General features: G+C 44.7%; 7 protein-coding genes across 7 annotated transcripts in view; 4 read left to right on the top strand and 3 right to left on the bottom strand.

Annotated features, from left to right (window-relative positions):
* Positions 1-23,540: 23,540 nt before the first annotated feature.
* On the top strand, positions 23,541-24,570 carry SODALDRAFT_270219 (V-snare-domain-containing protein; the record flags this gene model as incomplete). The annotated part of the gene is made up of 3 exons (XM_028607706.1): positions 23,541-23,720; positions 23,923-24,362; positions 24,483-24,570. 3 exons carry the CDS (start codon positions 23,541-23,543, stop codon positions 24,568-24,570), a joined length of 708 nt encoding a protein of 235 aa, XP_028471224.1.
* A 561-nt stretch (positions 24,571-25,131) lies between these two features.
* Positions 25,132-29,024, bottom strand: SODALDRAFT_269061 (NUC173-domain-containing protein; the record flags this gene model as incomplete). The annotated part of the gene is made up of 2 exons (XM_028607638.1): positions 25,132-28,863; positions 28,956-29,024. The coding sequence occupies 2 exons, from the start codon at positions 29,022-29,024 to the stop codon at positions 25,132-25,134; spliced, it is 3,801 nt and encodes a 1,266-aa protein (XP_028471223.1).
* Positions 29,025-29,345: 321 nt separating this feature from the next.
* On the bottom strand, positions 29,346-36,015 carry SODALDRAFT_375594 (hypothetical protein). The gene is made up of 11 exons (XM_028614759.1): positions 34,529-36,015; positions 34,380-34,482; positions 34,205-34,263; positions 33,973-34,125; positions 33,720-33,773; positions 33,455-33,588; positions 33,049-33,347; positions 32,530-32,973; positions 32,053-32,470; positions 31,782-31,993; positions 29,346-31,726 (listed from the first exon to the last, which is right to left on the bottom strand). Exons 1-11 carry the CDS (start codon positions 35,644-35,646, stop codon positions 29,477-29,479), a joined length of 5,244 nt encoding a protein of 1,747 aa, XP_028471222.1. The 5' UTR covers positions 35,647-36,015; the 3' UTR covers positions 29,346-29,476.
* A 931-nt stretch (positions 36,016-36,946) lies between these two features.
* Positions 36,947-39,166, top strand: SODALDRAFT_342437 (DNA/RNA polymerase; the record flags this gene model as incomplete). The annotated part of the gene is made up of 7 exons (XM_028613088.1): positions 36,947-37,157; positions 37,212-37,295; positions 37,467-37,589; positions 37,625-37,763; positions 37,820-38,281; positions 38,318-38,961; positions 39,137-39,166. Exons 2-7 carry the CDS (start codon positions 37,254-37,256, stop codon positions 39,164-39,166), a joined length of 1,440 nt encoding a protein of 479 aa, XP_028471221.1. The 5' UTR covers positions 36,947-37,157; positions 37,212-37,253.
* A 1,568-nt stretch (positions 39,167-40,734) lies between these two features.
* Positions 40,735-43,096, top strand: SODALDRAFT_268640 (DUF726-domain-containing protein; the record flags this gene model as incomplete). Its single annotated transcript, XM_028607615.1, has 3 exons — positions 40,735-41,371; positions 41,475-42,311; positions 42,387-43,096. The coding sequence occupies 3 exons, from the start codon at positions 40,735-40,737 to the stop codon at positions 43,094-43,096; spliced, it is 2,184 nt and encodes a 727-aa protein (XP_028471220.1).
* A 349-nt stretch (positions 43,097-43,445) lies between these two features.
* Positions 43,446-44,132, bottom strand: SODALDRAFT_336768 (hypothetical protein; the record flags this gene model as incomplete). The annotated part of the gene is made up of 2 exons (XM_028612623.1): positions 43,446-43,967; positions 44,019-44,132. The coding sequence occupies 2 exons, from the start codon at positions 44,130-44,132 to the stop codon at positions 43,446-43,448; spliced, it is 636 nt and encodes a 211-aa protein (XP_028471219.1).
* A 26,414-nt stretch (positions 44,133-70,546) lies between these two features.
* Positions 70,547-71,378, top strand: part of SODALDRAFT_336767 (alpha-soluble NSF attachment protein) — a gene marked incomplete at both ends in the record, with an annotated part of 1,193 nt that continues 361 nt past the window's right edge. Inside the window, 4 exons of the mRNA XM_028612622.1 lie at positions 70,547-70,579; positions 70,718-70,841; positions 70,922-71,228; positions 71,325-71,378. The exon at positions 71,325-71,378 is cut by the window's right edge and continues 361 nt beyond it. Of these exons, the coding sequence (XP_028471218.1) occupies positions 70,547-70,579; positions 70,718-70,841; positions 70,922-71,228; positions 71,325-71,378 (518 nt within the window). The remainder of the gene's footprint in view (positions 70,580-70,717; positions 70,842-70,921; positions 71,229-71,324) is intronic.

The raw sequence follows: 71,378 nt of genomic DNA, 5'->3' as shown, positions 1-71,378 counted from the left end.
CCGCTATTACTACCGCCGCCGCCGCTACTATTAATCCTACTATTAATCCTAGCCTAGCCGATATCACCTACTATTATATAGCCGAACCTCGGCGTCATATTATTATAACCCTATCGGGATTCTAGTATACTTATAATATATCCACGATATTATCTATACACGGATCCGCTATATAGGCTAAGTTTAATTTTCCTCTTCTAAAATACGATAGCGTATCCTAGGCTAAGTATCGCACGTTTATTTAGGAAATAAATCAACGGTTTAACCTAGATTCTTAGTCTTTTCCCACGGACGCTACGAAGAACTACTTCGTTATATCGTGTCTCCCCTATCACTTTAAGGAGCGCTAGCAGGCTAAACTACAATATAAGTATAATAGCAATTCTAATAGAGTTAGCTAGGCCGCCCTATAAGCCTAGTTATCTTATTAGGTCGACGATAATAACACCCGCCTATAAGAGGTAGCGGTATAAATCCAGAGCGAGTCTATCTTATTTTAGAGAGAGGGCGAGTCCTACGCTAAGTTTATATAACGGTGGGAAGCCCTAAAGTCAGAACTACCGGGCGAGCTCCCAGACTAGTGGAGGATTTAGATAGTGCTAATAAGGGTCCACCTACTTATCTGGGACTATATAGTATCTATAGGGGTTCCTAAGGACTACTAGAATTTAGCCCCGGCCTATCGTAGGGCTAAGGCCTTAACTATTACTAACGGACTAGCCGGCGCTCGGATAGACTTCTAGTCCGCTACCTAATAATATCGTCTCTGCTCGTATACCCACGGTTATAATCCCTATACCCCGGCCACCTATAGTTTTACTAGTAGCCCTCCTTATACCACTACTTCTATCCCTATTTCTATATCTGCCCCTATATCTATACTAGCCTCTACTCCTAGCTACCCTATACGTCTTAGACCGTTATCGTACCTTAACTCTATTACTTACTATAATTATAACTAAAAGGGGTATTACGCCACTATATACTCTAGCCCCCGTGCTAAATAACGCTTAAGTAATAATAACCCGAATACCTAACCGGTATCTACCTTTTACCCCACGGTTAGCCGTATTACAGGCGAAGTGCCCTAGGAATAACACTTACCTCGAGTAACCCCCTTTACCACCACTATACCGGTAAAGGCACGTGTATCCTTTTATCGAGGTAGGGAATAAGTATAGACGTCGGCTCTGCTTAACGGAGGCGCCGATATTAACGTTTTAGATCGGTCTCTGCTAAGACCTAATTAGGTTCCTAAAGGGTCCCCGATCCCGGTATCCTGGATTACGGAAGGATAAATAAAGATAACTCTTAGGTCCCTTTATAGGATTATTACCACTACCGACTACTAGGGTCGGAAGAGAGTATAGCGCGCCGAGTTCCACATTATATAGCTTAATCTCTAGGGTGCCCGTATAATCCTAGGAAGACCGTGGCTTATAGCCGTTAACCCTAATATTAATTAGCAGTATAGTATATAGACCTACCCCTTAACCTACGCAGAGCTTAGTATAGTTATATCCTTAAGAGAGCTGCGTAGGGTAGTTAGATAAGCTAAGTCTATCCTTACTCTAACCTATATAGGTTCTATGCGGGTCCTACATATTAGCCTAATCGGCCACGTCGGCCTAGTAGAAAACCCTTTGGTAGGATATAGAGATAAATTCTTAGAGGCCGAGGAACCCCTTATACTGCCGGAGTAGTATTAAAATTTCGTAACGTTTTTAACGTCGAAAACGCTGGGAGGCTACCGACGTATTAGTAGTAGGACCACGCTATTAAGATTAAAGAAGGGAAAAAGCCCCCTTATAGCCCGATTTACCCTCTCGCGGCGCAGGAATTAAAGGTACTACGCTAGTATTTATAAGATACCGTTACGAAGGGGTAGAGTAGACTATCTATTAGTCCGGCCGGCGCCCCTATTCTGTTTATTCCGAAGAAAGGTAGTAAGTTACGTCTTTATATTAACTATAGAGGGTTAAAGAAGGTAACTATTAAGGATTATACCCCCTTACCCCTAATCCACGAAATCCTAGATCGGTTATCGTTAGCGTAGTACTATACTAAGCTGGATCTTAAGGACGTATACTACCGGCTTTATATACGGGCAGGTAATAAATCGAAAACGGCGTTCCGTATAAAATACGGCCACTATGAATACCTTATTATACCGTTCGGTCTTACTAATATGCTAGCGAGCTTCTAATACTATATTAACTAAGCGTTATTAGGCCTTATAGATACTATCTATATAGTCTACCTTAATAATATCCTTATTTATAGTAAGGACTTAGCTACTTACCGCGTACACGTCCGCGAGGTCCGTATAAGGCTTAGGCAGTAGTCCGTATATACTAACCCCGATACGTGCAAGTTTAAAACTAGAGACGTGGAATTCCTCGGTTTTATCTATAGTCTAGATAGGGTACGTATAGACCTATTCCACGTTAAGGCTATCCGCGACTAGGAGCTTTCTAATAGTGTTAAGAAGATGCAGGTCTTCCTAGGCTTCACGGGTTTTTACAGGCGTTTTATTAAGAATTACTCTAAGGCAGCCGCCCCTCTTATAGACTATCTGAAAGGGGGCTACATAGGGGGCTATATAGGGGGCCCTACTAAGGGGCACGCCGGGGTCCTCGTGCTTTCCTAGTAGGCCTAGGCCGTGTTCGAGGAAATAAAGCTACTATTTTAGAAGGCGCTAGTTTTAAGGCATTTTAATCCTGCCCTACCTATACGTATCGAACCCGATATATCTGCCTTTACTACTAGCGTTATTATTAGTTAGCTTAAGGATAGGCTATAAAGGCCTATCCCGTTTATATCCCGTAAGCTTTATAGCGCTAAGCTTAATTATAGCACGCCCGATTCGGAGCTTATAGCTATTATCGAGTCTTTCCGTATATAGCGCCACTATATAGCCTATAGTTAAAGCCCTATAATAGTCCTAATAGACTATTTAAACTATCGCCACCTACTAAATAAGCCGATGCTTAAGGGGCAGCACGCATAGTGGCTTAAGGAGCTCGCCCCGTTTAATTTTAAGATTCGGCACTGTCCGGGGATATTAAACCCCGCGGATAGGTTATTAAGGAAGCCCTAATATACGCCCTATAAGCGCGCCCTGGTTACTATAACCGCGTAGATACGGCGTTGGAGTGGTTCGGCAGACGGTTATATAACCCCCCTTTTTAAGGCCGCTGGATCCGCTGCCTATATATATATTAAGGACAGGCTCGGGACGTCCTTATCGGGGGACTATCATATAATTATTATCCTCTTTTATAATTACATATTCTACGTTTAAGGTATCTTTCTAGTTTAACTTACATTATCCTAATCAGAATACTAACTACCAATCTACTTCTTCACTAAAGGTTATAGCGGTGTTAGTTATGTTTTAGTTATGCATGGTGGTTTCACTAGACTAACCTCTTTATCTGATCTTTATCTTAACGATCTAGTACCACTATATCTTTATCCAGTTATAATATAGTGCTCGGAGGCGGATTTATTCAGCGTCCCTAAAGTGTTCTGACCCTGATTAGAGTAATAGAGGCGCTCGAGGGAGGTTCCGGCCCTCCTAAACGGACTATTAGTTAATAACCCCGAGAAGAATATAAAGATAACGACTAAGGAAGGATTTAACGCTTTAAGACCGAGGGGAGATTTGCCCTAATAAGATCAGGAAAAGAAATAACTACTTAGGTAAGAGTTAAAGAACTATTAACACTTTTAATTATAAGACCCGCCGCTACGGAGGTGGTAATTATAGCGGAAGAAACCGATTAGATCGCGATAGAGTTAGATTTCGGATATAGAATAGACTTAATAGGGGGCTCGTAACCCCTACTACTAACTAAGATAGACCCTCGCACGACGGCGAAGAAAAGATAAGACCGCTAAGAGTAGCTTACTCGGATTAGGGTAACTAAACCCTAGTAGATCTAATAAAAAGCTAATACCGAGCGTGGGAGCGAAATAACGATACCTTATAAGAGGACCCGATAGTCTAGTAAGGACCTCTATAGACCCCGTAAGCAGGTCGTGATGCTTTTTTATAAGACTTAGCGGGTAGTGCTTTTAATATTAATATCCGTGAGTATAGTCTCTTTACTAATAGGCAATCTCCTGATTATAGGGGGTCTCTTCCTTTAAGGTGAGTTAGAAAAGCTAGACTCTAAAGATAAGTATTAAGGAGTAAAACCTAGGACCGCCCTCTTATTAAAGACCTTATTACTCTTATTAAGACGAGATAATATATATAATAACCTAGCTAATATCTAGAATACCTATAGAATCTTCTCGCTAGATAATTAGTTCGAAAAACCTTTCCCTAAATACCCTAAGCGCCCTAACCCTGTTATTATTATTCGCCTACCCCCTTATACTTATACCTAAAATACTATAGATACTTAGACTTAGTATCGCGAGCTTACCTCTATTATCGTTATTAGCGACTCCGATAATAAGGCTCCCTCGCCGGCTATTCCCCTTATTCTTACGCCTACCACTTCTACTACCCCTAATTAGGGGAATCACGATATCGGGGCTATAGCCTTACCTCCGCCCGTTTCTAGGCCGATTACTATGTCTACCGCGGCTCCGGCTGCTATTTCGATAACTACCCCTATTACTACCCCTGCCCAGCCTATCTTTACCGCCTAGCCCGCTTCGAACGCTTCCCCTACCACCGCTAAAGACCTAATTAAGCTACTATAAGCCCTGATAAGCCGTGACCGAGAGAGTACTATTACCGAGGTCGTTAAAGCCCTACCCCCTACTACTACTACGTTAAGAGCACCCCTAAATCCCCTCGCTATTAGAGCTCCCCGCTTTAGTGGTAAGTCCCTCTCCACGTTCCTTTAGCAGTACGATAACTATACTAAGCTTAACCGCCTTAGTAAAGCCGATAAGATCACCTACGTTAACCTATACACGGATACGGCTATTCGTCCCGCTATCGAACGCCTAATTAAAGAGGTTTAAACCGCTAAAGGTAGTTAGTCTAATCTAGTTAAGAAGCTCGTTAAAGAGTTCTCTTATCTAGATCCTAACTACTAACTTAACTTCTTTTACGAGGTTTATTAGCTTCGGGTAAAATATAAGACGTATAAGATTAATAGCGTTTATTAGGTTAGGGACTTATTATAGTAAATCACTATCTAGAAGGCTAAGGCAGAGCGGGTCTAAGGCACTTTTATTAAGGACTCTAAGCTCTACGGTATCGTCCTTACTATTCTGTATAAGGATATCTATATATTTATCGCTAATAAGCTTAAGATTCGAGGCACTAACTTAAGAAAGATAGTTAAGAGCTATAAGCTGCTTTTGGACCTACTACGCGAGTGGTCTACGGATATCTAGGAAGTAGAGGGTAAGCTTATAGATAGGGATGCTATACTAGGTATAGCTAAGTCTAATTAGCCTAATAGCGCCGCTTTCTAGCCCACTATCTTAAGGCGGCCTACGATAGTCTAGGAGTCTACGGCCTCTTAATTAGATATAGATAAGCTCGCCGACCTCTTTAAGAAGTATACTATTTCCCTTATCTATAATAGAGCTAAAGGCGTTAGGGGTATTACCGCCTAAGTACTCGCTCTATCTAAAAGGATAGGCACGGAGAAGGTCTAAGCCCTCCTCGCTATAAAGTCTAATCTAAAGAACGCCTTTTATACCGTCCTTAAACACGCCCCTCAGCCTATAACAACTGCTTTAATACACTTCGCCACCCCTAATCAGGCTAACGGTGCCGCTTCCTAACCTAATAACGCCTAGTACACCGAGGAGATCTATTACGGAGGACCCCGCCCTGGATATAATAACCAGCGTAATAATAGCCGCCCGACCTAATAATATAATAACCGCCCTGGATAATAGAGAGGTGTCTAAAATAACGGATAGCCCCCGCTAGCTCGCTACTACTACTACAGCTAAAAAGGGTATTGGAGAGATAACTACCCTATCCTAATCCACGATACCGCCTATAACCTAGTTAAGTAGGAGTTCCCCGCGTATTCAGTTATAGATTAAACTAGTACCTAGGCAGCCTGCCTAAAGAGTGAGCTACGAGTTAATAAGTACTGGCTATATCGATGCCTTATACTATATTAGCTAGCTATTAAACTCTATAGCCGATTTAAGGAGCTCGTAGACCTTTATATTAAGACCTTCTAGCCCGCCACCCTCCCCTATAAGACTAATAAGACTAATAGGCTTATAATTAAGTATATAGTTAAGCAGGTATAGAATTAGTAGACCGGTTAGAGTGGTTAGGCCACCTAAGCCACTTAAGCCTTAAGGGTTATTAAGGTCACGAGAACTATTAACTTTATTATAGCTAGAGTATATACTACGTCTGTATCTCGATATACTTCGACCGACCCCTAGGACCCTCTTCGCACTACTAGGAGCGGTAGAATTAGTAAACCCACGCTAAAAGTGGCTGGTTTCCCTAATTAGGCCGTTTAATAGACTCTAATAACTCCGGAAAGCTCCTAAAGGGTTATAAAGATAGTTAACGATACCGATATAGACGACGGCCTAACTCCTAATTCGATAGCCCCTATATCTAGACCCACCACTACCTCGACTACTACTCGGCCTATCTCGCGAGCCTCGGCTTAAAAGGATACCCTTAACTTATTTAACTAGGAGGCCGTTATACTAAAAGTCCGCGAGAAGAGCCTAAAGCACCTTTTAGAGATAGAGGTTAAGGTTCCTATAGTTTACCTCCTCTCCACTAATAGAGTTATCCTAGCGGACTACGAGGAGACGCTAAGGTTAATCGGTAGCTAGGTAAAGCCTTATAAGGTTATCCGCTTAGCCCCTAAAGAGGCCTTTTTTATAAACTCTTTACCCCTAGGTCCTAAACGCCCTACATGGTTTACGAATACCACGATTATAGCCTATACGCCTAATAATACCCTATCTATTACGCCCGCCCCGACGATTAATAAACTAAAGCCTCCTACTAAGCGAATAGCTAAGGCCTACCCTACGGAGGACCGTTTTTACGTAGTTATTAATATAGGAGCCGTCTTTAACACTATCCGGCTAGACCTCGTGGAGAAGCTAGGACTACGGGGTTATATCGGTAAAAGTAATATCGCGATTAAGGAGATTAATAACGTGGATAGGGTAAACTACGCAGGATATCTAGAGGAGCACCTCTAGGTCGGGGACTAGCACGGGAAAGTCTATTTTATAGTAATCGAGGGAATAAGGCCTAGGATACTTCTTAGCCTGCTATTCTTACTTAATAGTCACGCCTCTTTTACTTATAGGGACGGATAGATCGATATAGACTTCGCCTACGGGGATGCCCGTATTATCGTCCTTATCGCTAGTAGAGAATAGGTCGATAACCGCCCTTATAGATAAAGCTAGCCTAAGTTTAAAGAGGAGGAGAAGCGTTAAGAGGAGGAGGATTTAATCGATCTAAGTATCGGATAGTAAGGGGAGGACGGCGTCCCTTATAGTTAGTCCGGGGCCGCTACCTTAATATCGAGTAATAATAGGACTAGCGGTTCGCCCGATTAGGGGGCGAAAGAGAAGGAGGAGGCGAGGGAGGAGAAGAAGAAAAAGAGCGACGACGATATTTTCTTTTATTTAGATAATAAGGACGCTACTGCTTTAGTAGCCTTCCTATTTACAGAGGAGGTAAAGCCCCTAATAAAGAGAATTTATATAGCCTTAAGGGCGATGCCACGAAATTAGGGCCGAGGATATAAGAGGTGTGTCGCGGAGGCTCCCTATATAATAACTACGACTATATATTCATAACTAATTTATACTAACCACTTATCTTTTTCGACTTTTCTATACTACTATTAGCCTAATCACTCTAATAGCCTCTTAGTCTCGTATTTTCAAAAGGACCGGATAACGTAGGATAATTCCTAGATATAAGCGCTCGAGGCTTTAAAGAAAGGGGAGGATAGTATTACTAGTATAGCCGCGGTTACGAAAAGGAGGCTATAATAGCCGAAGAGGAGGAAGTCCTAGGATCTTATTAAAGAAGTATACTATCCCCCTAATCCCGAAGGCGTCTTTACTATATAGAAGCCTAAGGCTCTTGAGGTTTACCCTCTTAACGACGTTCTGTCTAATAGAAGTGTCCCTGATAAAGACCCCTACTAGAAGAAGAATATCCTCGTAGAAATTAAAGAGGAAGATTAGGAGCTAGAAGACGAGCGGTTTATTAGCCTGATCACACCGAAGTTTTCTAAAATTATACCCTATTCGCGCCTTATACCCGAAAGACTCGACGCTATCCTAAAGACCGTCGACTACTTAACCCCTAAGGAAAAGGAGCTCCTAATAATAGTCCTTCTAAACCGCGAAGTAGCTATTATGTAGAACTAGACTAAGTGCGGCCGCCTTAACGAACGGGTAGCCCCTTTATAGAAGATTCGAGCGGTTCCTTATAAGGCGTGGTAGGCGAAAGGGATCCCTATCCCTATGGCTCTAGAGTCTATAGTCGTGTAGATAATAAAAGACCGCCTTAAGAAGGGTGTGATCGAAGAGAGCCACGTAGCCTATCGTAACCCCTGGTTCCTAGTTAAGAAGAAGGACGGCAATATACGGCTTATTAACTCGGCTACTAAGATTAACGTAGTAACCCTTTAAGATACCTTTATACTGCCTAAGGCCGACGAGTTCTCCGAGGATTTCGCTATATATAAGCTTATATCCCTCTTAGACCTCTTCTCCGGCTACGATTAGGTCACTCTTAATAAGGAGTCTCGAGATTTAACTACCTTTACGACTATTATTAGACTCTTCAGGATATATACCCTTCCTTAGGGGGCTACTAATTTAGTAGCCTAGTTTATACGTATTATAACCCGTATCCTTTATAACCTTATTCCCTAGTATTATAGACCCTTTATTAACGATATTATAGTGAAAGGACCGATAACTACCTACGAGGATACCCTAATTAGACCAGGAATTCGCCGTTTTATAGCCGAGTATATCGCTAATATCGATAAAGTACTTCTTAACGTAAAGCTAGCTAAAGGTATTATCGTAGGTATGAAAAGCTAGTAGTGTTAGAAAGCAGCTATTATCGTGGGCTATATCTATAGTACTAATAGTCTTTCCCCTAAGTAGGCTAAGATTACGAAGGTCTAAGAGTAGGAAAGGTATAGTACGGTCTCTGATATTTATTCGTTCCTCGGTCTCGCTACCTTTTACCGAGTCTGGATTTATAAGTTCGCTATTATCGCTAGACCCCTAACCGACCTGCTATGGAAGAATACTGCCTTTAAGTGGGAGGAGCCCTAATAACACGCTATAAACGCCCTTAAGAAAGCCCTTACCTCTGCCCCTATCCTGATTACTATCTAGTACGGCGAAGGCGTGGGAGTTATCTACGTTATCGTCGACGCTAGCACGGATAGATAGGGTAGAATCCTCGGATAGTACGTTAAGGATAAAAGAGCTATAGTATAATACGAAAGCGGCTATTAGTCTCCCGTAGAGAGGATTTATAATACTCGTAAGCTAAAGCTAAGGGGAGTCCTAAAGACCCTTCGGCGTCTATATAACTACCTTTATAGGGTTTACTTTATCCTCGAAACCGATACCTAAGCCCTTTTATCCTAGTTAAAAGGATCTACTACTAACCTCCCTAATACCCTAATCACCCGATAGCTTACCTGGATCCGGCTCTTCGACTTCGATATTAAGTATATTAAAGGATCTAAGAATACTATAGCCGATAGACTCTCGCGGATACCCGGAATACCCTTTAATTAGGCTAATAATAATACCGAAGGAGACCTAAACGACTTCGTGGACGATAGAATCTTCCTTACGGAAGCCGAGAAGCAGCCACCTTCTTAATAACCTTTCGCGTGCCTAGAGGAATAAATCCTAAGGAAGCCCGCAGAGTTAAAGATAGAGCTACCTGTGTATTCCTTAAGAATAGACTATTATAGACCCGAGTAACTAAAGCCGATTCGACCCCTAAACGCTAGATTAACGATAAGGATACCCAGGTTAATCTAATCAGGAGAGCCTATAACGAATCCGGATATCGAGGAAAGTAAAATACCTACTATCGCCTCGCCGCTAACTACTTCTAGGATAGTATCTATAAAAGCGTTTAGAGGTTTATCGAGTCCTGTTCTGAATATTAGGCCCGCCGTAGCCGTTCCTAGGAGGACCCCCTAATCGTAATAAGCCTGCCCGAAACCGCCCTCCTTTTCACCTAGGTCTGCCTGGATATTTAATATCTTTAAGGATAGTATCTTATAGAGGCCCGCTATATATTCACAGGTTAGGTTAAGACCCGACTACTAAAGAAGAACACGTCTAAGGCTATTACCTCGTTCTTATAAGAAGATATAATCTATAGGTATAAGCTCTATATAATCCTCCTTATAGATAGAGGTCTAGAGAATAAGGGTTATATAATTAAGCTAAACCGTCGCTATAGGACTACTCGAAAGCTCGCCTCGGCCTATTACCCCCGCGCTAATAGCCTTGACGAGGTTAGGTATAAGGCTATTACCCACGCTCTATCTATTTAGTCGAAGCTTTACCCTAAAGCCCTTTATAAGATCCTCCCGATAGTCCTCTTCGCTAACCGTATAACGGTAAGAGCTTCTACTAGCCGCACCCCTTTCTTCCTTCTACACGGCCACGAGGCTATTACCCCGATCGAGATAACCTGTTTAACCTGGAGAGTACTGGACTAGGGCCGTGTTAAAACCTCTAAGGATAAGATAATACTTCGGTTAAGGGCTTTTACCTAGATTAATACTAATCGATAAGCTACTATTACTATAATTACTAAATAACGAGGGCGATAGATAGCCTATATTAACGCTAGCCGTGCCCGGGTACTCCGTAAGTAAAGGCTATAAGTTAAGGATATTATACTAGTTCACGATACTAAGAAAACTATCGATATAAGCCGTAAGGCTAAGCTCGACTACCGCTAGAGCGGCCTATATCGTATCCAGAAGGCTAATCACGATAATAAGTCCTTCATCCTCGAGACTCTTACTAGGGAAGAACTAAAAGGGATTACTTTTACCGCTAACTGCCTAAAGAAGTTTATTAAAAACGACGATAGGTATTAGGAGTCTAAGGACTAGACTATACTTAAACGGGACTATAGCGAAGAGCTTAAGATTACGTACCCTGTCCGAGGAGCGCCTATTACCGAAGAAGTCACCAAAGCACCCCTTTTGCCTAGTAAGGACCCTAAGGAAGATACTAAGGCCGAGGATAACGTTAGTTCCCTTAATTATACTATTAACGATATTTTACGCCGCTCCAAAGACTAAGAGAGTTATTAGGGGAGTATTATAAAAAGCTAGAAGAAGAGTTAAAAAAGGTAAGGGAGTCTAGTACCGTTAAGGTGTAGATTCTATAGCGCCTAGATTTTAACCCGAGTAAGTACGAGGGTTATGCTGGCGAGCTGTATTTTATTCCTTATTATTATTTTCCCTGATTTCCTTTATTTTTGAAGCCTGTACTCGCTAGGAGGCTAGCGTGTAGTCTTAGGGCCGAGGGTAAATAGAGCTGAGTCTCTTATCCACTTAGAGTCGCGATATACGCTAGTATAAAGGGCGTAAACCTATAAATAATCTTCCTAACTACTACCCTAGTCCGTTTCTTTTTTAAACTTTTGCCTTTATTACCCTAATCAGAAGCACTATAAACCTATCTGGACTTATTTCCCCGATTAGAAGACTTTTTCCTATATTTATCGTTTATTATATTTATAAGTAAGTCTAACTACGTGGACGTTATAGAGATATACTACTATACACTCTCCTTTCTATAATAAGTATAGGTTTCTTTTATTATAATCTTGAATTCTTTACTTCTATCCCCTAATCACCGTATAATTTATTGGACCTAAGCTAAATTATACCTGGTTTAATATAAGCTGTCTATTCTGCGGAAGGGAGTTATAGTCGGGAATAATTAGTATAGGAACGGTTACTAAGGGTATAATATAATCGAGAGAAATACCGTTAAAGGCTATAAGCCATAAACTACAAATCTCTCCTTTACTAACCCTAGTACGAGTAACTTATTAAGGTATTACGTTAATCTTAATAGCCTGATTTTAAAAAGTATAAAAAGCCCTCTCCTTTCCACTACCTAAAGCCCCCTTTTTCCTGATCTTTATTACTAATCGCTCTCCCTATTACTGATATTATACCCCTATTCCCCTGACCACGTATATATATATATTACCCTTAAACCTACTACACGTAAGTTTCTCGTCCAGAAAGAGAAGATCAACACTATATCTATCACCAGAAGAGTAAGTTTAAGACACTAAGTCAACGGCGTTAAGAGCCCTGCCAGAAAAACCCTAGAAAAAGAAAAACGTAATATTACGACGACGATAGCGATAATAATAATAAAACCCGGAAAATCTGGGGATTCCCTAGCTTTGTTAGCCTGATTAAGCGACTACCGGCTATTACCTATAAATTTTATTCTTCTTATAAGGGCTCCGTCGGTAGATAGGCCCGTGGAGTCTACTTATATAGAGTAGAAAACGGAGTATCGTGATAAGAAGGAAAAAGAGAAGAAGATAAACCACGAAGAAAACCTCCTTTTATACCTTTTTCCCCTGACCTTACTACCTATTCCCCTAATTAAACCTATCTCGAAGCTCTCGCGAAAAGAGTAAAAGCCCTAGTTACTAGGGAACGTCGCTTTTTAGAAATCCCGTTTATCTATTAAAGTTATATTATTTAGTTAATTAACTACCTGATTCCCGTCCCTATAAGCCACCCAGTAAACCACGTACCTATCCTTACTACCTATTTCCCTGATTATAAAGCACCCTATTAAGTAGATAATTTAGTTTCTGGGTTAGGGTCGCTTTTATAGTTACCTTCCTTAGGCCCGTACTTCTTAGAGACCCGGCGCTAGACCTAAGCCCCCTTAGGAAGCGGAATAGTCTAGTAGATAACTATTTTCTCCCAGTTAGGCACCTCTTTAGCCTTACGGATAATATTATAATACCTATCCACCTCTTTCCTATACCGAGCTAAGAGTAATAGGATAAGACTAAGTAAGCTATTATAAGCCTTAGCGGTCTTACCGTTCTAGGCCTAGCGTATCTAGTAAGTAATCTCGTAGCCTATAGCGGTTATATTAATTAGGGAAACACCGGTCTGAGGCGAGTGGATCGGGTATTATTTATCGTTATAAAAAGACTACAGTAACACTAAATTATCCTTAGGGAGGGGATTATAGTATTTAAAGCCGGGGTAATCACTATCAGGCTAGCTAATCTTATACTTAGCCTACTAGAACTCCTTATAAAGGCCCGTGTCTCGGAACGTGTAAGTAAACCTATAGAATAGGTAGTTAGCGTAGTCGGGGAAGCGTGGATTCTACGGTAAGGAGACACACTTATAGAATAGGTACGCGATCTTATTATAAACCCGATCTATTATAGCGGTCCAGCGTTCTTAGTAGTACTAGCAGGGCACCTTATTAACTACGCTATATACCTACACGATAAGTGCCCTAGCGGCGTAAGGCCTTATCACGATCTTTATAATATACTCTTTCTAGTGACCCGCGAGGTCCTTAGCCACGAAGATACGGCAGCGGAATAAGGGCGTCTTAAAGAAGTCACGTATCTCCCTAAATAGAGCCTATTCCACGTCCCGGTTAGTAATATTTAATAAGGTATTCTAAAACCGGTTCGTAACGGTAAGCCGGGTATCTAAATCGATGACCGAAGATAGAAGGTCGAGCTCGATATACGAAACGCCGCCCTTACTAGCCACCTCGAACTAACCGACGTGAGTGTTAACCTTAGCGCCGAAGTTAGCACGCCCTGATTAGGGTAACCATAAGAAATAAGGAAGGAAAACTTATAGTTATATCTATAGGCGTTATCTAAACGTTATACTTATTAGGAGTACCCCTTATTAGACGTGTCTTAGACTAAAACCACGAAATAGGCTTAACGGACTCCTGTCTACTAACGGCCTTCTGACGTTTATACGGTTCTGCTACGTTTAATACCCTGATTATATACTTAGAAGCTATAGTATATACTTAAGAAGTTAGAAAGTTATTATGATAATAGTGCTATCGGTGAAGATAACTATAGAAGTGGCGATATTACTTAGAAGAAGAGGAACGAAGAGCCGGGGATCCTATATCTTTTATATTTAAGAGACCGATAAGCAGAGACGTTAACTAAGCGGCTTATAGCTTTTATAAGTTAGAGGAGGCGTCTCTAATAAAGTCCTTACGACTATTCGACCTGCCTTTATAGCTATTTATAGCTACCTCCTTTTATTTCCTTTTATTATGGAATTACGACTCCGCTTACTACCTAATAATAAACGAAGAGCCTTATCCGATATTTACTAGCTAATTATAGTAAGCGCCGAAGCTCGTTAGACTAATTATAGTAGGCGTTTCTAACGTCGAATTCCTAATTTAGTACCTTTTTTCCGACTTATAAGGGCTATCTTTATCACGGCTTAGGAAATAACCTCCTTTAACGACTAAAAGACCGTTCGAGCTATAGTTATAAGTTAAGGACTCCTGCTTAAAGGAAAGAGCCTTTAGAAGAGGTCCTTAGAGAATAAATAGAACCCTTTTTAGCCTTAATCCTGATCTTCCCCTTCGATATATCCTTATAAACTCAGGCTTACCCGTCCTTTTTCTATTATATTTTACCCCTTTTTCTATTATTTCGACCTCCCTGTTTCCCCTCCTAAACGCCCCCTTCCCTCCTTTTCTCTTTTTTTCTTTTCGTAAGGAATTATTACTAAAGACCCTAATTAGGGTAATATAAGTAACTGTAGACGCTAGATCCTACGAATATCGATACTATAGCCGCTAATAACTTTATAGACTACTAGGCCACTGCCTTTAAGGGCTCCGAACTGAATAAGGGTGTTTAGCCTAAGGGACGGACCGCTATTAAGCTAAGTACTAGGCCCCGTAAAGAGTATAATCCTAAGAAAAGCAGATAGGCGCTTATAATAAGTGGTTTACCGTACCGCCTCTTTAAGGCCGTAGATAACGATACCCCTTATACTAGGTTTAAAGCTATCTCGAAGGATAGCTAGTAGATAGTTTAAGGACTCTTAGATAAGAATAAGAATAATAGGTTAGACGCAGAGATCGCAGGACTAGCTATATTATAATCACCCCTAATAGTCTTATATAGTGAACGGTATCTTAAGGTCCGCTTTATTTTAATATTAGCCTACCGTCTACGTAACGATATTAAGGATAATAAGTAGCAGGAAAAGGGTATTATAGAAGAAGTAGTGAGTGCGGTGATTAGCCGTAGGTAAAGGGACTTAAGGCCCGCTATATTCCTTAACGAGATCCCGTGCTAGGGAGTAAATAGTAAAGGAAAAGCTAAGTTTATAACCCTTAAGGATAAAGCACGATATTATACTAGGACTAGCCGCTTTATTTCTATAATCTGCCACGTTAACGGTAACTATTTTATTAGCCTGCTTATCGACTAAGAGACCTGGATTATATACGGGTATAATAGTATATAGTCGGACGGTAAAGGTAAGCGCCGTCTCCTTAAAGTCGCTCGTCTCGTGATACTATAGTTAGTATTTATCGGTGCCCCTAAGGAAGTTATCGATATTATAGCTAAGAAGTTTTATATTATACCTAGTCTAATATAGCAGGACGGTTATTTATACGGCCCTTTTATTATAGAATAGATTAAGGCACTGGCCTAGGAGGGATATCTATTTCCCTAAAGGTCTAAGATTTATAAGTTCTCCTAAGGCCGCTATTACGGAAATAATATAGGGGAGTATACTCGGTATATTAAGGAGGGCTAGAGAAGCTATATTAGTGAACTCTTCGGCTTCGGTCACTATATAGAGCTAGCTATAAAGCCCGCGACGCCGCCTCCCGAAGTCCCTAAAACGACTAGATTCTAGTCTATTAATAATACTAAGAAGTGGATACCGGTTAACCCGCCTAAGGGCCCTAAGACGCTAAAGACCCCCGCGACGCCCACGGCTAAAGAGGAGTCTATCTATCTTACTAGTTCCCCTAATCCCGAGATTATAGACCTTACCAGTATATTAGGCTAGAGTTTCTAGGACCCCCTAGTATTATCCGATAATAGTAGCGATATCGACGACGTAAGTCTTAGTGGTCTCGAGCTCTAGACGCTAAAGGGTAAGAAAGCCGTGAAGTAGACGCTACTGGCCGTTAAGAAAACGCCGCCCCCGAAGATACTAAAGACGCCTAAGACTCCTAAGACGGCGCCTAAGCCTATAGCCGTCTTAAAGAAGAGGAGCTATAATATCTAAGATAAATAGAAAAAGGAGATAAAATACCAGGCTAAGGGTACTAAGATATCTTATTACCTTCTCTACTATAGACTTATAGATATACGGCCTTTAGCTAAGCGTGTTAGTCCTATTAGGCTAAGCCTATACACTAAAGAAGAATAGGTTAAGTCCTTTAATAACCCGTACCGAGCTAGCCTCCGAGACGTAGTGGCTAATAGCGCGCTATATCTACCGCTACCTCGGGCAGTACCTTAGGAAGGGTGGCTTCGTTATAACGTGGGGATTAAATAGGAGGCAGATAAAGCTACCGCTAATTAAGAGGCTAGGAAGGCTAATAAGCCTAACTATATAGTCGGAGGAAGAACCTTACGAAAGCGTAAGTAGAGGTATATATAGAGGATTAGATAAGAGATATCTCGAGGAAATAGTCGGTGAAGATAGTGAGGGAATAGTATATACCGAGGAACTAGAACTAAGAGAATCCCTAATTAGGTATACGTAGAGGACGGGATGATTAGAGGAATAAGGGTGTGCGATAGCTCTTTACTTAGTTTATTTGCTTATATCTGCTTATTTTTAGGAGTTATCTACGCTACGAGGGCGTAATCGAGATAACTAAGGCCGTATTATAACCGCGTAGATACGGTGTTAGAGTGGTTCGGTAGACGGTTATATAAACCCCCTTTTTAAGGCCACTAGATCCGCTGCCTATATATATATTAAGGATAGGCTCGGGACGTCCCTATCGGGGGACTATTATATAATTATTATCCTCTTTTACAATTACTTCTTCTACGTTTAAGGTATCTTTCCAGTTTAACTTACATTGCCCTGATCAGAATAGTGACTACCGATCTACTTCTTCGCTGAAGGTTATAGCGGTGTTGGTTATGTTTTGGTTATGCATCGTGGTTTCACTGGACTAACCTCTTTATCTGATCTTTATCTTAACGATCTGGTGCTACTACGTCTTTATCCGGTTATATTACTAACCGGGCTAAGGCGGTAGAGTCTTTTTCTAAGCGTTTTATAGGCTATACTAAGAACCAGGGTAATTCCCGTAATAGCCCCGGTTATAATTTTCCCGCTCCTCCTATCTTACCGAAGATAGTTAAGATATAAGCGGATAACCTTTTTTTAGAGCCCGCTCCTCCTACCTTAGTAGTTAAGACGTAAGCGGATAACCTTTCTCCCTTTATAGAGTCTATTTCGAAGCCTTCTGCCTTAGGCCTATATAGGACATAGTATAATACCCGCGCTATTCCCGCTCCTCCTATCTTACCGGAAAAGGTGGTTAAGACGTAAGCAGATAATCTTTCTTTAGAGCCCTTATTAAGGCGTCTTATTTTAGGCCTTATCGGGAACTAGCGTGGTTCCCGTACCGCCCCCGAGTCTAACCCTATTTTTCCCGCTCTTAATTCCCCTACCCTGCTAGAAGAGGTAGTAGAGGCGTAAGCGGATAACCCTTTTTATACCCGTTAGCGAGAAGCCTACGGCGACGATACTATATACGGATAATAGTCTAGGAGTGGCGGTATCCTTCGTTTTAAAAATCGTACTTTCGTGCCGGACTACTCTAGCCTCTATTAGAAAGTCCTGTAGTATTTCTATAACGGACTTAGCGTGGGGCATTATAGGGTTATAAGGACTATTAAGAGGATTTCGGACTTCTATTTTAGGATTATTTACTTAGGGATATACGTTAATTTATACCTACCTACGGCGTTTATTAACGTACTAAGCCACGGTACTATAAGCTATATAGGGAGCTAGCGAGTCTCCCAGTACCTTAGCGCCCCTTTATAAAGATATCTATTAACTTTATTATAGGCCTACCGCTAGTTTATAGCGCGACTATAGATAGGAAATAGGATACTATCCTTATAGTAGTATACCGCCTAATAAAGTATTCTATTTATATCCCCTTAAGTAGTGGCCTAATAGTAGAAGGACTTACTAAGTCTTTATAGTATTACGTTTTTCGTACTTTCGGCCTACCTAATAGCATTATATTAGATTAAGGCTTATTATTTATAAGCCGTTTTTAGGTAACCTTATATCGCTGTCTCGGTACTATATAACGCCTATCTATAGCTTAATACCCATAGACGGATAGATAGACTAAGCAGTAGAACCAGAACCTCGAGTACTATCTTCGCGTCTTCTACTCGCAGGAATAGGATAACTAGGTTAACCGGCTACCGTTAGCAGAGTTTACCTATAATATAGTGTGGTATTCTACGATACGTTATACCCTATCCGATACCCTAATAGGCTATAACCTAAGGGGACCTAATAAGGCATAACTGCCTAGGGCAGACGAGGTTCGCGCCGCTAAAGCGGAACGCCGTGCGGAATACCTTATAGCCTAGCGCTATTCTATCTCCGATCTTATTAAGAGGGTATAATCTTCGGTATTATAATACTAGTTATACCTAGCGTTCTTTTAAAGTCGACGAGTATATCCTGCTATCCACGAAGAATGTCCGGTAGAAGAGACTATCGAAAAAGCTTAGCGATAAGTTTATCGGGCCGTATAAGGTGACTAAGGTTATCGGCACGTATAGCCTGGCTTACCAGTTAGCGCTACCTAAAGGTATAAGGATTTATAACGTTTTTCCCGTATCCTTACTAAAACTATAGAGGTCCCGCGATAGGTTACGGCCGGAACCACCTATAATCGACGTCGAACCGGATTCGGATAAGTATAAGGTTAAAGCTATTCTAAACCATCGATATTAGGGTAAACGGCGCTAGTATCTAATTAAATAGGCCGGCTATAGCGATAAGGAGAATACCTAGGAGCCGAAGCGGAATATACCCGATAAACTCGTCGACGCCTATTTTAAAGTAAGACTATCCGGGAACTAAACGGGTTTATAGACTATTCCTATAAGGGACCTTATAGACATGACCTAAGGACGTTATTCTATTCTTCCCCCTCCTTACGGATAACAAGACTTACTAGGAACTAAATAGGTTTATATATTATCCTTATATCGGCTATATTAACCTTAGAAAACCCTTCGGTAGGCCGTGGAGATAATTTCTTACGAAAGGACCCCCCCTTAACCTAGACGGGGACTATATAGGCGTTATCGCCTCGGTTACTATTTTCTCCCTTTTAAGCGTTTTACTCTTAATCTCTATCCTTCTTCTTAAACGTAACGCTCCCGCCCCTAACCCTATTATTATTCCTTTAGTATAATAGCTTATCGCCCTTAGCCTCTATTTACCTCTGCTTTCCCCCTAATTAACCGTTACGATAGGATACGATTATATTATAGCGAAGTATAGTTAGGACTATTAGAGTTACGATAGGAATACCCTAAAGCTGGTTAAAAAAGAAAAAAAGGAAAAACCTAACCCGAAGGCTAGTAAAAAACCTGGAAAAAAGAATAACCGTTATCCTCTATATATACCTATTACGCCCCTAAAAGGACGTCCTTAAACCCTACTAAATTATTATCTAGAGGGGTAGGCTTACGCCTAACCGCCTTATTATTATCCTCTATATATACCTAGCTTTACCCCGTAGTAGCCGTCGTTACCCCCTCTTCCCCACAACCCGCGGATAGTATCGAAAGATAAAAAGATAGAGGCGTCTTCGCCTTTTACTTCTTCTTCTTCTTCCCCTTACCCTTTTTCGCTAATAAGGTTAGTACTATATCGTTATCGTCGGGTACTTCGTAAGGATCTAGCGGACCTTAGGGACCTTAGAGACCTTATAGCACGAAGCCTTAAGTTTATATAGGGCTACTACTATTACTAAATATATTATTACCTATAAAGCTAACCCCCGCGGGGGCTAAGGTAGACCCTAAGAGTATAGGCAGGTCTCCTTAAGCCTAGGCTAGGTTAAGAGTAGCTATCTACTCGAAAGTAGTAGCTATCCGCTCCTAGGCCGCGAGATCGCGCCCGTGTAACGTAAGGCGTTATTATTTAATATTAAGGCGTTTCTACTTAACGGCGAGACGCTACTACTATAACCCGACGAATTACTTAAGGAGCGACTCTATACTATTAAGCCTTTTATGGATATCTTCCGCCGTTTTCTAGCGGGCGTTAGTAACCTCCTTAGCTTAACACCGAGTAGCTATAGCTTTCTTCGTAGACGACCGGTTAACCTCTAGCGTCGCTTAACCTAAAGCCTCTCTAAGCATAACCTAGTATCGAACTACTATAGCCTAGTATTATGTAGGATTAGTAAGGGCATTATACGGGATTAATAAGGGGATATAGTTAGTAATACTTATATAACGACTCATATTTAGGCTACCTTTATCGATAGTAATAACTAAAACCTTTTATAGCTACTCGGTAGCATTCTTACCGGCGATAGGGAGGTATTATATATATTAGAAATAGGACTACGGAGTAGTCTATAAAGGGAGGAGCTATAAGGATAATCAAGAGGTATAAAGGGGAATAAAGCCGTATTAGGATAACGATAAAGATATATAACTTACTACGCGGCACTTAAGGCTATTATACTTAGAGTAATAGTAGCACGTATTCGTCCGCCGACTATTATCGGTATAACAGTACGTCACGGCCTTAATAGTATACGTTTTTTCCTTAAAGTTAATCGCCACTAACTTACGTGTATGACGTATATAGGGGGCCCTTAGATCCCCGCCTATACCGATATCTATTACCCTTTAGCGTGGAGCGACTAATGGTATAGTAGTCGATAACGATATAGCCGTAGTAGGAGTAGGGGGCTCTAGCGTAGCCGGAGCGATAACCTATAATAAGGCAGGCTATATAGCCGACTACGGGGTAGACTACCTAGCGGACTATAAGGATAACGCCGTAACCACGATCTTAATCCTTTTAGAGGATCGCGTTATACTCGTAGGAGTAGCGGCGCGCTTATTATTATTATTATCTTCCTAGGAAGGCATAATAACTATACTATAGCGCGTGGTTAGCTAGTATTATAGACTAGAGATATATAGAGACTACTTATAAGACGGAGGATTAATTAATTAATTCATTAAGACTATAGATCGTTAGTACGCGATATTTTAGATTAGGCAGGACTTACCGAAAAAAGGGTAACACGACTAAAAAACTAAGTATAGAAGAGGAAGAAAAGAATAGGAAGAGGAATAACGGCCGGATTATAAGATATCCCTAATAGTAGTTATATAGGCACCTATTTTTAGTATTAAGGGGGAAGCTACGAAATTAACGGAAGGAGTAATAACGGGCCCTATATAATACTAGCCTCGGGAGTCTGTATAAGTTAATCAAAAGGATAACCCAGGGAGATAAAAGGGGTAGACCCGAAGGCCTAAAAAGGAACCACCCTAAAACCTATTAGGGTTCTAAGTGGAATATTAGCTTTAGTAGTTTTATCAATAAAATAAAGGGAGGGGGTATATACTCGGGTTAGAGCTATAGCCGAAAAGGCTTCTATATAGGAACCAGCCGGGGACCTATTAGGGACCCGCCGTGGAGGGCTCTGGTTCGGGGCACTCGGAGGTTAGGTTCCGGAGGGGCTAAAAGGCCGGCACGGATCGGGCACTCCTAAGGACAGGAGTATCCGGGGGAGGTCGCTATATTAGGTGTCTATAGAAATAGTTATAATAAGTCCCTAGTATAAACCCGTAGGGGTTTAGGCGTGTCCCTATCTAAGACCCCTCGAGGTATAAATAAAGCAGTTATTATATAGTAAACAGAATAGTCCCTTAAAGTAAATAAGGTAGCCCTCGAGAAAGTAAATAAGCAGTCCTTAAGGGGTAGCGGGATATAGTCTTAAGGAGCAGAGGAGCCTCCCCTTTAAAGGGGAAGGCCAGCGATTAATCTAATTCTTTAGCTCTACCCACGTTCTAACCCTATTATGATCCTATTATAACTATACCTGGTTCCTTGCTTAACCCTACCTTTTCACTCTTTGCGACTACCTATTTAACAGCGCCTTAGAAGATCCTATAAACGTAATACGATAGCTACCTAAAGGGGATTAACGCTATATTAACCTAGTAGGTTAATGGCGTTTCCCTGATAGTCTAACACGGGTATAATTATATATAATTACCTTAATTAATTTTAAACTATTTTATAACGATTTTGACTACGCTTTATTAGACAGAAGCCGGTATAGTGGCGGAAGGATTAAAGTTATAATAATTAACGGTATAATAGATTAAGGACTAACGCTACGATAATTAATATTACGATAATTAACGGAGCGATATTTAATACCGAAATAGTAGCGGATAGATTAACGAAGGCATTATACGGCGAAAAGTTCGTGACGTCCAGGGCCTAGGTAGGTATAATAGATATAAGAGACTGAATATAGCTAAAGAAGCTGGTGGAAGTGCTAACGGAATATCCAATAGGCTAACGATTAACGTCGTAATAGACCGCCGGAGCGATAGACTAACGCCGCGATAGATTAACGATAGTTACGTTATAGGGATTAACGAAGACGCCTTTTAACGGCTAAGAAGTTTATAATATTTAGAGCCTAGGCACGCCTAGTGTATATACGGGAACGCTTATAATAACGGAAGCTAGAAGAGGTCCTGATAGAGTATTTAAGAACACCGAAGGTTAAAATTAAAGGAGGCTATAGAATAAGTAAAGCGTCGGCCTACTATAAATAGCTTTAATAGCCTAACTACTATAGTGGCTATTAAGGGGGTGTGTCGGATAGGCAGTAAGATTAACAGTTATATAACCAATATAGATTTAAATATAAAGTATTATAACCTTAGTAATCCGGGTGGATACCTACAGAATCTTTACTATAGAAATTACGGTAGTAGGAGTCCCCTAATAGTCGAGGATTTTAGATAGTTACATATATAGATCTACAGATTTACAAGCCTTCATTCAATCAACAGATTAACTGCCCTATTACTATTCTTCTACGTTATTATTACGGTTACACTATATCTGATAGTATACAGGGACTATTATTCTACACGTGACCGAAATTTCGAGTAATCAGAAACCGGCCTCTATAGCAGCGACACACGAATTCTAGGCTTCAATATAATCTCAAATCGGCCTCTCGCCTCATTTCTCGCCACCGTCCGATTGAAACAGTCTCTTCCAACCAGCTGTTACCTTCTTTCTTACCTCCGCTATTGTCTTTCTGCTCGCAAGACTCTGCTTTCCTGTTAGCGAGGCTATAGATTGTCGTTCCGTAGTTTGCGCACTTCTGTTAGAAACAAAGCCAGCCAGCCACTCAAACGGCCTGCGCCGCCCATCGACAAACTACTCTCGCCCATCATGCCCAATCCCCTCGACACAGACGTTGGCACCGAGCGCTTCAGCGACTATGAAGCCGAACTGAAGCTCGTTCAGGCCGATCTGGCCCAGAAGCTCGACCAAATCCCAGAGTTATCCGGAGAACCTCGCAAAGCTGCCATCAGCGCCGCCGAGCGAGCCCTCGAGGAAGCCGACGAGATTGTATGTGCTATGTTACCGTTGCCGCTCTTATCATGTTTCATCACAATGATTCGGCAGAAGTCCACCGTCAAACCCTCTTTCTCTACGTCCTCCCCCCCCCCTCCCGGACCATTCTCCCATCCCACGCAAGGAGCAAAGACAACGAAAAGTTGCTTGATCGATCAACATGGGACGCTTTCTAACCGCACGGTACGTTATTTAGCTCGGTCAAATGCGTCTAGAAAAAGCCAACATCCCCACCCCGCACCGCACCAAGATCAACACCCGCTTCCGCAACCACGAATCGGATCTCGACGCCGCAAAGCGCCGTCTCCGCTCCCTCTCCGACGACCGCTCTGCCCTCTTCGGCGCCCGCTACACCGACGACCCCTCCGGCGGTCCCGCCTCTTCCTCCTCCGGCGTCACCGACCGACAGCTCGAACAGCGCCAGCAGCTTCTCTCCGGCACAGACCGCCTCGACCGCTCCACCCAGCGCCTCAAGGCCTCTCAGGCCCTCGCCAACGAGACCGAGGCCATCGGCGCCACCACTCTCGCCGATCTCCACCTCCAACGCCAGACCATCCAGCATACCCATGACCGCCTGCTCGAGAGCGAGGGCTACGTCGACCGGAGTGTCAAGACGCTGCGGGGTATGGCCCGTAGGTAATGCTCCCCCCCCCCCCCCGCTTTCCCCGTTGCCCTTGAGCCCCTTCCCTCGCTCTCCCATATATCATCCTGTTTTGGTTGGGCTCCCCCGCTGACGAACCTGCTTCTTCCCTCCAGGATGGCTACGAATCGGGTAATCACCATTGCCATCATTACCATCCTTGTCCTTCTTATTGTGGCGGTTATTTTCAGCAAGTTCAGGTAGACGAGGCCGTACGGTCCATCACCAGCTCCGTGAGCCGGGGCCATATGACCATGGTTCGAAAGTTGGAAAACGGACTTCGTCTTTCGTTTTTATTGTTTCTTTTTATTTTTCTTCTCGGCATCCTGGGAGTTTGCTGGCGTTCGTGCGACATGCTTCGGTTGAGGCTTGGTTCCCCTACAAACCCGCTATTCCGAGAGCAACATCCATCGTCCCAACGTATCACGTCGGGGCTAATGCAACACTTTCTGTACATATTATATCCTGCTGGCAAGTGGGCACCATGGTGAGACTTGCCGAAGCAGATCTCTCGAAAGGTGCAGGCTATAGACGGCAATCTGCGCTGAAATCCATCGAGACGCGTTCAATTAATAACAACCAGTCCCAATTTTGATTTCCATTTCTCATGCGCCAGTAACCGCAGATCAGATACAGATACTATGTGAAAGCCAGGATATATGTGTGTGTGAGAGTGAGAGAGCCAACGGGTATACCGAGGTGGTTTTGGGAGACGAAGGGAAAAGAAAACCCAAATCCAACAGCACTTGACCTTGCCATCTACCCCTACCTCCGTGACCGGGGAGATTTGCTAATACCACCGTGCATTACGCCTCCCCCTCTCCTTCTCTCTTCGCCCAGTCCCTTCCGGCCTGAAGCAATACCGCCTCTTCCGCCACGCCCTCCACGCCCTCCACGCCCTCCACGTTCTCCTCCACGTCCTCCTCCACGTCCTCCTCCACGCCCACCACGGCCACGGAACTTGTCACCAGGTCCGCCTCCGCGGCTCTTATTTACCTGTGCCTTCACAGCAGCCGCGGTATCTTCATCCATATCCTGGTCCATGGGCTCGTCGTCCTTGCCCTTCTTGTTGCTGAACTTCAGCCTGCCGCCACGACCGCGACGCGCAACATCCTTGCCCTTAAGCGCGGCAACGTACGCATTGACGCCCGACTCTCCCGCGCCGCCGCCGTCGACGTCCATGGCGTCTCCCTCGTCGTCGCTCGCCTGGCCGAGGATCAACTTGCCGTCCAGGTCCGTCTTGGCCTTCGTCTTGCCCGGCTGCTTGATTCTGACGGGCTTGGTCGACGAGATGTTCGCCAGCGCATTGCGGTCCAGCAGGTCCAGTGGCTCGTCCTCGTCCTCGACAATGTACGCGTTGCCGCCCTTCTTGTTTCCGCCCTTCCGACCGTTCCTCGCCGCGCCGCCACCTTCGTCGTCCGACGCGCCCGACTCGTCCGAGTCGCTGCTGTACAGCGCTTGGTCGTATTCGCTCTCGAACTTCCTGGAGGGCTTCGCATCCTCGTCGTCGCTCCCGTCCTCACCCGCCTGTTTCGCGGCGTCCTTCTTCCTTTTGTTCCTGGCCTTGGTCTTACGGATGTTGGCCAGGAGTTTCCGATCGTCATCCGGACAATACTTGTTGACGAGGTCGAACCCGAATTTACGGATCATGCGCTCCAGGATGTGCTTGACCTTGCTCTTGAAGTTCCCCTTGTGTTCGTGGCTCCAGATGATCAGATTGGGCGTCAGCGTGGGCAGACGATTCAGCATCATCTCCGTCGGCAGACTGAGAACACAAATCTTGACAAAACCCAGAACACTCTTGACGATTTCTCGGTTGTTGGACGTCAGGAAAAGATCCATGGTCTGCACCAGGTCGGATAGAGTCTGCTCGCTCAGTATTGGCCTGAATTCGTACAGTACACGACTGAGCGCGGTGACGGAGGCCGAAATCATGTGTGGAGTAGCGCCAACGAGACCTGCGCTGACCATGGTGAGATACTCCTCGATGTTAGCTGTGCCTGGCGGGGCGTCTTTCGGCATATGCGGGACCTTGGTATTATCGATGGTCGCTCCGTTGGCATCCGTCATCCTCTTGCCCATTTGGATCAAAAGATCGAACGCCGCCTCGCGGGCGCGTTCATTGTTCTCCTTGCAGCAGATGACCACCTCACTCAAGATTGACGGAATAAAATGGAGCGACGTGTCGGGGATGAAGGGAAGAAGGGCATTGAGCGCCGCGAGGCGTTCCCTTCGTGCAGGGACCGACACTTTCTCCGCACTCGAAAGGAGCAGGCTCTGCAATTCAGCCGACCTCTCCTGTAGTGCCCGTCTCCCAATTTCCGACTCAGCAAGACGGGGGATGAGCTTGTACGCCTTCTTCTGCAACTGAGGCTCGTCTTGCTTCACAATGACGACTGCCGCCATCTCAAAGAGCGCAGCGAAGCTTTCCCGAGGAAGATAGATGGACATGGTTATGATGAGATCCATCAGCGTGTTACTTGTTGAGGGCATTGGCTCTTTCCCCTTTTGGGACTTCGCCTTTTCCGCCTGCTCCGGCTCCTTCTGGAGCTCTGCTGCGAGCATCTGGCACACCTTGTCGAAAGTCTCTCTGAGTTCCTCTGCCGGGGTCACGCTGAGGAATGCGTTGATGGACAGGAGGATCGGACCGCGGCTCTGCGGTAGCGTTTGGGTGTACACGTTGAAGAGCACGGCCAGCATGTTGCCGGCGAATCCGCCGAGGTAATCCAAATTCTTCTGGGCCGTCTCGCGAGAGACGCGGCTCTGAAGAATCATGTCGTCTGCGTCGTTCTCCAGTTTTGCGATGGCTTGGTTGGATTCAATGAGTGTTCTCAGAGCACGGCACACCTCGAGCCTCAGTTCAACCTGCTTATAAAGAATGTTTGCTAGGAGTTCTGCGAAGCTTTGATCAAATGCTTCTCGCAAGTCGAGAGGGAGATCGCAATAACCCGGCAATGTCGCCCAGATTTGCTGCACCAACGTCTCGAAAATCTTCACTTCCATCGTCTTCTCGGCTTCGCCATGGTCTAGAACTCGTTGGAACATCAGTTCGCTCAGAGGCACCATTTCTTGCCGGAAATGACCAAGGTTCGTGTTGCTTATGTAGTCGCGCAGCAAGGGGAACATCCAGGCACGGCCAGGCTGGCCCTTGGCAGGTTTAGCCAGGTTTAGGGGTAGCACGGAGAGGACAGCCTCCGGTCCCATTGCCCTGATGGCCTTGCCAATAACCTCGTCGGCTTCCTTTTTCCCGTTAAAAGAGTCAGTGCTCCGCAGGTCACCCACAGCTTTGAGGATGTTGAGCATCATAGGGTGGGCCCTCCACCTGAGCGCATCGAACATGGCACCGAACACGTTGAAGCTCTCCATCCAAGCCGCCTGAAATTTGACGTTGAGGAGAGACTCGACCAACTTGGCAACCTTCTCCAACGTCTTCTCGTCATATACGGACGGCTCTAGAATGACCGACGTAGGAATGCAATTTGCCATGAAGGACACAAGACATTCGGAGGCCGAAATGCGAATATTGTGCGCAGGTGACTCGAGGAAGCCCAAAACCAAGGAGAAGATATCTGGCAGTTTTTGGAATGTCTCCTCAGGCTCCAATTGAGCGGAGACGTCATACCCCCGTGACAGGATGGCGAGCCATGGGGGAACAAGCTGCGTATCGTTGGCGGCGGGGCGCAATTCGGAGATGATCTCCATCAGTCTCGGTAGCTTGGCCGACGCAACCTCGTCCGCCATGCCCTCAAAGATCATCTCGAAGATCTCAAAGGTCGCCACGGTCATATACTCGTTGCCGGTCCGCGCGATACCCAACAGCAACTCGCAGAGGTTTTCGATTTTCTTGCTTGGCCAACCGCCGCTCGCAGACGCGACAGTCTTGACCAGCTGCAGCGCATGGATCAAGGCTGGATCATGAGGAGATTCGGAAGACTTCTTTTGTTTCTTCGCCTGCGTGACTTTGGCCGCCATCTCCTCCAAGGTGGAGAGCGCCGTGTGGGCGCACATGTCGGCGGCGGGATGATCGAGCGACGGGCTTGGCGGAGGGTTTTTGAGGACTAGTTTCAGCGCATCTTGAGCGCGCTTTCTGACTTTGGGCCTGCCGTCCAGGGCGAGTTTGAGAAGACCAGCGACAGCTCGCCGAGGCCCGATTTGGGTTACCCCTAGATCCCACGAAGCCGTGTCTTGGGCAAGAAGCAGGGACTCCAGGCACCCAATAGACGACCTGAGAAGAATGGGCTCGGCATCTTGGAGGATGAGAACGGGCGCCAGGAGCGTTAAGATCTGGGTAAACTTGGATCGAAGCAATGGTTGCGGTGCGTATGGAGTGACGACATCAAGGAGGTAGACCACCGACGTGGTCGTCTCAGAGTTAACGTTGCCGCTCTCTACGGACTGGTTGAGAAGGCCAAGCAGGGCAGCGAAATATCCCGTCGGCGTGGGCGCAGTATTCTGTTCCTTCAGCGTTGCGTCGACCGCCTCGAGAATAACCACTCTCTTTGAGCAAGGAGGGCAACGGGTTAGCGAGAGAATGCTTAGGTTTGGGAGACGAGTGAGTTGACAGGAAGGAAACATTAACAAGTGCTTACCCTCTTCTGGCTCTGAAGACCCGGTGACCGGATCTTGTCCAGCTTTTCGTCTAAGGTGGGCGTCGCCATGGTTGCTGCGTTGAGCGAGGTCCAAGGCGGTGACAGCGGTAACGTGCAACAGAAGCCGTCAAATTGCCCCGACCGAAATACTCGCCAATTTTTTTGGAACGAGGAAAAAAAAAGGTCCTTATCGCTGACCACCAACCAACTCACCCCGCATGGGTTTCGATAAGGGCCCACAGCGGGAGACACAGTACCGTCGAATAAGTACCTATACAAAGTACGCGTACTCCGTATTAATACACGCATTACACACACAGTAGAGATATCATCTCGTCAGCTCGGCTCCCTGAACTTTTCCAATGACAATGTTATCATCGTGGTACACTCCGCCGATGCAATCAAGTGTTTTGACGACTACCTCTCAAATACTGTTTTTGGGCATTAAAATGTTGAACTTCTCTCGTTACATTCATTGCCTAGAATTACAACATCGAACTATTAAGCTACAAGAACACTCTTCAAACTTCCGTCTCAACATCCGGCTTCCGTCCATCGAGAGCTCCAATCTTCTTGACCTTGCGCATCCCAAAGAGAGCCTCATTTTTCGCGAACTGGACATTTCGCATGGGTCGCCATTGCATGAGCCCTCTATGCTTCCGATGCAGGTCTCGGCTACGGTCCTTGTAATCCTTATACGCCTGCACAGGGCTATTGCTGTTGGGTTTTCCCGCCTGGGACTGACTCTCTGCACCGCTGCTGGTGGACGGGCGGTTCTGCTCCCCGTCTTCACCTGCCGTTGAATCGCGCTGTGATGCAGTGTCAGCGTCAGAAATTCCCAGGTCGACATCGCTTGCACTATCCTCCTCGTGCATCTCGCCCTCATCGTCATGACGCTCCGTATCATTGAGGTCAACGGGATCGCCACTGAGGAGAGACACGGGGTCCTTTCCAAATGCCCCTGTCCAATCTGTACCGTCCTTTGCCAGCCACTTCTCCTTTTCTTTCGGATCTGCCTGAGCAAGCACATCTCGTCCCTGGGTGAGAGACGCCTCGTGCAATTTCTGCGTCGACGGGGCAACTTCCGTCTGGACCTCCTCCTGCCGCACCCCTTCGGCAAAGCACGCCTCCCATGTCTCGATTGTCTCCCTGGAGTTGTTGTCTGACACGAACCTGATGTGATCCCGATCAGTGCCCGTGGAGAACCGACCTCGGAACCTCAGGCGACCAATCTCCTCCACCTTCAGGGCCGGAAGATTTTTGCACGTTTCTTCCGTCACATAATTCTGGGATAGACGGGTAGGGTTATCGCACTTCCAGATCGGTATGTCGAAATCGTGCTCTTCCAAATCCACCAGGTCCTGAAGCCAGAGGGAAGCAAACGCGTTAGGCTTTCGCCTGCCTGCCGGGTAAAACTCGAAGAAGATGGGTGAGCGGTACCGAAAGCGGACTGGCAGGCGAATCCTGTCGTGTTTGCTATGTCCACTTAGGTCCCAGACGAGACCATCCTTGTCGGGTTCTTTCGTGCACGCGTCCCGTTTGATGCTGGCAGAACTTCCTCCTGTACGGAGGCGCACCTTCGTCTTGTGATGCCCGTACCCCGACGAGGTGATGGTGTCGCCCAGGAACTCGAAAGTACCCACATCCCAGCCCAGCTGCGAAGGCGGGAGCCTCAGTTCCACAGACCGGAATAACAAGGATACACGGATTCGGCCGAAGCCGATGCCTCCATCAAGGGGATACCACCGGGTAGCCTCGCTGCCCGTCTGGAGGATGTCGGAGACTTTCAACGGCACAAGACCAATGATGGGATCGTGCTGGCGATTGCGCGAGTCTCGCACAGTGACAGTGACGATGCAGTTTCTCCAGTCGCGCACAAAGCGCTCTGTGCCAGCGTTGAAGATGGGATGGGATGACACAGCCTTCGTTCGCGTCTTGTAGACGAGTTCGTCATTCATTAGGATGGTACAGTACGAGCTGGGAAGCGTCTTGCTCGACTCTTCTTTCACCTCACCAGCCTCGGGCCGAGCAGGCTCGTACTCGCGACCTTTGCGATTGCCGTTGGATCCGCGGACATTAGCCAGTTCAAGACCGACAATCTGGTGAACTACAATGCTGAGAATTCCGGAAGGCCAGAGAGGATCGGGAGGTGTGTGAATGACAGCATCCTCTTCGGCCGTAGCAATGACGCCGTGGTCCTCCTGCAGTTCTCTCTTATCCCTAAGCTCCTTTGGAAGACTCTCATTTTGGCCGTCGGCCCGGAGAGCCCTGCGGAACTGAGTCTTGCCGAAGAAGCCCACTTCCCAGATCAGCTCGCCGGGCATCTCGCTCTCGGCCTTGACCCCACGCAGATTAGAAACCTGCGGGAACATCTTTCCGGGATGTTGAATGAGCTTTTGTATGCTCAACTCGACCTTTCCGACTACGTCGTCGGCGGAAGACCTATCGCTATCCCAAAGCTCAACAGCGAGTTGTTCGTCAGCCCTAATCAGGTCGGCGGTGACCAGGAGGCCACAGCTCTCTTCGAAAATTGGATTGAGGTCATCCTGGATAACGCGGGTGCAAAACTGGGGCTTTGCAAACTTGCTCCAAGCCACAGTGATGTATGGATCCGAGCCTCCAGCTTCGCTGCCACGTCGGTCTTGCTTGCTTAGGCCAGCGGCACGGTGAATCCGAACGAAGATGATACCAAGCGCCTGGGTGTCCTTCTGGATATCGTCTCCTACGAGCATCTTGCCCATGTCCAGAGTCATACTTTTGGGAGCGACGTACTAATTTGCATTAGTTTCAAGCTCGTCGGACTATTTCCCCAATATGTTCACTCACCATCGAAGCGGCAGTTCTAATGGCCCAGTTCACAAAGTTCGAGATGATGGGTAACTTGAGGATGTTGACGCCTTTTTCAATCATGGGCGTGCATCCGGCCTGCACCTTCGGAACACCCATCAGGGTAAAAGTCATTGTCTTAAGGAACGGTGGCTCGGGAACAAGTTCAAGCCTGAGGCGCACCGTGGCAACCAGGCCCTGGAGCTCAACCCCTATAGGGACATTAGACAGGTGTCTGAACGACGGTCAACCTCACTTCGGATATACTTACAAACAGGCAAGGGGATGCCCAGAAGGCCCTTCACACCCAGGTAGAAGACGAGCTGCATGCCCATATTGCGGGCTTTGGAAGAGATGTCGGACCCGGACGGCTTGGCGTGATAGGCGACAGAGGCCTCGAGGTTGTAGTAGGAACCAGCTTGCTCCATCGCAGCGAGCTCGTTTGGATCCATATGCTTTTCTTCTTCCTTACGAGTCTCTTCTTTGACCTCCTGCATGTGGGAGTCGGGAAGAGCACGAAGGCTGAGGACCCGGATCGGGTTGGAACCCTGGGAAATATCGGCAACGCGAACATTCTCGATCACGCCGGGCACGGAGGCAACCATGACGTCTTCCAGCATGTCCGCGACGCCGGCAAACATCTCGGGGTTGATTAGGCCCCACATAATTCCCAACGCAGTATTCAGCCACTGCATTACCAGCCGTTAGCACGGCATGGGGCCGTGGTGTGCGGAGTCGAATATCTCACCTCTACGGACTCGGGTACCAGGTTCATCGTGGCCGTTTCCCCGCGTTCCTTTTCACTTGACCACTCCATATTTCGGCCCTGACTGATGACGTCCTTGGCCCAGAGGAAGACACCGCAAGCCACAGTCACGCTCAGCGGGATGAGACCCCAGAGGCTTCCACCAAACAACTGACCGACGAAAATGATGCCGAAGAAGATGGCGAGACATAATACATTGGCACGCTTCTCAAGGGTCGCAAACATGGGCTCGTAGCTGACACTCGGAGTCTTGAAGAACAAAACGTTGGTCTTCTCGCTGTGAATGGGCACGTCGGACGTGCTGCCGGGTTCCACGGGATCTGGCGGAGCAGTAATGTCCTGGGCTCGCCGGTATTCGTCCCCGGACTGCTCAGGGGAAGTGGCTACGGTAGCCTTCTTTCCTACGTTCTCGTTGGGGACAGAGATCTAGCAACAGTGACCACGGTATTAGGCACGAGAAACAAATCAGAGCTCTTAGAATGAACTGAGAGGCTATCTTACCTGAGGGTTGACGACGGTTTCTTTGAAATCCGTCTGGGCATCCTCGATCTCGACATCCTTGCCAGTAACCGGGTCCCGGACTGTTTTGGTATTTTTAGTTTTGTTCTTTCGGTCCGGGACATGGTCGCTGGCCTCGGCATGTTTCTGGTTATTGCCCAGATCTTTTTCTATGTCGGCGTCTCTTTCAGCTTTCTCCTTGTCAAGCTGAGCGACGAACTCCTGGATGTTAGGGATCCGATTCTGGCCACTGTAATGTTGGCCGCCAATGGGCGGCTCGTGTTTAGGAGCAGACATCCTGGCTTATGTTCCCCCACGATCCAACTTGTCGAGTGGGCAAGTCACTCGGAATGAGCTGGAGACAAATTCGAGTCGTGACTGATAGATTAACGGGCAACAAAGAGTGCACCGATATCGATGGCAATGGCAACGAAGCCAAGAAACCCATCTACGGAGTAAGAGAGGAGTTGTGTATTATGGACGAAAACAACTTGCGCAGCGTCGGTGACGACGTCTTCATATTTACAACCAGGTATCTCCTTCCTGCCCGAACCCCCATGACGTCTGTACGAACTACCTAAGGTAGAGGTAAGAAGAAGTACGTAATAACGAAGGACGAATTGCTCTCCGGGAAGGGTGCTTCGAAAGCTATCAGAGTCGATGACGTCAGTTACCAAGCTGCTGTCTGACACTGCAACCCCACAATAACATGGGGCCGCAGCGTCACACTAGCAGGTCAAAAGTTGTCGATACCAGATTTAGCTACTAATGGAGTTCTCGGGACATGGATCCAGATAGACGAAGCTCAGCTCGCCCCATTGCACTACTTGGGTTGATTAGCAACGCTAACCTCTGGCTTCTTTACCGTCTGTTGATCCGTTTCGCCTTATTCGTAGCCAACTTGTAGCCGCGATTCGTGAAACTCACATACCGCCAGGTTGCCAACCGGGTAATCCGATACGGCTGTACACGAAGTTGGACAAGGAAAACACATTACGGATAGCGTCAATGGCTGCTTGTAGTGACCTATAGACGGCTGCTTTCCATCGCGTGTGCCTTCTCAAGAACATGGACAGTGACCTGATCGGCTCGCCATTGACTTGCGCGGAAATATTTCTCTGCCGTCCAAACGCGTCATTTTGGACTTGAACTACGGCACCAAGAGAGAGGGCAATTCTTCAGGCGCTTCTCAATTGATTGGCTCGCGATGGACGACGTCTCGTCCGGTGTGTGTCATGCCCTCAACTCCAGTCGTTATCCCACCCATCATTATTCATAAATATTTCGGCAGTTAAATCCTACAAAATGCAGCGCTTGCAAATGATTTTTCCAACATTGAAAAGCATTCCAAAATACCAGTCCAGTCGCTTGTGCTTCATTGCTCCAGATTCCATTTCCCCGCCATGGTCAAATAAATCGTATGCTGAAATCACGGGGCTTGCGTTGCGTGTTCCTCGTATTGGCGTCCTAGAGTTCGCCGTACTAGTTGTAGAGAGAATCCTCGTCCCCGCTGTGCTCCATCCGATCTTGTATTTCGACCAAGTGCGTCACACCAGGGGGCGGCTCGGATGCTGCCCTGGCCTCCGCCGCCCGGGTTGCGGCGATGGCGCCGCTGACTCCCTCTTCGTCTTCTTCTTCCTCGTCGTCCCGACCGATGGTCCACGCCCAGTGGCGCATCTTCTCCTTGCGTTTCCGCTTTCGGATCCCGCCAGATGCGGACGGCGACAGCGGCGATGTAGCGGCTAGACCGGCCATCCGTCTCCGCATCTCTTCGAACGGACCCGGAGTCTGTCCCCCGTCCCGGGTCTCGTCGCCGGTAAAGGCGAGTGTCAGGTCCAGTACCATGTCGGCCCCCTGACATGTGCTGGGGATGGCAGGGGAGTTTGGGGAGGGGTCCTCGCTTAGGAGGTCGATGTGCGACTTTGTGTATTTGTTTGTGATGATTGTCTGTTCAAGAGGGCTGTGGTACGCTACGCGACGGGTCGTTTTCTGCTGGAAGCGCAAAGATTGGCGACGCGGCGACATGGGTGTCCGGACGCTTCTCGGAGGTAAGGGTGAGTTGCGGAGAATGCTGTGGAGCGACCGCGGATGTGTGTAAGGGGGGTTGAATTGTGATGCGAGGGGACTGGAGATTGTGACTCTCCGTTGCGGCGTTCGAGGCTTCGGTTGGTCCGGGTTTGTGACAAGCGAGAGTCTCGGTACATCTGCCTTGGGAAACGTGAACCTCTGCGGGTCACTCGGGTCACTCGGCTCGGTTGGTCCTGCCGATAGCGGTGGAGTCGATGTCAAGATGCTAGGGAACGCGAGCTCCATAGGGGTTGGCGAGGTAGTGTTTGCACTGAGCGGCGTCTGCGGGAAGGAGAGGATGCGTGGGGTTTGTGTGTCATGAGAATGTTGGTGGAAGGTATTAATCGCCGTGACGGGCGTAGACCTCTCGATGGCGGTGACATAAACATTGGAGAGGGTATTGAAGGCAGTGGGAGACTGGGGGTCCACGGCAGACATGGACCTAGACGATCTGGATTTCGGACTACTGGAAGGCTTGATGGTCAGAGACAACTTGGGTCTCTTACAGGTGCTCTGAGTAGTAGCCATGATCATAAGAGCCCTGAACGGTTCGATTCTTCCTTTGAATCTGGAAAGACTAGTCCGAAGCTGGGGTTAAATGTGTCGGCCCAGGGCTCAAGCAAGAAAGGCGTGGAGGGTGATGGTGATATGTTCAGAACAAGCAGCCGTACGATGGTGCCAGTCAAGGCGGGAAAAACATGATAGGAGAATGGGCATGAAAATGAGGGGCAGTCAGGCGGTTATATCTAGGTATTGAGGGATTATATGTACTGCTTGCTTCGTACATGCCGCTCCTGAAATGCCTGGGTTGAAGGTGGCCAGTCTCAAGTTCTGACCACCCATGCACCGGAGGCACGGTGAAGCGCCGCGCCTAGCCACATATGCATGCGATGTGACACGTTGGCACGGACAAATAGACGCGTGCGGAGTACGTATACGGGAACAAACAAAACGGAAATGGAACGCTGCCGGGGGCGATGGCAGCAGGATCAGTGTCGGTTCATAAAGGAGCCTGTGCCGTTGGCCGTAAGAGGCACATGCAGTGGGTGAGGGGGTTGATTGTTGGTGTCTATCCTCGTCTCGTGGTTGGCTATTAATAAGTTGAACAGCCCAACCACCAATGCAGGCATCTCGGGTGGATTCGCAAGCGCCGACTGTGCCCCTGATCCCTGTTCTTCGTAGTGATTTTTTATCCCCGTTAGAAATTGCGGCCTCATTGAAGATGGATCTATCTGTTGGAACTTCGTGAACATCCGACGAAGATGGCGGGAAAGCCAAGCAATGGCGCCTAATCCTTTTTGCTGGGGGCCGAGGGAGATCATCGTTTCTGAGACTGTCATCATCTCATGAGTCCTCTCACGTCAAACAAACCCCTGTCAAAAGGAAGCACCATTGTCCGGCTTCCATATCGGACATAAGCGATGGAACAGGGCGAGTAAATTGGGCTTTCGCGGCGGGCGCTTCGGAGAAGGAAACCCTCGAACCAAGCTCAAATTTCACGCGAAAACAACCCAGCGCCGATATGATGGCTCCGAGGAGCAGTCGACACGGAGTAGGCCGCGGCCGAACTGTAATATATACCGGAAGGAAAACGTGAATTGAAGACGACTTCGACAGACGCCATAACCGCGAAGCCCCATATAATACTCAGAGGAACTAATTACGGTTTGTGCTGGCTCTTTCTTACTAATAATGGTCCGTGCGGTATTATGGTATGGTCAGTGCACGCGCAGATTTGGGCATGATTAGTAAGACTGTATATAATCACCACGCAGTTGATACATTCCAGACGACCTCCACGGAATACAAGCCAGAGCTGCCCGAGCGGCTAGTCCTCAAGCTTCGACATAGACATCGGTACCTAGGTATCCGTCGGTCAGGGTGTCACGTCGTCTTAACCACATCTAGGACTGGGAACACCCTTACTCCGTTGTCACAATCCCCTAAACCATGCGGGGGATCGTGACAAGAATGTGTATGGTTTGGTTGATTAATGGACCACCGTGATCTTCCAACTCAAACATTCCCCGCATTCTCATGACATGGTAAGATACACGTACTTCGTAGGAAGAAGAAGCATTTAGCCAATGATATTACAGCTATCCCGACTCTCAGGATGGACCTAATATTCAAACGACAACATGGAACGCCCAAGCGGAAAGACGACCGTCGTACTACACTTTGTACGTCTTCTAATACCTAGTGCGGGCTTGTACCTCGCGTATTATGCGCTCCTCTCGTGAGGATGAGACCTCTTTTTCTCTATCCCGGGCATCCATTGATTTCATTCTTTCTGTTCCTTGACATGTCAGCCCTCTCAAAGTCCACGTCACTGACACTGGCAAACCCCCTAGGACTATGACTGCTTCTATGCCTCAGTCTTCGAGAATCAGAATCCGGCTTTGCAATCTCTGCCACTGGGTGTTAAGCAGAAGGGCATCTTAGCCACCTGCAACTATGCTGCCCGTGCGCGAGGCGTCAAGAAGCTCATGCTCATATCCGAGGCCAAGAGGAATGTCCCGAGCTCGTGATTGTCGAAGGAGAGGATCTGACGCCCTTTCGAGATACGAGCAAGAAACTATTCAGTTTTCTTCGATCCCACTCGTGGAACCAAAAAGTTGAGAGACTCGGTCTAGACGAGGTGTTTATGGGTAAGATGAACATATTCGCTGACACCGTGATAGAAGTTGACTGGTGCATACCTTAGATGTCACGGATATCATTAACTACAACGTTCCTCTTTTGAATAGATCTTGTCTCTCGGATTCGTTCTTCTGTCTTTCCCAGGAGAATCCAGAGAGTGGCTTTCCATGCGACCTGACGAGGCTTGCAGGCTGTGTACACGGCTCTCTCCCGGAACCACCGCCTCTCGAGAATCCCCTGTACGTCCGCCTGTTGTTGGGCTCGCACCTAGCATGGTATCTGCGCCTCCAGCTGGAAGAGAGGTTCGGGTTTACCTCGAGCTGCGGCATCTCCATGAACAAGCTTCTAAGTAAACTGGCTGGGAGTAAACACAAGCCGCGCAATCAAACCACGCTTCTGTCGTTAAACGATGCTGTGGTCCTGGATTTTGTGGATTCCCACAACATACGCAAAATACCTGGCATTGGTGCCAAGACGACACGGCTGTTGGAGCAACGGATATTGTCCGAGAACACGAGGGTTGATGGTTTTGATTCGGAATCTACCCTAACCGCCAACGCAGTCCGAGTCCATCCCGACATCTCCCCCTATGGCCTGGAGACGTTGCTGGGAGGTCCTGGATCCGAACAGGGTGCAGGACTGAGAGTATGGCACCTCTTGCACGGCGTAGACGATATCGAGGTCAAAGAGGCTAGCGACTTTCCGACACAGATCAGCATTGAAGATACGTACAGGGGCCTTAACAGTCTAACACGGATTGAGGAGGAGCTCAGAAAGCTGTCCGCTTCCCTGGTGAGGAGGATGCGGGTGGATCTGCTCACGGTGCACGAGTCTGCGGAACATGGGGCCTCGGACCAAAGGTGGATGGCGCATCCGAAAACACTCCGGCTCTCCATCCGGTCATGGCCGGCCAAGGCGGAGACGTCTGATTGGGACTTCAGCCGGACGTCCCGGTCACAGCCCTTACCAAACTTCGTCTTAAGTCTAAAAGAGAGCGTCGAGACCATCGCAGAACGGCTTACTTCGGACACCTTATTCCCGATGCTGAAGAAGCTCCACCCCGAGAAGGGTCACATATGGGATTTACAACTCATCAATGTCTGCGTGGCGAATATGATCCCGAGTGGTAGCCAGGCCGGGACCAGCGTCGGCAGGGATATTTCTATCATGTTCAAGCGGCAGGATGATGTGCTTAGACAGTGGAGGGTCGACACCAGCTTGACCGGAGAGGAGGACTGCCCCAAGGTCGAAGATGTTGCTGTCGACGAGGAGGAAGGGTTTGAATCGGGTGATGGAGACGATGATGTTGAGGCTTTGTGGGAGGGAGGGGATGGCACGACAAAATGTGCTCAGTGTGGACATTTCATCCCACTGTTTGCAGTGTCAGCTCATATACGGTATCATGATCTAGGTGATTAACTGCTCCGATTATCGATATATAGCACATATCTGTGCTCTGGTTCCTGTTAATCTAATGACTGGGCATTAATAGAGACCAGACTGTGGTTCGGCTAATAGAATAGAAGCGGCATCTAGCCAATTCATGACGTTGGGCTATAGTCTGAATTCATGGCTACCTTATGCTTGGTCTGTTTCAGCCCCTTTGAATGCCCATTTACTTCTTCAAAGGAGGTCAAGGCGGGGTGCCAGCATCTTCCAAAGGTCTGGCACAATGATCATGGGCACGGCCTATCAACATACAAAACCCATACTCTGGGGCGTGTCATTGTCTAGGTACCTTATACAAGCTCCGCATCTTTGGATTGGGTTATAAGATGAGCCTTATCATGTCTACTACAGATGGTATGCTATGCCTGAAAGCAAGTTGGCAGAGGGGAGAGGTCTTTTGTCTTGTATGATCGAGTAAATGGGATTACTATCACAGCACATGAGAGGACGTAGCTTATGCTTTGTGACTTTTGAGTTACAATGTCCCATGGCAGGTGTGAGAAACAAGACACAAGGGTCATTCCTTCCCTTCGAGTTGATGCTGTTACCATCCTGGTCTCCATGGACTACTCCAGTCCTCCTCCCTTGTTCCAGCAGCAAGGCAGGAAGGTGTATCTTGCAAAAGTATCTCGTAAAGGTAAGGTAGTCTAGTACCTTCCCATGTCCCAGATATCTTCACTTCCTCCGCTTTCCGCCCCCTCCTGCCTCCAGGAACCCCGGCTTACCCAACTCGTAGTTCTTCCAGTGCCGCCTTTCACTCCTTACCCCTTTGTCCTAAGTACCTTATTATCTGGAAAAGAGGTACCTCCAGTATAGGGCAGGTCAAGCTCAACTCTGGTCTCATTTCCAACCCAAGGACCCCTTCCAATGGCATCTACTGGCCTACCCTCTTACAGTCACGAATATCGCGAATGCCAACAGCATCCGTTGTGGAAAACGGGAGACGTATTACCCTTGATGCAGCAACCACGGGCTTTCTAACAGGCGGCCTAGTCCTTGTAACGAGGAAAGTGCCATTATACGCCTGCTTTTCCATCAGCGTGGACCATCACAATCAACCATCCCTCAGGCTTATTCCTTCCCAGACCTTGTTTCGATCTCACCATCTGGCGAGTATCCCCCAAGGAACAACATCGGGGCAAATACAGCCGAAGACCACCTTCCATTCCGGCACTTTCGAGAGTATAGAGAATCTGTGACGGTTCAGAGATACCTTGTCAGGTAGGTAATCAAAGGCAGAGCACTACTCCCAACCACAACCCTGCTGCCAGTTTGCTTGTTGATATTCAACAGGACTCGTCCTGATTCGAGCCTCCAGACGATATCATATAATCAGAACGACAGCAACAAGCCCGCAGCCCTCGCTTTGATCTGGCCGCACCTCCTCCCACAGAGATCCGGAAACCCTGCGGTCGTCAACAAACTGGTCATGATCTGTTGAAAAATCACTTGATCGGCAGCATTGTCCTCCATCAAGTCTCAGGCTTTTCCCCATTCCATTTCAGGCAACGTGATTCTACCACAGCAAGGATGCCGGGTGGCCGGGGCGGCAGACGAACCTTCCCTCCCCGTAGGGGCAAACCCGACCTGACGGGCATCCTAGCCCCTGAAGAGAAAAACGCTCTCGTGGCACTGATTATTGAGGCCACGAACAAAATAGAACAACAATTGGAGAAAGCCTTTGAGCCAACTCATCCTCCGCTCTCTTCAAACGACTCCAGTATGCCGGACAAGGAGAATCAACCACCAGCCCATGTTTCGACCCACAACAGCGCCACCCCTAGGGGACAGCCAAACTCGCCCATGACGTGTAAAAGAGTTCATCCGTCTGCGCCCAGGAAGGATTTGGAGGCGACACTTTCAGGCCATTCCGAGACTATCAGAACGAAGCTTCCTCCACAGCATGTGGAACTGAAGAAAGAACTGTTCGCCATGTTCAAGAGGTGGGAGAACAACCTGCTTGGTCGATTCAGAGATATTTCTGTAAGGGAAGCGAGAACAATGACTACATCGAGCTTGCGCGGGGGTCGTGGTGGCGGCCCGGGTGCGGCCCGAATCCGACGGGGCAACCTAGGCGACCGGGAAGCCATGCTGGGTATGGCGACTCGCCATCTTGTAAACGGCGGAACCTCGGGCGGGGTGAGTACCCCGGCTAACTACTGCCCAGGTAAGTGCCATGTTCGGCCATCTTGTCGCATTGAATCAGTCGTTCGGAGAGCAAATGCCCAGTGCCCAACCCTTCTATGCTCAGTAGTTGACAATGAGACCAGGTCAGTCATCGAGACCGCTACCCAATACGTTGGATCCGTATTTGGCACGACGCTTTCCACCTTTGAGCACCTGGCTCAATACCCTTCCACTAGAGAAAAGGAGGCTTCTTCTCCGCGCGACAATCCTACTCGTCCTATCGTTAGAATCATATTCAGGCTTTGCACGGGTTCTCATGCTTTATGTCACATCGTCTCTAGGCCTACCCCTGAGGGATCTCCATGATGACGAGGTCCGACTGGCTCGAGGCCTGGCAAGCGCCGCTGATAGAGTTGATCTCGACGCAGTTCTCCAGCAGAAGACTTCTGAGAGTAAGAAATCTCGCAAGTGGAAGGCCGCTGGCGCGGCCTTGATCAGTACAGCTGGTAGCCTGGCCGAACCCCTCGCGGCTGCCGGGATCGGTTGCATTATGGGGGGAATCAGGCTCAGTGCACCTGCCACAGCTGGTCTCCTTGGAACCGTCGCCCACAACGGAATTGTCGTGGGCAACATGTTCGGAATTTACGCCGGTCGGGAAGCGGGCAAAATGATCGACCAATACGGTAAAGATTCTGCCGACTTTGCATTCCTTCCCGTCAGAAACGACGGAACGGAGTGTTACCGCGATGCAAGGGCCGTCCCATCAGCGAACCGTCGCATGAGAGTAGTCGTGGGAATTGGCGGATGGCTGACCAAAGAGGACGCATCAGTGATTCCATTCCAATGTTTCGGTAGTCAGGCCGAAAGCTTCGCCTTGAGGTACGAAGTGGAGAATTTGACGACCTTGGGGACCTCGCTCGAACTTGTCATCAAGAGCGCAGCATGGGGCATCGCCAGGAAGGAGATGAGCAAGCGTAGTGGTGAGTTGGCACAATCCGCCGCAGTCATGCGAGAAGCAAAAATAGTTCGTTAACAACTTGCTTCCCGCCATATAGCTCTCTCGAATCTGAAGGAGCGCATGTGGCCACTGGACTTGGTGAGAATTAGCAAGGTCATTGACAACCCGTGGACAGTTGCGATGGTGCGATGCGAAAAAGCAGGCATGGCCTTGGCAGAGTGCATCGGCCGCAAGGTCCAGGGAGACCGGCCAGTATCTCTGGTCGGGTACAGTCTCGGCGCCCGTGCCATCTACATATGCCTGATGGCGCTGGCCGAAAGACGGCAGTTCGGCCTAGTTGAGTCGGTGGTCATGATCGGAGCGCCCATTCCCTCCGACGGTCGAATATGGCAGGTTATGAGAAGTGTCGTGACGGGCAGATTGGTCAATGTCTACTCGGAAAGCGACTACGTCCTCGGGTTCTTGAGTCGCACTTCCAACCTCGAATTTGGCGTCTCAGGCTTACAGGCGATCATCGGTGTGGAAGGGATCGAGAACTGCAACGTCACTCGGACGGTCAGCGGCCATCTGCGCTACCAGTACATGATTGGCACCATCCTCAAAGGCATCGGATGGGAGGATCTCGATCTCGCACAAATCGCCCGCGACGAGGAGACGCTTGCAAAGAAGGACAAGAAATTCAGCAAACCCAAGGAGCAGAAGCCGGCTCACCTGCCCATGCAGCCTTCGACGACAGTGAAGCAAATTAGTGTTGAGAATGTCAGCAAGCCCGACTCGCGCATGAACAAGATGAAGATCCAGGGTTAGGCTACGGAGAACATCTCGACCAAGCCGATGGGTATGCTCAATGAGAGATGTGGGGAATTTGAGGAAGAGGGGTATTTGTATTGCTGGCCATGGGAAGAAGAGTGTCGAGTCGGGGTATGCAGCGAGAGAATGAACAGAGGCTGCTTTTGGTCGTCACTTGTACGGATTAGCTATAATATTCTATATCCCAGCACGCAGCTAAGAGTCGACAACAACCATAGTTGTAGATTTAGCTACTACTCACCGGGGAGCATGACAGCAGATATTGCGCATGGAAGGAGTTGCGTGGGGCGACAGATCGCCCCACGCATGGATGTACATGTTATTGGCACCAATAGTTTAGTTCTTTTTAGGCTTTCTCGCCCTTTCCACTGCGTACGACGAAATATTTGCCTGCGGTTCGGGTGGCTGTATTCAGAGGCTGCCAGTCCTCTGCAGCCCTTACTTCCGGATCATTCCCATGCATATCCTTGTCTCGGACGCGTCTCGGGCGTCTCCGATGACCAAGACGTACTTCACTTTCCAGGGCACTCCGGATCTCTGTAAGCCCAATGGTAGCCTCGCGGCGACCGCGATCCGTCTCGTCTCGTAGAGCGCGAAGGGGTTCGACGCCGGTGGTGTCGACGGCCTGGACGGCGCGTACGAAAAGAAGATGCGAGTGCAGGGATGCTAAGAGAGCCGACTCAGCAGCCGGGGTGGGAGGCCGAGGAAGAGCGGAGAGGCGAAGAAGGTGGTGGAGCTTGTCGGGAGAGATTTCGGCACCGACATGTTGAAGGATTTGCTGCCGTTGTCGCTGTTCGGAGGGAGGAGGGCTTAAGAGAGAGGCGACGGACCAGGTTGGCGAGGCGAGGATGTCTTTCGCCGCGACGTTCTGCGGTTTTCGTGTTGTTGTTGCAGTTATTGAACTAGAGGGACTCGAGACAGATGTCAATGCGGGAGAGGAGGAGACACGTCGAATTCTTGTTGGAGTTGGCGCGGGTTGGAGGATGCGGGAGGTTAGACTGCATATCGGGCAGCGGAGTAATTGAGGCGGCATTGTTGCGGTTATAAGATTACCGGCGTGCTAGAGCTTGTCGGGCTATCCTCCCGGTCGAGCAAATCGTGTCCTCAGTGCGTTATATGATTTTATGATGGGGATTTCTTCACGACAATCTAGGCACGGAGGTGCCGTGAAGTAGCGTCCGATCCTGCTACGTGGTCACGTGGATCCGCGCCACTTAGCTTTGGATGACTGCCCGAGACCAACATCATCCCCACCATCCGTACTCCGTACAGTACGTGACATGCTCCAGTACTGTACGGTAAGGTACCTACGGCAAGCGGCAGGACGGTCTGTTTCAACTTCCAAAAATACTAAAAAGAATTATAGACAGACGCCCGTATAGGGGTATATAGACTCGTATATAGTATAATATGCCTGACGGGCAAATCCCTGGCCAGCCAGTACTATAGGACCTGTAAGCCAGGCTTTTTCTCGAGGGGTGACCTTTAGGTATAGAAAATACGGTGTAATAAAGATATCTTCTCTAAGCTAAGGGGGCGCGCCCCCGGGACTTAAGTATCCCACGGGTGAACCCCGTGGAATCCTCAGCTCTTACGTATAGGAACGCGGGTATAACCCAGGGAAGCTATAGTATATACTAAAGGTACTTATAGTATACCCTGTGCGTGCTATAGCTTATACTATAGTACGCCTGTGGTACGCCCTGGCGTTCCCGGTGGAATCTAGGGCGTATTAAATGCCCCGGGCGACGAAGCCCTGCGTCCCGCGGGCTTTCCCCGGTAACTACGATAGCCTTACTTAAGGCGCGTTACGGTTATACTAGTGAACCGCGGTGTAGTTAGGGAGGATAGAAAGGAAAGTGTTTCTTACGCGGCGGTGCTCTTATAGCGACCGCCGCCGTTACTACTTACTGTCTAGCTAGGCGAAGAAGAGAGAAGTAAAGAAAATAAAACGTGCCGGCGCCGCGGCCTCCTATCTTACCGTGTGCCTTAGTAAAATCCTAATACACCTAATAAAGTAAACCTATAGATAGAAGAAAAGGAAAATATACTAAACCCTTTATCGTATCTTACCGTATTCCCTAGTAAAACCTAAGGCGAGCGAATAAATAGATAGCGGAAAGAAAACCTTATAGCGTCCCGCTAATCTATATCACCGCGTATTATAGAGAAAACCTAGTGTCTCCTATATACCGAACTATATAATTAATCCAGTATAGTAATCTTATCGTTATCATTAGCGGGCTACGGCTTAATTATTAGAATACCCTATTAGTCTAGCGGCGTGTTTATAGCTAGGGCCGTTTCGTCTATAGTAAACTCCGCGGCGCGAGCCTTAAGCTCGGCGCGGTCGCCGATATACGTCTCCTTTAGGTTAGCGGCTAAACGGTCGGCCTACGCGGCTTATAGAGCGACGTAGTATCGGACGATAGAGATAGCCTTTTCCGGGTCGGTAGTTAGTATATTTACTAAGGCTTCTCGGCGTATATTAGTGAGTTATCCGTTATCGGTAAGGGGGGCGATAGCCACTATACGACCTATACGCTATATCGTTAGTAGTGTTAGGAGATCTACGGCGTTCTATACGTTATTCCTGGTGGCTCCCTCTTAGAGCGTGACGAGTATAAACGTGGCCGCGGGAACGGGTAATACTACCGCGTGGCCGCGGGAACGGGTAATACTACCGCGTGGCCGCGCTAGCGGATAATATTAACGACCTAGTCGTCCTTAGTAACGGATTCCTTAGTGGCTTAGATGCCCGTAATACGTAAACGCCCGGCTATATTTTTAATAATATCGTGTAGGGCCTTCTCCGTGTTTATAGACCCGATTACACGTTTAGCTAGCTACTTAATAGCATTAGACGGTACGGTATATTTAATAGCTAGCGTAAGGCTAGGTTCTTTACTAGTACGGACTATAGCGAGGAACTCTTAGATAGTTAGTATAATCCGGACTAGCTCCTTACCCTTCTTAGTCGGGAGGCCGTGGAGAAATTTACGGATAAGCTTATTAGTAATATTAGCTTATTAGGCGTATTGCCCGAGGTTTCTTTTAAGGTCTATATACACTACCGTTCCCTTAGCTTCTATAAGGACTACGTCGTAGACGGCTTTAGAGAGGTATACGTAATCTCGGATATATTATAGTATAAAACCGGGAACTATCGAACTTACTAACTTCTTAGAGGTCTTACCCTAAGGAGCATGGGCGGATAACGGGCCGGCTACGGCGTTAGTAGCCTCTGCCTCGGCTTTAAGGTCGATAAATACGGTTATACGCTAGCCGGAGGTGATAGTAGGGCTATCGGCGTTAGACGTCTAGGGTTTCTACGGCGTCTTAGTAAACCTTCCGGCGTAATTACGCTCGCGGGTTATAATAAACGTCTTAAACGGCTCTTCCGGATATTCCTAGCCTACGAGGTCTCTATTAGCTTTTAGCAGGTAGTCCGGCTAGGGGAATCGGCGGATAATAGTGTATGCCTCGGAGAGGGAGACGACCTAGTAAACCTTAGGATACTCGGGGGGGATAAAGACCGTGTGGTTAAGATCCCGCGTCTCTGGGTCGGTATAGCCGTATTCCTCGGTATACTAGCGGAACGCCTGGATCTTCGCCTTATAACCCTGCTTCTATAGCTCGAAGCGGGTGCCGAGGGTGGATAGTTCGGTTTTTAGGCGTTCTTCGCCTCCGTATAACGTAATAGCACGAAAGTAGCCTTCCTTCTAAAAACCTTAGCCGATCTTTTTACTACTCTTAAAGAACTTCTTAAATAGCTTTTTATAGTCGTCGTCCTTAGACGGCTGCTAGTGGCTAGGGAACTTAACTGCGAAATAGGACTTAGCCGCGCTCGAAAACGGTTACGGCGGTATAGGGAAGTGCGGTATCCGCCGTGCGGTCCCGCTATACTAAAGAAAAGGGAAAGGATATAGAAGAAGTGTATACGTTATAAGACGATAATTATAAGTGGAATACTATAGGAATAATAGTAAACGATTTAGGAATTGATAGTGAAACATTAGAGAGATTATGAATAAGAGGGAAATAAGAGCTACACGCTATAGGAGCGATATTATTTTTCCTAGCGCCGTGTAGAGCGCCGTGGTAACTATAACTGCGGCGGCCGATAGAAGGCACGTATAGGTTATAGTGCTTCTATTCCTGCCGTTCCTTATAGTTTCCTAGGGTTCACGGTCATTACCTAGGGCGGCGGTGATATTCGTCTTATATTATATCGCCGGCTTACCCCGTAACCCTTAGTCTTCTGGTTCCGCCGTGTACCTCGTGGTTCTTTAGCGTCTCGCGGTTCTTTAACACTCGCGGTTCTTTAATATTGCCTAGCTATAGCGCCCTCGGAACCTCTATCTTCTTTAAGGCTATCCTTAGATTAACTAAGGTCTTTATCTATCCTTAAAGACATTAGTTAGTTCCTACGCCTCGATAGCTTCTTCCGGTATCTAACGATTCTAGTAAGCTAGCTATCCTTTCTAAGTGCTTGACCTATAGCTGATTTCGTCTCTCGCGATAGGGTTACCTTATTCTTACGATACTCGTATAGGTCTCGCTATTCGCCGGCGGCTATCGGACTTTAGCTATATAACGGCTTTCGTCTACGAGTATCTGCCCCGGGCGACGTAAGCCCTACATCCCGCGGGCGTCCTCTAGCGGCGATAGTGTTCACGATAGATAGGAAAGAAGAGAAAGGGAAGAAGGGAAAAGGAGGAAGGGGAAGGAAAGGAGTATACGTTATAAAATAACGGAGATATATTAGGGGGAGACGGTAAACCACGGTATTCTATTACTTCGCCGGTTCTTCCGCTTAATAGGCCGTCTAGCCATCCGAGGACGTTACGCTATAGAGAATCCGAGCATAGTGCTACGGCCTTCTATAGTATCGTCCGGAAGTCCGAGAGACACTTAGGGTCCCGGTGTTAAGAAGGAGATCTTGGTCTACCCCGAAAGGATAAGGACTAGAGACGATAGGGAGTGATAGATAAGGATTATAGTCTTATATAAGAGGAGGCTAACTATAGATTAACTAGTGGTCGATAGAAAGAGTATCTTAAAGGTAGGTGATAGTGTAGAGAAGAGATAATCGCTAACCCCTTCTTTCCAGAATAGTCTAGCTCTCCGTCTTATATAATAAATATCCACTTATTAGTTAGCCGGTAGTCCACTACTATATCCAGGTACCTCCTAAGTCTTCCTTATATCCTACACCTAATAGGCTGCGTCTTACTAGAATAAGGCCTATCCTTAGGCTATAATTAATTAGGGAGTAACTATAGGGCGAGTAGTGATCGTCGGGTAAGGCGAGGGTTAATAGTACTATCGGCGATACGTAGGTCGGAGCTTAAGAAAATAAAGTAGCAGGTAATCTATCATTAAGTAACGGTGGAGCTAAAATCTTAGAGGATATCCTAACCTCTAATAGTGGTACTGGAGGATATTTTTAGGAGAGAAGAATAAAGAGAAAATTCCTTATAAAGTATACTATTTTAGGTATATATAAGGGTATAAAAGGACGTACTATAGATAGCTAACCGTTAATCAGACAGTAGTTTATAGAAGTTTATTATAAAGAAATAAGTCTATAAGGGATATATGCTTATAAAAAGACAGGTATAAAGTAAAAGTTTACAGTAGCTATTTATCCACTATTAGATAGCCGTAGTATTATTAAACGGCCGATATCTTCCCGTTTATTAAATACATTTATATTATTTATTCTATAAATAGGAAAATACGTTACCGGTAATAAAGGCATGCCTGCCTTTTTATACGTGAATAGTAATAACGGAAGGTACGATAAGTGGGGCCTCTCTATTATATAGAGGATCTTTTCGACTATAGGCCTTTTTTTCTTTTCTTTTTTTTTTTCTTTTTTTTCCTCTCTTTAGGCTCCCTAAGGAGGTTGTGAGTATCCCCGTTTATGATTTTCGGATTTCCCCTAAAGCTATAGAGGGCGTCGCCGTGTAGGGGAGGTAGCGGTTTAGCAGAGAACTAACGGGTGGCTAACGTGTATACAGTTTTTCTTTTAGCGTATAGAATCCGTTTTTTATTATTACGAGTTTCCTATCGGTATATATAATTTAGAATTTAACTTCGAAGGAGAGTAATAGCTAGGTAGCGGTTAGATAGAAACTAATATAGAATAGATTAATATAGAAGAATTATAGTCGGGTGGAATTTTGCCGAACTTATAAGTATTTCCAGATTAATAGTGGGGTATAGGTGATGGCTAATTAGTAGTAGGATAACTATACCTCCTAAGGGAAGTGGTGGTGGTGGCGTAGTAAAGACGTCTAAAAAGCCTTAGGCTAAAAAGATTAGCACTACAGTAACCTAATAGGATACTAGCGGTAAGGCGTCGAGTACGGGGAATAATAACACGTCCGCTCCCTTAACTCCTATCGGGGGAGGAACTCCTGCTATTTAGTAGTAGACTAGTAATAGAGGTAATAATAGTGGTAATAGTGATACCGATAATTTAAATAGTGTTAATATAAATAGTAATAATAGGACGATAGATACTAGTAGTAGCGGGGTGGCTAATAGTGGACTAGCTAGTCTGTCGCGTGCATATATCCTAAACCCTATTACGGAGCTAGGATATAATCCTTTCCCTATTCTTTGCGTGAAATATATTAAATATATAATAAAGTGGAATCCTAGTAGTGGTTAAATTCCCTTATATAGTTATAGTGATTATAAGTATAGTGATTTAGTAGGAGAATAATAATAAATTAGCTGCTAACTAGTCTCGTAGCGGCCTCTCTTAAGTGTATATATTATATATTATAGGGTTCTAAGCCTTATGTTAAGGTATATTAAGCGGAATAGTGGTGGTGTAACTACTAACTCTTAATAGATGCCTTATATATAGTTAGATAAGGTTATACGTCTTCGTAATATAATTAAATAACACTAATACGAGGCAGATATAAGCCTAAAGGTATATACCCGCGGGTCGGCTATTAGGTGATAATTTCTAAAAATGGAATACAGCGAGTTATAGTATTTACAGCGTTTAGGTAAGCGTGTATTAAACTATAAGAAAATATAGCTATAGGTTAAAAGCGCCCTGCTACCAAGCTCGAGGAGGAGCGTTAAGAGTAAGTCTAGCGGTAGTTAATTACGGCTAAGCGGTAGGCTAGTAGTAGCGTAGCGGCTGCTATTATATTACGGTAACTTATAGTGCTATAAGAAAAACGAAATAAATATTCCAGTGCTTAAGCGTCTTTTATTCGGTCGCTTTGGGACGGTTAGAGAGCTCTGGCTAATAGGATCCTTATAGGTTAACTAGTAATTAGCTTATAGAGATAAAGCTAATAATTATACAGGAGGTTAGGAATTAACTAAAAGAGTTAAGTAATTAAGCGATTAATAGGGGAACCACTATTATTACTCTAGTACCGGTGCTACCTCCTCCTCTAGTAAATAACGCCTATAGCGATATTATAGATAAGGAGGATAATAAGGGAGTCCTTATTAGTGACTAATAGGTAGGCAGCTCCCCTTTTACTCCTAAGTTATAACCTATTACTAATTAGTTATTATAAGGGTAGGTATTATAATTTCGACGATATTATAGATTAAGGGATAACCCGTAGTTAGTTAGGGTCAGGTTTATTGGGTTTAGACTAGAACGTGAATATCGTCGCTAGGTTTAGACTAGCTACGAAAATAATATAGTATTTAGGTTTAGACTATTAGCTAGCGAAGGAACGATTAGGACTTAGCGGTTATATGTATTTTACTTTGATATAAAGTCCGCGAATAGGCGGCTAGAATAAAATCGAAAGACCGTAAATAGGCGGCTAGAGATTATTAGCTGTAAAGCAGTAATATAAAGGGACGTAATTAATTTAGTGAAATAGTAATATTACTGTATAGCTAATAACTATAAATTAGCGGTTACCTAATTAAAGAAGTACTCCGTAACTAAATCTTTATAGAGATATAACTTAGGTTCCTAAGTATTTTCCTCTATAGGATAACCTTCCTACTTAATAAGAAATTCGCGGTAGCGGCGCGTAGGATTCTAGCGTATACCTAAAATTCTTTTAACCTTAAACTTATTCTCCTTTTCCTCTTTAATATCTAATAGCGGCTTAGCCGGGGCTCCTCGGCTATCTTAGTTAAAAGGTTCGAGTAAACTAATAGGAAAAACGTTATAAATCCGGAGATACTTAGGAAGGTCGACCTTATAGGCTAACCGGTGGTTACCTATTACCTTAATAATCTTAAAAGGCCCGATGTATTTATACGATAATTTTCGACTTAGGCGTGTAATTTTTATGTTTTTATTAGATACTAAGACCTTATTATATAAATAAATCTTCTTTAGTATACGTTTACGGTTATAATAATTAGTTATTACCCGATTACTAAGTAATAGTTACTTATAAATCAAGGTATAGTTAAGAGAAAGTTATTTTACCCTCTCTTCTGCTAACGCAGAGGGCCGTTTAACTTATGGTATAGGAGTATAGGGACTACGCGGGTTATAATCTATTAGGGCTTTAGCTAGTAAATAATAAGTGGCGGAATGCTAAGACGTGTTATATATAAATTCGGTAAGGTCTAAAAGGTTAACCTAATTATCCTATTACTATATAGCGTAGGAGCGAAGGTAATACTTAAGAATTTAATTAATATATTCGGTTTAACTATTAGTCTACAGGTAGTACGTAGTAGAAAGGCGGCGTTTAACTTATAATAAGCCGTATAGCGTGCGCTAAAAAGCACTTATAAAAGGATTTCCATGGTCGGAAATAATACCGTCGGGCAGACTATATACCTTAAAGACGTGGTGCTATAAGGTAGTCGCTAATCCCTTAGCTATAAGCTTACTAGAGGTGGGAATAAAAAGGGAATATTTAGTTAGTCTATAGATAACTATAAGAATAGCGTCCTTTTATTTGCCCCCCGGCCACCTAATAGGTAGTAGGGCGGTGATAAAATCTATAGAAATTTACTAGAATAATTAGGTTAGAATAGGTAATAGGGCTAGTTCGCTATAAGGAGTATAAGTATAAGATTTAGTATGTTAGTAGGAAGGGTAGCTAGGTACCTATTAGCGGATATTCGTTAATATTCTGGGCTAGTAAAAAGATTATTAAATTCGTTTTAATATCTTTATAATGCCCTGGTAACCTGCGGTTAGGTCGTCGTGGTGTAATTAAAGGATAGTTAATTAAAGTTCGGAAGATTAAGGGATATAGACCTTACCACGGAAACGAATAAGACTATTAGTACTACGGGTCTATAAGCCAGGCTCCTGGTAATTAGCTATTAACTATCTACCGGAAATAAGAAAATTATCCTCTTATTAAGCTTACCTGAATATCGTGGAAAATATTAGATAGCTATTATTTATCCGGTGCTTAGGCGGGGGTTACTCGAAATTTAGATGTAAAATTGTCTAGCACCTCCTAAGTAGTAATAAGATATTTATTAGAAGTGGGAAGATAAAGAGGATTTCGTGAGAGACTATCGGTAGAGTTTTTATTACCCGTTTAGTAAATAATACGAATATTATAAATACCTAATTCGCTAAGCCAGCGTATATATTTACTGCTAAGCTTAGGTTTATCTGGTAGCGTCTTATAATTAAGGTGGTCCGTTAGGACGTTAATAGTAGAGGCGCTATAGAGTAAGTAGTAATGCTAATAGCGACACGCCTCTATAATAGCTATAAGCTCGGTATCCGGAGTAGTATACTTTAATTTAGCGCCTTTAAGCTTACGTGAAAGGAAAGTAATTAGGCGTTAGACGCGGTCCTCTAGTTAACTTAAGATAGCACTAATAGTAAAATTAGAAGTATTAATTTTAAGGCGTGTTAGTAACAAGGAGTTAAAATACCGTAAAACGGGTTTAGAAATAAAAGTATTCTTAAGTTATATAAAAGCATAATAAAAATCTTCTAATAGTTTGGCTAGTATATAACCGCCGATCCGTAATTAGTCCGTGAATAGTCGTATAATTTTAGAGTAGTTATAAATAAAACGCCGGTAAAACTCCGTAAATCCTAAAAAGACTTGAATTTCGCGAATAGGTATAGGCCGTGGCTAATTAATAATCGTATCCATACTATCAGGGTCTATCTTAATACCCGCTAGGCTATAGCGGAACTCCAAGAAGTCTACTTTATTAATTTTAAATTTATATTCTTTAGCGTTTACGTATAAGTCCTATTCGCGTAATCTGTGTAAGACCTACTTTATATACCGCCGGTGCTTAGTAAGGGAATGACTATAGATAAGGATATTATCTAAATAAACGATATAAATAGTATTAATAAGACTAGAGAGTGCCTAGTTAATATACTGTTAAAATATAGCGGGGGTATTAGTAAGTCTAAAAGGTATAATAAGGTATTCGAAGTAACTATATTTTATGCGAAAAGCCGTTTTCCATTCGTCACCTTCCTTAATTCGAAGTCGATAATAAGTATCCTTAAGGTCTAATTTAATATAGATTTTTAATCTAATTAAACGGTCGAGTATCTCGCTAATTAACGGTAGGGGAGTATAGTCCTTCCTAGTAATCTTATTAAGGGCGTGGTAGTCGATATATAAATGTAACTTACTATTTTTCTTTAGAATAAATAAGACGGGGGCGTTAGCTAGACTACTAGAGAGTCGTATCTACTAATTACCTAAAGTATTAGTAAGATATTCGCGGAGGACTTATAGCTTAGTATTAGATAAAGAGTAAATTAGTCTAAATAGTAGGCACTTATTATCCTCTAGTTAAATAGTATAATCCTAATATTAGTGACTAGGAAGTAACGCTGCTTAATCGATATTAAAAATATCTTTAAACTCGTGATAAATAGTAGGAATATTATATAAATAGAGAGGAATATTAGAATTAACGGTTAGATTACTAGGCTCCTCCTATTAAGTAGCCGATAATATAACTCTGCTAATCCGTGGTAAAGAAGAAAAATATTTATTTATAGATAAAATAATAGTATAACGCGCGTTACGTTGAGCCGAATGAATCTGCTTTAGTGTAGAGATAAGAGAAAAATAATCGGGGGATAAAGGGTAGATCTACTCGTTAGTCCGCTAGTTAATAGCAGGGTTAACGGCGTGGAGCTAAGTACCGCCTAGAATGATTTTGTGTTTTATATTCGTATTAATATTAATAATTCGAAATTCCTCCTTCTGCAGTTTAGTAACCGACTAACTATCGGTCGCCTTAAAAAGTATAGTAGTGGTGCCGTAAGTCTGAATCTGAATATCGGCTCTACCTAAAGTCTAAGAGAGATTCTATACTAGGCTAGCCGCTAAGCCGCTAATAGCTTCTAAAAAAGAATAGTCGATTAAACTAAATTCTGCACCACTATTAAGTAAAGCCAGGATCTTAATTTATTCTTTACCCCGCCGTAGACTAACTTTAACCTTTATAGTAGAGCTAGTAATACTTAGCTATAGCGGGGGTAATTCCTAATCGTTATTACCGTATAACTCTATAACACGAGTAGGAATAGGAATAGTGTTAGAACTAGTAGTAGGAGAGGGTTTAGTTAAACCACTAGTGGTCTACTAGTAATAAGATAAAAAAAAACGACTTTACTGGTAAGTGTTAGCGTAATAGCCTTTCGCTCGATATTTAAAATAAGTAATCTTACTAATAGGATAACGAGTTAAAGGCGTAGAAGTGGGCTAAGTATTCTGCTATTAAGTAATAATAGTATTAGCGGTGTTATTATAAGAATATTTAGTTCCGCGGGAGTCGTTATTACGACCGCGACGTTAAGAACGGTTATTACGCGATTATTGATTAACTACGTATTTACTACTCTTAATAAGAACTGATTCGGCCTGTCTAGCCCGTTAATCTAATTTACGATACGTTATAGGTAAGCCGCCTAGTATAATCTAAGGGCGTAAGTCGTCTTGTAATTTTATAATTATAGAAGTAATGCCGATAATCTCTAGTAGGGGAATAAGGAGCTTAGATTTAAGTAATCGCCACTTAGCTTTAAAATCATCGTAGGATTAACGGGGGCCCTGCCGTGAGTCCTTATAGAATATACGTTAAACTACCCGTAAAACTCGAGTATCGCTATCTAGTATTTAATCGCGAAGCTAAGCTAAAAATTCGTCCTAAGTTAGCCTACCGTTAGGTTACCGGTAGTTAGCTTCTAAGTTATAGTCCTATCGTAGGGAGGGTATAAGACACTATATAGTGAAAATAATACGGTTAGTGGTATCGTTAAGAGTAGGGTTAATAATACGAATCTGCTATATCTGCGTAATAAACGATTTATATTAAGTCTACGAGGTAGCGGAGAAATAGAGGTTTAGTATATTAAGTTTCGAAAAAGCAGGGTTCTCCGAGGTAGTCGGTTATAGAGTAGCAGCTATCTAGACTAGAATAAGTTAATAATTCTGAAGAGATTAATAGGGCTGTAGAGCTTAACTAGGTGCTATAGATATATTAGGCGGGGGTATAGCTGAATTGCTAGGAGTTAGGGGTAAAGGATATAAATGTATAGTCGCCTGACTTAAATCGTTAGTATTATCCGTCTACTATTAAGCAGCGGCTATATTATCGGCACGTTACTGCCGAATATTCTTTAACTACTCGTATAACTATCGTTAACGTTAGCGCTCTTATTTACGAGCCTGCTATTCTTATTTCTCTTATTTAAGGTGTATATTCTCTTTAGCTAATAAATCTTCTAGTTCCCTAAGGCTAGGTAATTACGGTTTAACTAGTGATTAGGGTCGGGAATATAAAATTAAAGGTAAACGATTCTTTTAATCTTATTAATCTTCCGCACGTAGCTGCTTTAGGTTAATACCTATTATAGTCTTATACGACGATAAGCTAGTCCGCGGTTAATCTATATCTATATCTATAGCACCGGATATATAAGGTGGAATCGGGGTAGTCTCCGAGACTATAGGGCTAGGAGGAAAATTTAATTAAAACTCGGGTTAAAGACTAATAACACTGCTTATACTGCTAATTATCTATGGCCGAGTAGTGCTATAGTTAGTTAGCTATTCGACCGCTAATAACGAAGATACTTAATTAGGCTAAGGATCGCTAATATAAATACGAATACTATCGCCGGACTAAGCCTCTAATAGCTAATCGTTATTCGACTATTAGGTCCTAGATATACCGAATCCTGCTTAACGGTCGCTATCTAATTTTTACAGCGATTATCTTATTAAGAAGAAGATCTTAGTCTACCCCGAAAGGATAAGGACTAAAGACGATAAGGAGTAATAGATAAGAATTATAGTCTTATATAAGGGGAGGCTAACTATAGGTTAACTAGTGGTCGATAGAAAGAGTATCTTAAAGGTAGGTGATAGTGTAAAGGAGAGATAATCGCTGACCCCTTTCTTCCGGAATAGTCCAGCTCTCTGTCTTATATAATGAATATCCACTTAGTAGTTAGCCGGTAGTCTACTGCTATATCCAGGTATCTCCTAAGTCTTCCTTATATTCTATACCTGATACCCGATCGGGAATATCGGACACGGCGCTATACGTGCTATAGCCCGTAGACGGAGGGGTAGCCCTTAGTATCCTTATCGGTAACGGTTAAAGCGAGTAGTCCGAGGGAGGCCCTCCCTTTATAGGGAGGATAAGCCGGGAGACCTCGGGTAAATCCGATAAAGGCTAATAGAATAGGGGGAAGCCCTCCCTTTCTAGGGAGAACTAGCCGAGGGGGCCTTAAGTGGTTCGATAATAAAGTCTATAGCTCGCGATTAAGCCACTTCTCTTATAGCGGAGGCTAGGATATACCCCTAAGCCTTAGAATATATAGCCTCTCGCACGGATACTAGTTCCACGCTTTTCCTCTTAGGGTTACTACGCCGCTAGCCTCGGATATTCTTGGTATATTAAGCCGGTCGGCTAAAGGCGAGCCGTGTTAGGAGGAAAACGTTCTCCGCGAAGTACGGGTGAAGGGAAGATTACGGTAAAGGGAGGCTAACTCCCCTCGTACTCCGTGGGAAAAAGGGGGGGGGAAAAAGGGGGGGGGAAAGAAAGGGGGGGAAATTATCGAGTGGCTCGGTGCTACGGTGAAAAAAAGGGGGGGGAAATAGTGCGCCCTATAGTTCTTTGCCGGAGCTCGGGTTCTACGGAGGACGCTAGTATATAGGATAGTGGTCGTTATCCTGCGCCCTTTAGCAATTATTTAGAAGGTTCGGCGTTAGTATAGATTAGTATAATCGCTCTCCTACGCCCGACTAGTGATTATTAGGACTATTATCGCTAGCGATTATTAGGGAAGGTTATCGCAGTGTCGGAACTCGGGTTCTATAGCTAGTAGTCGTTATAAAGGCAGGTGATAATCCACGATATACGACTAGGGGACGGTGGTTCCCTTTACTACTCCACGCCTAAACCTAGTAAAGGGAAGGCGTTTTCGCCTAGCGCGGCTTATATCTATTTAGTCTTAGCACACCAAGTCCGCGCCGGGCAGCGGGAAGCGAACCTTACCTAAAAGCTTAGTTATTACTATTTAATATACCTAACCGGTAAATCCCTGGCTAGCCAGTACTATAGTACCTATAAGCCAGGCTTGTTCTCGAGGGGTGACCTTTAGGTATAGAAAATACGGTGTAATAAAGATATCTTCTCTAAGCTAAGGGGGCGCGCCCCCGGGACTTAAGTATCCTACGGGTAAACCCCGTAGAATCCTCGGCTCTTACGTATAGGAACCCGGGTATAACCCAGGGAAGCTATAGTATATACTAAAGGTACTTATAGTATACCCCGTGCGTGCTATAGCTTATACTATAATACGCCCGTGGTACGCCCTAGCGTTCCCGGTAGAATCTAGGGCGTATTATAGTAGTACGCTAGTAGCAGGTAGAGCACCTTAGTAGTATAGCCCTAGGCCAGCTATCTAATTAGAAGCCTAGAATTCTTTTCGTACCCTTATACTACTATAACGCCACAGCCATACTAATCTTATTTTTCTCTCTAGATAACTAATAACGAGTCAGGTAAGTAAACCCACCTATACCCTTATATAGAGCTATAGTATTAAATTAGATATCGGGATTCGATGCTATAGGGTTATATCTACTAGTATCCTTATCTTTAAAGCTATTTTATAAGTTACGGTTATATAACTTATTACTAGGCAGTTAGCTAACGATAGCGATATACCGTATAGGCAATTATAGATCTATATAGATAACTACACGCAGAATTCGTAATATAGCCGCTAATAATAATACCCGGTATATATAGTAGCTAAATACAATTACCGGTAACGAATGCCCCGATATGCCTACCATATAGCCCTCCGGTATAAAGAGTAAGGAACTAAATGTATATATCCTAGACTATACGTATCTATATATCGCTATAGTATTAGGAATCAGCTAATATATCTATAGTAATTAAGAAAGGCTACTTAAGGGATATCACTAAGTATATAATAAAGAAGGCGCCGTAGGTATATTACTATATACCCTATACACCCCTGTATACCCCTGTATAGCACTATATACTTATATATAAAATACATCCAGTGCGGTATCGTACTTTAGCTTAAGTACGAAAAGGCGGGCGAGATAAAATTGCCCGAATTTAATATAAAACGCCCGTACGCCCTTACGGGGTTTTTTATCTAGCTGTTTAGCGAGGAATAGGCCGAGGATAACCGGTGAGAAAAATCCTAGGAAGAGCGTGGTAATTTAGAGGGTTACGTTACCCTAGACGGCTTCGGTAACGGTGCCTACGGTAACTGCTATAGCGGCTCTAAGGGAGCTAAGTGTTCGCTATATAGTACGTTAGTATATAGCTTCCTATAGCCCTATATAAGACCGTACTAATTAGGATTATAGTGGCGAAAAATAAAAAGCGCCGCGCCTCTACTATAGAGGATAGTAATAGTATTTCGGGCCCCGATATATCGCCCCGTAGCCTACGCGAAATAGCGAGGTGGCTAGAGGAGGAGGCGGATCGCCGTAAGTTACTATTCCTACCTTTATAGAGCTTTATAGACGTTTACTAACCTATATGTTAAGGGGAAAACGAGTAATGTTTTAGGGTTTTTTTATAAAGAAAAACCCCCCTTATTTTTTTAGCTACTCTATAAGAAATAATAATACCTATTTAACTTTTAAAAAATAAATCATAAGTGTATATATATATATATATTATAATAATAAGAATAATAAGAATAATATATATATATATATATAGACTCTTAGTAATATAATATATATACTAGATTTATCCTTATATTTAGTTATATATAAAGTTAAATATTACCCGGGCTTATAACTATTAAATTCAATCGGATTCGATACGCCTAGTAACCACGGGCGCGTAATAAGAGTAAAATCGATAAAACCATCGGCATAGAGACTATAACTACTACCTCCCTCCCAGGATACTATTATAGTGGTACCGTAATACTAGCGCTACAGTATAGCCGGAAGAGTTATGGGATAGCGTCGCCCGGCCTTAACTATACAGAATTCGTAACGGACCCACTTTTCGTAATATAAGCGCTCCCCCCCCCGCCTATAGCAGGACGTAGGCCGGAACCGATATAAGACCGAAAGGGGACTATCGCGCCCCCCGGAACCGAGAGTAACTAAGATTAGGGTAGAAATTTAGGCCTTATTAGCTAATAGGAACACGATTAACTAGGTCGTGGAGCTAGTAAAGGAACTAATTATAATACGTAGCACCTATAAGGATACCAGTACGATACCGCTAGCGTACCTATATGCTACTATTCGTTATATTATTCGAGAGGAACTCCAAAAAGGGATAAATAGCATATAAAAGACCTAGGCTAATATCGTAGCCCGGGCTCCTATAGCGGCACCGCCGCGGGACCCTATACCCCCTAAAATAATCCCCGCTAGGTATTACTAGGAACTAATTATCCGCTGAAGAACCCTCCCCAAAGACTAGCCCCTTAAGGATAGAACCCTAAAGAAGATTATCTAAGCTATAAACGCTATAACCACCTAACACGATACCGTAGCGGTACAGAAGCTACCGAGCGGAGATATCTGCCTTACCTTTACCGAAGGGGTATAGTAGTAGGCCACCTATAAAAAATAATAGATTAAGAAGGCCTTTAGTAAAGGAGCTACCCTGGCCGTATATACCTACCCTACGCTAGCTAAGGCTATCCCCGGGAGGTCCTTAACGCCTTATCCGAAGAAGACCTGCTAGTATCCCTATAGGACACGAACCCTAAGGTAAAAATTATTCGAGCACGATAACGGGTACCCCGCCGCGGTACCGGTAGGGTAACGCTCCTCTTTATTAAGTCGGCTTCGCCGGAAGGGGTAGCGAGCCTTATCCGGAATACCCTCCTCTTTAAGGGGGGTAGCTATATCTATAAACTATATAACCCCGACCTTAGCCCCCTAAGGTGCTATAAGTGCCTATACTTTAGCTACTAAGCGAATGGCTACCCTACGGCGGAGAGGGTATACCGTTACTATACTAAGCCTAAATCGGCGTACCCTTAGGGCCTAGGATATTATAAAGCTATAGCGCCGGGGCGCCCCCGCCGTTACGCCGCCTATACCGGAGACTATAACACCTTTAATAATTTATACCGACTACTAAAGAAGGAGGCTAAAAAAACCCGCGAAGCGTATAAGTACCGAGCCAGGGACTTCGATATTACCCGCTAAACCGAAGCGGTATACCCGTAGATCTTTCCCCCGATTATTATCGCCTAGGACTAGAACTAACCCCCCCGTAAAGGTAGGGGTCGGCCCCCGAAGAGGACTAGGGGATAAGAGGGCTCCCTGATACTAGGCCCGATAAGCGCCTATATAGTCCCCCGTAGGGCCGATAAGGCACCGTAGTAGGAACCCTAGAGCTAGACCCCGGTTATACCGGGTACATTATCTTAACTCCCCCCCCCTTTAATTAATAGAAATCTATATCCTTTCGTGGAATATAAGGAGGAGTTAGGCGTGGCAGGAGCTACCGCTCCGGTGCCGCGCTAAGTACGATATAATAGTAATTCAGGAACCCGGCCTTAACCGCTTTACGAAAAGCCCCGTATACTCCTCCTAAGGGGTATACCGGCTAATCTAAGGAGGAGGCCGCGCCCTCCTATATATCTATAAAAGATACTCGCTATATATATAGACGTGGCGGGCCTACCGCGATACCTATACGGTTATATTTAGGACCGGAGACGATACCTTTATAATCTAGTCGATCTACTTAGAAAACTACTAGTCGGCTAAGATCCCCTAGAATACACCCCTATAAGATATATTCGATATAGTACCGCTATAGGGCCGATACATCCTTATAGGGGACTTTAACCTATACTACCCCCTATAGTTATAGCTACCGCGGTACTACCCCCGAGCCGATACCCTGCTCACCCTTATAACCCGGTAGAACCTTAACCTATTAACCCCCCCCGGAATAACTATATAGTACCGCCCGGGCCGGCGTGCTAGTATTATCGACCTTATATAGGTCATATAAGGGCTCCGCTACGACTTTAGCGGCCTGGATAAGACCGTTATCGGGTCTAACTACTATTTATAAATAGTCCGAATCCTTATAGAGACGGACGACTTGCCGACTACCGCGATAATACTACCGCGGAACTTAGCTAGGCCCTATTAGGTCTAAAAAGACTTCGACCCTTTATAGGTCCCCTAGCTCGTTACTACGCGGCTATAATAAACCGGCCCCCTTATATTACTAGAAGGTATCGACCTAGTATTAGATAACCTAATAGTAAATCTTACGACTATAGCCGATAAGGCCGTGCCGCGCTGCTATAGGGGCACCCCTAGACGCCTATCTACCCCTTAGTAGAACGCGGAGCTAACCACCCTTACCTAGGAAGTAAGGCGCCTCTACTATAGATATATATCCAGGAAGTCCCGGAACTGATAGGATAAGTTTCAGGAAGTGGAGAGGCGCCGGGATAAGGCCGTGGCGGTAGTAAAGCGGATATATTAGCGGTATCTACTCTACTTAACTAGGAAGGATAATAGCCTTCTTTAGCAGCTATGGAAATAGGCATAAACTAAAGGGTATATACTACCGGACCCCTTATCGGTGCTACTACTATACCGAGACGATAGCGCTTACCCGGTCACTATACACGTAGAAAAGGCCGAGGTCCTAAACTAGAAGTTCTTTTCCCCCCCCCTCCCTATTATCCTTAGGCCCTTAGGCGCGGAGTCCCCCCCGGGGTAGGATATCCGCTGAGACGTTACCGTAGCGGATATATAGGGGCGCCTTAAGAAGATAAAACCCTAGGCGGTACTAGGCCCCGATAGACTCTTAGTAGGGCTCCTAAAAGTATATAGACCCCCCTTATACTAAAGACTTAGCGCTATTTTCATAGCGTGCCTTATAGCGAGCTACTACCCGAAAAGGTGCCGCTACGCTATTATAGTAGTCCTTACGAAAGAAGGTCGGCCGCCGGCCGATTACGGGATAGTAAAGGGCTAACGACCGATATTACTCCTTAGTATAATAGGTAAGGTCCTTAAGGGGATACTTACCGACCGGATTATAACCGTAGCGGAGGAGTACCGGCTCCTCCCGGAGGGATAGATAGATAACCGGATAGGGCGAAGTATAAAGACGGTAGTATAGAGAACTATAGAGGCCGTAAGGACGAGCTAGGCCTACGGCGGTACCGTTTTAATACTCTAACTAGATATTAAAGGCGTCTTCGATACTATCCCCTATTCCCGCCTTATTAAGGTACTTAAAAGAAAAGACTACCCCTAGTAGCTTAATACTCTAATTAGTAGCTTCCTCCGGGACCGTATAGCCTAACTACTATTTAATAGTAAAATAGCCCCCCCGCGGTACCTCCGCGGGGGTATACCGTAAGGCTCCCCGATCTCCTTTATCCTTTTTATCCTCTATATCTCTACTCTATACGAAAAGCTAGAAAGGGTCCTTAAAACGATAGTAGTAGGTTTTACCGATAATATAAATATTATCGCCTTTAGTAGGATAGAGGTATAGACGCGGCACCGTCTCGCCGCTATATAGAAGATATACCTAGAATAGGAGACTATAAGCGGACTATAGTTCAAACTAGCTAAGTATATCTATATCCCCTTTACGAAGTCACGCTAACCCTTACCCACCCCGCTTCCCCTCGGTGCTATTTCGGTGCCGGTAGCGGAGGCGATAAAGTTCTTAGGCGTTTAGCTTAATAGGAAGCTTGACTTCTAATAAAACACTAAAGAGGTAAAGAGCCGCCTAACTACTTAGATATACGCCTTTTTAAGGCTTAGCGTGGTAGCGTAGGGGTATAGCTTCGCGGACGTAAGAAGACTATACCTTATAGCAATACGACTAATAATTACCTACTACGCTTCGACTGTCTATAAGATAAGGGCTAGCCCCCGGTAAGGCCCTATAGCGGCACTTATAACGGTATAGAACCGGTGCCTCCGATTAGTATCCGGAGCCTATAAAGCCACGCCGGTTAGGGTCCTTAAAAAAGAGACCTTTATCCCCCCCCTTAACCTATACCTTATAAGCCTTAATACCTAGAAGGTCCGCCGGATATAAGAGGAAGGAACCGAAGATAAGATATTAGCCGGAGTATATACCGTAGCGAGAGCCTTAGCGGCACCGAATCGGTATTATAGGACCCACGCGGCGCTCGCGTGGATAGCCTAACTTAACGCCCTAACGATTCAGGCCGGAAACGCGGCCCCGAGGAAAGCCCTTATAAGGGACTAGAGTTAAACCTAGGTAGAGTTATAGAGGCTATATACCTACGCTATAGCGGCACTAAGCTGGCCCCCGATATAACGCTCCCTCCGGAAATATAGAGGACTCCTAAAGCTATAAAGCGCCGTATTTACCTAAATTAGAATAGAAAAGCTAGGCCTATAAGCCTTCTTATTAAAAGTAAGGGTACCGGGATTTCTAATAACGCGGTGCCCCTACGGCGACGGGGGGGTAGAAATAGCGGAGTATATAGTGCTTTAATACTAGGATATAACCGGGGAAGAGCGTAGGGAGCTTTTCGGTGCCGTGGGGAGACTACTCACGACTAAAGGGGATCTATACGACGTATTAGACTATAACACGGAAGCCGGGGCAGTTATAAGGTGGTTCCTATAATAGAAGAGGCCTAAGGACTTCCGCGTCGCCCTTGAAGTTATAGAGGCCTATAAAGATACCCGCGATACTAAAGGGGGACCGTATCGGGGATAAGGTGGCACGACAACTAATTAAATACTAGGATAGGGGCCTTATAAGCCGGGGCCCTAGCGGTATTAACGCGGTACTATCACGATACCGATTAGCTTTTATCGTTATTACCTCCTTTAAAGGTATTAATACTACTCTTAATATACTCGAGACCCTACTAGGCTAGTTAGCTAATACCGCTAGGGAGCCGTAATGGGACCGGAGGAGAGCTACTTATAAGGTATTCTAGGATAAGGTCTATCTTACCCTTTAAACGCCTTATCTAACGAGATAATTTCGGTACCTCTACCGACACGGTGCTGCCGCGACTATAACCGGAAAATAATACCCGGTTTAGGGCCCGGCTAAAAGACTAGGACGCTATCCTTAGGCGCTCCTTAGCCTATAACTTATTAGCGTAGAACCGCTACGACATTAAAGGGGAATACCTATAGTAGCGATACCCGCGCTACTAGCGGCCTTTACCGCCACGTATATCTAGTAGATATCTATAAGACGTTATTACTGCTTTTTAGTAGCGGGGGGGACCTATTAAACTATTAGCTATATCCACCCCGACGCCTATACGATACTACCGCGGCACCTAAGCAACTTATATGCTTATACGGACGGCGATGATTAGTATACTAGTAATAGGCCGCGCCTATTCTTATAGTATTAGCGTAGGCTTCTATATTATCGGGGTAAGTGCTTAGACGCTTACTATAACGAATATAACTGCCCTATATTAGCGCTACGATACTACTCTAACGTCACTAAGGGCTATATACAGTATAATACGAACTATACCGCGCTCGTAGCGGCGATTATCACTACTAGTATTATTATTATTAGGAGATAATATCTACGACTATTAGCATACTACTACTAAGGCACCGCTACGCCACGAAGGGAACTTATATTACGTTATTACTCGGATTACTTATTTATATTTAATCGCTGCTATACTACCTAGTTAACCCTACGCTATTACGCTACCGCGACGCTATCTATAAGGCACCTATAGTTAAAATATAATAGGAATATAATAAGAAAACTAAAAGGGTATACTAGTTAGTATAGGCCGTAATAACACACCTATAAGACTACTAGTAGGAATAGATCGGGGAAAACCTATAATAAACTTATTAGCGTTATAAGAGAAAGAGGGAGGATGAAGGTATAAAGGCCTTAGGGGATATTAACTATCTAATTCCTATAATAGGGTAGGGCCTTATTCCCCTTACCTGCTGCCGGATATAGCAGGAACCTACCCAGGGGAGGCAGGAGGCGCTTACCTCCCCTACTCTTTTTATTAACCGAGTAGAAGGAATAAAAGGTATAATCTCCGGGGATATAGGGAGGCCGAGGCTAAAGGGCTATAGCCTCCGCACCGCGGAGGCGCGGCGGTACCCCCTTAGTCCTTACTCTGCTATTAACGATTAGCTTAGGCTAACTTACCTAACTATTAGCCTGCTATACTTCCCGTTAGCTATTAGCCTAAAGGTGTGATCTAGATATATAGTAGAGACGAACCGGGGCCATATCGGCCCCGTAGCGGCACTACTCCACCTAAGGAAGTGTATAGGGGTTTTCCCCGGGTTTTACCCGGGGTTTCCCCCCTATAGCCACCCGAGAAGGACCGTATAGCCTAGAAAGGCTCCTATAGATTAGTTAGGATAGCGGAGTAAGATCGATAATAATAATAATAATATAAATTTAAAAATCTGAAATCTTATCTATCCTTTATTTATTATTTATATACAAAGTTCTATAATAAGAACTAAAGAAGTGTAAAACTAGTTATAAATAAGTATAAGAAGAGATATATAGAAAGATTTAAGGAGATAAATAAGGAAATAAATAGATATAATAATATATATTATTATATAATTCTTTGAAGTATATAAATAGTAATAGTAGGATCTAATAGCTGGCTATAAAATACGTATATAGTATAGATACCTATATAAGTAATAAGTACAAAGTTATCTTTTATACTCGTATTAAATTTTACTCTTTATAGTCTTTTTAATTACTTACTATTTTTTTATTATCTTTATTTTCTTATATTATAGGTATAATACACTATATAATTAAGCCTTTTATATTTCTATATATTATCTTTTTTCGAATAAACGACTCTCTAAATAAACTAAGTAACTATATCTAGTATAAATCTTATAATTCTAACTAACTTTATTAACCTGATATCTAAGATATACTATACTAATAAGGCTACTTATAATACTAGTTATAATAGATATTATAGGAGAATTAGTTTAAATAATACCTTAGACTAATAGGGCTTAAATATATTTATAGCCTAAAGCCCCCTATAAAAGCTATTTATTCTAGAACCTATAAAGTAAAGTCCTTATATAACTCCCTTTATAACTTCTAAGGCTATTTATATACTAGATTTAATACTTATATTCATAACTTTTAAGTATCACTAAATCTACCCTAAGTTTTATACTATATCCTATTTTATACTATATATATTACTATTATTACTACTAAGTACTAACTATAGGCTATAAATATACTATACTTATATCTTTATATTTAGTATTTTATGTATAAACTTAGTTCTACAATATTATAAACTAATATATATATATATATATATATATTATAATACTTTATAATAGTAAGTATAGTATATTATTTTATATATATAGCTATATTATACCCTTTATATATTACTTTATATAAGTAAAATAATAAAGAAAATAGATTAATATATATAAAAGAAATATACTTATATTATCTTTTCTCTATTACTTTTATATTTTAACTATATATATAGATATATACTATAATTAGATTATATTTAAGATATATAAGTAATATTAGTTTATTTTAAATAAAATATTATTATACTTATTATATTTCCCTGCTTATATAATAGAATAAAGTCTCTAAAAAGTTTTCTTACCGACGATAGCTATTATATAAACTCTTACTACTCTATACCGGCCTATATATAATACCACCGATATACGAGGTAAACGACACGACCTTAAACCTCTTCGCGAGGAGATCTACCGCCAGTACGAAGAGGGATACACTAATAAGTCTATTTACGACTATATACGATAGTAAACGAGTATAGTAGTTAGCTGTACCTCGCTATAGCGTTAGTATAAGGCCTAGGGCCTCTCGCGCTAAACACGCACCGTAATATTAACGGATCTTATTCGACGCGTATATAAGCTTTTTTCCGATAACCTTAACGATACCGAACTACTATAATAGCTATAGACCGAGGGCTTTTAGATATCGAAATTCGGACTTAAAGGTATTCGAAGAAGTAATAAGTTATAGCGACGGTAGGATACGCTACGGATCGAGGAGGTAAAAGTAAAAGCTAAAGAGTTCTTCGAGGGGAATAATCCTAACGTATCCTTTACACGGGGGCTTAGTGCTATATAGCTCTATATATTTATACGGTAGAAGGGCTTTATTATTAGCCGCGATACTCTTTACCGTACCTTCTTAGAACTATTCCCGGAAGAGGTCACGGCACGTATAAAGGAAATACGATACCGTAGAAAGGGCTAGATAATACCAGGGCCGAATTGTATTTAGTCTATTAATACGTACGATAAGCTATTTCCCTTCGACTTCGAGATCTACGCCGGTATTAACGCCTACGCCCGATTTATAACTTAGTTCTATATTAGAGTATCGGCGTATACTACGAGGAATATCCTTATGTAGTATATCTAAGTTATACGTTAGACTAGATTTCTCCCGCGGTTTATTCGGTTAGATCGGGGTAAAGAGATAATACTTTTTTAGCCGGCATATACTAGTATATATCTGTATAGTCGCGTATAAAAAAGAATATAGCCGGCGAGGATATTCCGATTAAGTTTAAAGACTACTAGATATTTAGGAAGAGTATCTGTAATTAACGCATCGAGGTATAGTAGAATAGACTCTACTAATCCTATTCGGTATATTAAAGGGTAAGTACGTTAAGCTTATCCTTTATAATTCCTTTACTAATATATATTTAGGAGTATTTTATTTACCTCTCCGAAAACGGTCTTTTTAATAACCGTTTAATTACTGACCGTATTACGCTACTTTACGTGTATATACTACTTATACGTACCGACTTTACACGATTTATACGGGTCTATAATAGCCACCGTATCCGCGTATAGCGTTCTCGGCCGTATATTATTACTAGTAAGCCTTAGGTGCTTTACTACTAGGCTAAATAGAACTTCCGGGTATAGCCGGATCCTATACGGCTTCGTATACTAGAAAACGCTTTTACAGAAAATCTTTAATAGCTTAATATATATCTGCCTACGGATATTATAGCAGTATACTTAAGGCTTAAGTCTACCGCGGGCAGCCTCTAAAAGATACTAACTATAAACGGTAAAGAGTATCCTACACTTCCTCTATATAGTTATATACATAATAATCTAAATACGTATATAGCCGCGAAGACTAACCCCTAGCTTTTATTACTACCCGCGCCTTATAATAATATCGCGGCTATAAAGGACCTACTCGAAAAGGAGGGCTTAAATATAGAATATGCTATAATAGAAACTAATAAGACTAATCTAGCCTTTTTGGATATAGAAAACGAGGGTAGTAATTAATTCTAATCTAAGGCTTTATATCAGAAGTTATTAAAAATATACGCTTCCGGCCGCGAAGATCTATTATTAATAGTAGTACCTTACTTTTACGCGCCTCCTCCTATTCCTCTATACCGTATTCCCCTATACCGTGTTCCTCCGTGCCGTGTTCCTCTATACAGTATTCCTCTATACTATAATCCTCCTCTTCTATATAAGCCTACGCGTAGGTATTCGGTGCTATCTCGGTCTTTACCTATAGCTCGGTCTTAATAACCTACGGCTCGGTATTAACCGTTACCTTTACGGCTTATTTCCGTCTCCCCTTTCCGGTCTACTTTTTCGCACGGGTCCCCTTTCCGATTTCCTTCTTTATAGCGATTAGCTCGTTCCGTTTACCCGAGGTTAGCTCTACTAGGGCGGGTACCTTAATCTTTCGGAGGAAGGTAAGATAATATTCCTTTATAAGACTAAGACTAGATTCGCGCAGAAACGCACAGAGCGTTATAGTGTTATACGCCTTATTACGGAAGAAGATAACGGTTTTCGGGTTCTTCTAATCGTATAAAAAGACCGTAAGGTCCTAATTAAACTAGTATTTATCGGATATAAACTAGCTTATAAGGTAGCGTATAAAGTCTTAGTAGTTTGGAAAGGTCTAGTCTAGTATAATCGAAATACGGCCGGTAATTTTTTATCCTCTAATCTTTATAAGCTTTAAGATATCCACGCCGCTAATATCTTAAACGTAGTACTCGCCGCTATATAGGCTAATACTAATCTCCTTCGTAGCCTATAGCTACTTTTCTTTCCATATTAATTAGATATTAGCCCTACGTTACGCCTCGCCGGTTCGAAACGTAGTTAGAAGCACTCTGCCCTATACCTACGCCTACGCGATAGCGCCGGGTATATAAAGCGCCTTCGGTTCCATATCTTCGCGCTTTAAGCGGGGAGGAGTATTTATGGTTAAGTTAATAACCTTATTATTATCGGTAATAGGAGGTGTTAATTCGTTCTTAACGAGTATAGTTTCGAACCGGGCTATACCGTATTTAGCGTATACTAACTAATCGGGATTAGTATCGAAAAGAATAGTATAATAGACCTTAATATTAGGGTAAATAATTATAGTCATAGGCATTATTATACAGACTATTATATAACCGTTAGCGTAGATATCTTTTCTGTATAGGCCCTGCGATAGTTATACGGATATATACAGGGCTATATAGATATCGATACCTCCTCTAAATAGGCCCCGCGATAGTTATATAGATATATAGGGCTATATAAATAGGGTTTTTATATGTATACTCTATTACCCTACTTAATTATATCTGCACACGCCTATATATACATCGTACTACTAGGTAGAAGACTTCTACGGCCCGGGTGAACCTATTAATCGATTATTACTATTTTTAGAAGTTAAAACAGACCGTCCTGCCGCTTGCCGTAGTACCTTCGCTTCGTATAAGTAATTACCTAGGTACAGCTCCTTTAGGAGGACTTGCGACACGGCCCTATCTGGACATCTCCGACGTTTCCTACGCTATTCTTCACCTAAACAACACCTCCGCGACATTCCTATTAACACTGCCTTTTTCACATAAGGACGCCCAGCAACTATTCGTTAGTATCCTCGGATATACGAACCTCCACGATGGCGCAAGATCCGCGAGCCCTTCTACAAAAGGTCCTACCCCAGTCCTTGTCCTTGATCAGTGCTACCCCGCGCTGCCCCACGATTGCTCTTGTCAGCGATAAATCGTCAGACGCGCGGAAACACATACTTTAGCTCCTGGTATCGAAAGCTGACCAGCATGCGCTCCAGGCCGACAAGCAGCTGTCCAGCGCAGGGGGTGGCTTTAGCTTTTTTGGCGGCAGGGAAGAGAAGTACCAAGATGCGGCGGATTTATACATGCAGGCCGCCAACGCCTTCAAGATGCAGAAGCAGAGTGCGTACCATGGGCCGGTCTTCTAGTGCTGTTGAATCTTTCCGAGACTGATGAATTCTGCATTACCTTTTGGCATACAGACCTCGAAGCCGGTCAAGCTTTCGAAAAAGCCGCGAATATTCAGACCAACAACCTGAAAGAACCCGACGATGCCGCCAACACCCTCGTGGACGCCTTCAAGGCCTACCGCCAGGCCGATCCTCAGGCTGCTGTCCGATGTCTCGAGGTTGCCATTAACCAGTACTGCACCAGGGGAAACTTCCGCCGCGCAGCCGGTCACAAGGAGTCCCTGGGCGAACTGTACGAGTCCGAACTAGGAGACTCGAAGAAGGCCATCGAGTGCTACGAAGCCGCTGCGGTGTGGTACGAGGGTGACAATGCTACTGCGTACGTCTTGGCCTTCCCCCCTCCCTTACCCGAGATGCTGCCCCTCTCCTTCTCGTTAGCAAAGCTATCGGACTGACCCCCCGTCACCCACACCAGCCTAGCCAATAAGCTCCACTTGAAAGTCGCCGACACGGCCGGCCTAGACGGGGA

The sequence above is a fragment of the Sodiomyces alkalinus genome (genome assembly GCF_003711515.1).
Source record: "Sodiomyces alkalinus F11 unplaced genomic scaffold SODALscaffold_1, whole genome shotgun sequence".
Classification (NCBI taxonomy): Eukaryota; Fungi; Ascomycota; class Sordariomycetes; order Glomerellales; family Plectosphaerellaceae; genus Sodiomyces; species Sodiomyces alkalinus.
The sequence above is the reverse complement of the archived record's forward strand: the minus strand, read 5'-3'. Positions and strand labels throughout refer to the sequence as shown.

Coding starts and splice junctions, on each gene's coding strand:
- SODALDRAFT_375594 (XM_028614759.1), bottom strand. CDS start 35,646: ATGATCATGGCTACTACTCAGAGCACCTGTAAGAGACCCAAGTTGTCT. Junction 33,589..33,719: donor CAGTGTCAGACAGCAGCTTG/GTAACTGACGTC, acceptor GGGTTCGGGCAG/GAAGGAGATACCTGGTTGTA. Junction 33,348..33,454: donor TGCCATTGCCATCGATATCG/GTGCACTCTTTG, acceptor GGGGAACATAAG/CCAGGATGTCTGCTCCTAAA.